This window comes from Rosa chinensis, chromosome 5 (assembly GCF_002994745.2).
Source record: "Rosa chinensis cultivar Old Blush chromosome 5, RchiOBHm-V2, whole genome shotgun sequence".
Taxonomy (NCBI): domain Eukaryota; kingdom Viridiplantae; phylum Streptophyta; class Magnoliopsida; order Rosales; family Rosaceae; genus Rosa; species Rosa chinensis.
This window is the reverse complement of record NC_037092.1, coordinates 27,911,417-27,983,505: the sequence shown is the minus strand read 5'-3', so window position 1 is coordinate 27,983,505 and position 72,089 is coordinate 27,911,417. Positions and strand designations below refer to the sequence as shown.

Here is a 72,089-nt window from a genome sequence, read left to right as displayed (position 1 = left end):
TAGATCCTCTTGGAACTGACTAACTTGGGTTTTAGGGTGTTTGTGATGGCTAGCGTCGTAGAGATCTCGTGCAGTGAGATTTCCAGGTCTGACGTGTCGATCAGCATTGCGGATAGGATATTTATTGAATCATTGCGTCCGTCTGCCCCTACAGGAACCTCACTACAGGAACCGCTAGACATCGAGCCATTACAAACCATACCCTAGGAAGTAGCCATGGCTCGCGGTGGGCGTCCAGAGAGTTCGACGGCAAGGGAGGAAACTGGCGCCCATAAGCAGCGTGAGGAGAGGCTAGCTAGCAATAGTGCTGCTAGCGGCTTCGCTGATGGGGGAGAGGCTGGAGGGGAGGAGATAGAGTCAGCCTGGGTTCTCCGTGACGGTACCATTATTGATGAGGCGGGGGGTCCGATGACCGTGTCAGCCGTGACTCGGCTGAAGTGGGTGTTTCGCCTTCCTGGCATAGTTAAGTTGCATCTACCGAGGAGGGACAAGAGAGCATCAATTCTGCCAGCAGGGTATGTTGCCGTTCACAAGGCTATCTTCCGCCAGGGGGTGACGTTTCTGCTACTGCCAAATCTCCAGATTTTGGTTTGCGAGTTTGACCTTGCCTTTGGGAAAATTTGCCCCAACATGTGGCGGTTGTTGATGGCGTTGAACTCGCTCTGGCATTTGTCTGGTAGCAAAGGGCCGACCGTGGCGGAGGTGCTCCCCTTCTATGAACTTGTTTACGTGAGGCGCCACGAGTGTAGCGGACAGGTGAACCTTACTCGTCATCAAGGGGCACCCAAGTTGATTGAGAACCTGAAGGATTCCATGTCCCCCTGGCGGTCTACCTTCTATGTTGCTATAGCGGGATGGGAGTATGACGCGGGGGTGAATGAGGAGGCGCCGACATTTAGGATTAAGTTGGAGTTCCAACCTATCTGAGGTTGTTGCTAGTCTCCGCTTACTAATGTTCGCGGTTTTCTTTGTACAGTACATCCTTATTTTTTTTCTTTCTAACATCGCTACTGTTTTCTTTTTGTGCAGCGGGCTTGCGCTTTACATTGACACGCGAGGAGCAGTGCCGCGTAGCAAGGATCAAAGGGTGTTGGCGGAACCGCATCTTGCTCGATCTTCGTCTACTGACCGAGTGGGAGCTGTTAGTCGATTTGAAACTGACTCGTGCCCTTGGTAAGTGACGTCCGCCAACTTGTGCCTTAGCGATGTCCTATACTTACGCTAACTTGTCTAGTTTTCCTGTTTATTCAGATTCCACTCCTGGTAACAAAGCCAGCCGTGACGCATTCGATAAATCCATGGACTGCGCGGAATTGCAAAATTTCCTTGAGGGCATGTACGTCGCTGGGTTGAACCCCAAGCAAACCGTCGTCGACCCTCAAACTCTGGCGGTGAGCCAGTCGGAGGCTGAAGTGGTGATCTCGATGCCGCATCACTCCCATCTTGCCACTGCCGGTCAGACCGTGGTGCAGGCTGAGCCTTGCACTGAGCCTGGGGCTGCTGGCGGGAGCAAGTCCTATGCTAGTCAAGAGAAGGGTGAGGAGAAAGCGCATGCCCAGCGGCGAAGGCTCTAAAGGGAGAAAACGGTGTCGACGAAGGAGCCCGTTACCATTATGGGTTTGGAACCGCAGGGACCCTCGAGGCCTACCGCCGTGGGTGTTACACAGGGGGTTCTCCAAAGGAAACGGCGACAAAATGACGCCGATGAAGGAGAGGAGGAGGACAACGCGGAGACTATCGGGGCCCGCCAACAGAAGAGGGCAAAACATGCTTCGCAGCCGGTAACGGTGGTCGTCGCCTGGGAGGTGCTGCCGAGCGGTTTGGACTCATTTGCTACCTATATGGAGTTTCTGACCGATCGCTAGTGGGAGTTCATCTTCCATCTCTGCGAGAGGCTTGGGTTCAGCGGGATGGATGGGACAGTCCGCCCTACGGCCGTTCAACAATCGCCGTTCAGTTTGACCTTTGGCCATCTGTCTGTTGGGCTTCATGAGCTGTTTCTAGCAGCATCGAATTCGTCTCCCGCCGAGCAGCAGATAAGGGAGGAAATCGCAAGTCTCTGGAAGGAGTTAGAGGGGACGTCCAAAAAGCTGGCGGACACCGAGCGGCTTCTGGCCAAGGCCGATTGTGACCTGGTGGATGTGCAGGGAAAGGTAACTGTCGCCATCAATCGAGATGTGGAGCGGGCCGACAAGGTGGTGCAGCTGGAGCGTGATATGGCTCTGCTGCAGGAGCAAGTGAATTCCAAAGGCCGGCGTGTAGAGAATCTTCAGCGGGAGGTTGCTGCTAAGACCGCGGAACTGAAAAAGCTAGAGGGCGAGGTTGCCCGCTTGGGAGTTGAGAGGACTCATGCCAATGCCACTGCTGTTGAGGTCTACAAACAATCTCCAGAGTTCAAGCAAACTTTGACGGAGGCGGCAAAGGCTAGTGCAGCGGCCAACTTCGAGATGCTGAACCAGAAGGGTGAGATCAACTGGGACAAGGCTCCTTGGCTTGCCAATACGTCGAGCCAGCCACCAATGTATGTAGGTGGGCCCGCCGTTGATCAAACTGGAGGCATGCGCTCTGGTAGTGGCGAGAATGACCTTGGTCTGGCGGATGATTCTCAGCGAACCCCACTACCCACCTAGTCTGAAGTGTCGCGTGCCGAATTCCTGGCGGCCTACACACGTGCCGATGGTACTATGGTGACGCCGAGTCCTACCGCTCATGGTTCCGATCAAACAAGCTGCCTGGCCGTCCAACAGCTGCCGGCTGACTGTGAAAATGTTGCTGCTACTCCCATCAATCCGTGAAGACCTCCCTAGCTCCATAACTTTTTTTTTTTTGTTTTGGTCGCTGAGGGTTTGACAATATTTTTGGGCGGGAGTCCCGACCCTAAATATATGAAGTATCGTTATTTGTCTCTGAAATTTTGCTAAGTGTGGGATTGTTGCTAATAACATGATTGTGTTGTTTGCATGTTGATATACCGCTAGAGTTTTGACTTGTGCTTTTGTTAATCAATGAAACATTAAAGGAATTAAAATTGTTCTGTGCAAGCTGTAGCGGACGTTGTCCGTTGACTGTTGTTGGCGTTGCCAGTTAACTTGTGCTATGGAGAACAATGGTTTGAATAATTCCTCGTTTCATTGATAGCTGAGAGATCAGTGTTTACAAAAGAAGGGTTGTACCCGTTGGGTAGCTTCCCTTAGCTAAATGTTGAACAAAAATTTAGCTAAGTCAAGATCCTCTTGGGTAGCGGCATGACTATTTGTAATAATATGAGGTGTTCGGTATTCCAAGGGTGAGTCGTTGTGACGCCATCCTTGTCCATTAAGTAGAAGGTGTCAGGGCTGACAACTTCCACTATTTTGTATGGTCCTTCCCAAGTGGGACGGAGTGTCGTTGGCAAGGGAATGACTTCCTTCATGACCCAATCCCCAAGTTAGAGGTTCTGGGCTTTGACTCTGGTGTTGTAGAAATGCGATACCCGCTGTTTGTTTTGCAAGTTGTGCAAATGAGCCTTGTGGAATTTCTCCTCGAGGAGATCCTTGTCGAGGTGGATGCCCATGCGGTTGGTCTCAGAGCAGTAGCCCTCAACCCTAGCTGTAGGTTGGGTGACCTTGATGGGTAGTACGGCCTCAGTTCCAAACATCATGCAAAACGGTGTCTCTCCATTAGCTGATGTTGGGGTTGTCCTAATGGCTCACAGAAACTCTGGGAGCTTCTCCACCTATAAACCCTTGGTGTCGTCGAGTTTCTTTTTTAGCAGCTTTTTGATTATCTTGTTTGCCGCTTTAACTTGGCCGTTGGTTTGGGGGTGAGTGACAGATGCAAAGCTCATCCTGGTGCCTAGGTTAGCGGTGAAAGATATGAGCTCCTTGTTGTTGAACTGTGTTCTATTGTTTGTGATGATGGTATGGGGGACGCCGTAGCGGCAATAGATGTTCTTCTAGAGGAAGTGAGTTACCTTGGCGGTAGTTATTACTGTCAGCGACTCCACTTCTATCCATTTGTTGTTGTAGTCTATGGCGACAATGATGTATTTGAACTGACCCCTAGCGGTTAGGAACTTGCCAAGTAGATCTAGGCCCCAAGTGGAGTGAATCCATGGGCCAATGATGATCGAAAGGGGCTCCGCCAGGGCATGGGAGAGGTCAGCGTATTGTTGACACTTGTGGCAAGACCTGGAAACCTTTTTGGCGTCGTCACCGAGCGTGGACCAGAAGTAGCCTTGTCACACTCTGCGATTGGCCAGAGACCTGGCGCCTGAGTGGTTTCCACATTCCCTAGAGTGTATCATTGCCAGAACGACTTTTCCCTCTTCTGGGGTCAGACACCGAAGGTGGGATGGGTGAACCCTTGGCGGTAAAGTTTACCATTCTAGATGTTATAGCGGGTTGCCCTCCGCTTAAGTTGCCTTGCTTCGACCTTGTCGGTTGGCGGTGTTCCATTGCGCTTGTATTCGATTATTTCATCCATCTAACTAGGGTTCACCTCAATGTTGAAGATTTCCGCTAGGACTTTGGTGATGCTTGGCCTGTTAAGGCATTCCACCCTTGTGTCCGCTGGACTTTGGTGTGGTTGAGCAGTTGCTAGTCTTGCCAGTGAATCAGCTTTGGCGTTCTTTTCTCTAGGGATCTGTGTGATGGTGTGGAATTTGAATTTTCTAAGGAGCGTTTTGACGTATCCCAAGTATGCCGATAATTGTTGATCCTTGGCCTGGATGCTGTCGTTGACTTGGTTGACAACTAGCTGGGAATCGCTGAATATGTTGACGCTATCAGCACCTGAGTCGATGGCGAGGAGTAAGCCTGCACTGAGCACTTCATACTCTGCCATGTTGTTTGAGTCTGTGAAATTGAATTTCAACGCGTACTCCATGTTCAGCCCTCTTGGCCCTGTCAGGATAACGCCGGCGCCGCATGCCTTGGAGCAGGCAGAGCCGTAGACATGGAGATTCTAGTCAGACTGCTACTTGGGCGTTGGCTCCTCAGCGGTTATAATTGTCGTGTTGGCTTCTTCTGCCCTGAGGTTGGGTTCATCCTGACATTCAGTGAGCTCAGCGATGAAATCCGCCACAGCCTGGCCTTTCATAGCGGTTCTTGGCTTGTAGTCAATGTCGAACTCGCTGAGCTCGATGGCCCATTTGCTAAGGTGCCCGGAATGTTCAGGGTTCTGCATTACCTGTTTCAGCGGTTGGTTTGTCAAGACATGGATTGTATGGGCTTGAAAGTATTGGCGGAGATGTCTAGCAGTGACAATTAGTGAAAGAATGAGCTGCTCCAAGGGGGTATATCTTGTCTTCGCCCCGTTCATGCCTCTGCCGGTGTAGAATATTGGGAGCTCGTCCTGTCCTTCTCACCGTACAATGGCGCAGCTCACCCCTGATAAGGATACTGCAAGGTAGATGTAGAGCACCTCACCCTATACAGGAATAGAGGGAAGTGGGACTGCCGCCAAGTACTCCCTCAAGCTCTGGAACGCCGCTTCACAGTCTGGGGTCTAGTAAATTACTTTCTTGTGGGTCCTTTTCAGAACCTTGAAAAATGGGAGACATATGTCAGTGAGCCTGGAGATGAACCGAGAAAGGGCGGTTAGCTTGCCCTGGAGGCTCTGAACACTTTCCACGCTGGAGACTACATGTTGAGGATGGCTTGCACTTTGTCAAGGTTAGCCTCTATGCCTCGTTCGCTAACGATGTAACCCAGAAATTTGCTAGCGGTGACGCCAAAAAAAACATTTTTCTGGGTTAAGGAGCATACCGTAAGCCAAGAGAATGGTGAATATGATGTGGAGGTTTGCCACGTGTCCGCTGGCCTTGATGCTTTTGACTAGCATGTCGTCCACGTAGACCTTTATTATTTTGCCAAGGTGTTCTGCGAACATGGCGTTCATCAACCGCTGGTATGTTGCTCCAACGTTCTTCAATCCGAAAGGCATGACATTGTAGCAGTATAGGCCTTTGTCGGTTGTGAATGTGGTACACTCTTGGTCGCTGGGGTGCATCTTAATTTGATTATATCCAGAGAAGGCGTCCATCATGCTGAGTAATTCTTGTCCCGCTATGGCATCCACCAGTTGGTCAATGCAGGGTAGCGGGAAACTATCCTTGGGGCATGCCTTGTTGAGACCCTTGAAATCTACACACATCCGCCACTTTCCGCTAGGCTTCTTAACCATGACCAAGTTGGAAATCCACTGGTGATAATTGACTTGGCGGATGAACCCGATGCCCTAGAGCTTGGCGACCTCTTCCCCTGTTGCATGATATCTTTCTTCGTCAAAGGCCCTTCGCCTCTGCTTTACTGGGTAGAAAGATGGTTGGATGCTCAACTTGTGCGTGATGATCTTAGGGGAGATGCTCGGCATATCAGCGTAAGACCATGCAAAGACGGCGGCGTTATCTCGCAGAAATTGAGTGAGTTTAGCCGCTATCTTTGAGGCTAGCTGAGCGCCAATGAGGACCGTCCACTCAGGGTGCTCGTCGGAGATGTTGATAACCTTCAAGGATGTTTCTGGGTTGACAGGTTCCTTTTTCACATATTTCTCCTCGTCGTCTCTAGGATCTTCAATTGCATCTGTCAACGGCATATAGTTTCCCACCGTTAGGATCTCATGGCGGCGCGTTGAGTGTGCCACAGTTGTTAATAACATTCTCGTTCCAGCTATTGACTTCCCTTCACACAGCCTGTCCAGTTGGGTGTAGGGAACTTCATGAGAAGCATATACCCGGCTATGATACACTTTAGCTTGTTGAGCGCCGGTCGACCGATGATGGCATTATATGAACTGAAGCAGTCGACAACGATGAACTCTGTATGTATCTCCGCTATGCATGGGCTAGCACCGATGACTAAGCGTATATAGTCAGAACCTAGCGGTTACATGACGTCACCAGAGAAACTGAGCAAGGACTCATGATCTTGGAGTAATTTCCTATTCCACTGGAGTTGGTTGTAGCAACCATTGAAGACGACATTGACAGCAGATCCGCTGTCAACGAGGACCCTTCCCACGGACCATTTATCAACCATGGCGTCGATCAAGAATGGATCGTCGTGGGGGAGGTGTACTCCACGCTCTTCTTCCTCAGAGAAGGTAATGGGCTCCCATCCAGACTTTGGTAGTTTAGCGGATATCTCATAGCTGATGTTGCAAATTTCTTTGGGGTGGTTAGCTTGTGCCTAGCTCTTTCTTGCTCTATGAGACATGTTAGTGATCGGAGCACCACCGTCGATGGTGTTGATGCGGCGCATGGGCTTGATGTTAGCGACCACAAGAGGTGACTAACACACTTTGAACTGGTCCAACTTGCCGTCACGATACAAAGGCTAATTGTTGCATTCTTTCCAAGATTAGGGCAGTTGCTTCTCCAGCGGGCCCTGCTTGGAGGTTCCGCTGCACCAGCTTCTGTCTGGGGGCAGGCGGATTACCTTCAGTTCTAGCCCTGGTTGAGAAGCGGTTAGTGCGCAGTTGTGATTCCACTTCTTGTTCCAACATTAGTCGGGGTGGGGGAGGTGGACCCATTCCTAATAGCTCGGATGGGTTCAGCAGTACCTACATCTGTATGATTGGTGCGGGTACCAATCTTCTGGTATTGGGTCGATTACGTCTGGTATTTTGCGATTGCTCGCTTTGCGTTGGGTTAGCATTTGCTTCCAGCGCCTTCTTCAGTTCATTGAATCTTGACATCAGCGTGGCCACTTGGTTTTGGGCCTCGGCCTTTTCCCTACACTCCTGCTCGCTCTCTCTGTTTGCCTTATGGAGGTCCTCCAATGCTAACTTATACATGGCAGCGAGGTCCTGGCCTGGTGGGTGACTGCCGCCTGGTCGAGCCTCTACTGTAGTATGAGTTAGCGGGATCTGGGGAGTGTCTTGGGGCTCTACACTGGGGTTGACCGGAGTGTTGAATAGTGTACGGTTAACGTTAACCACTAGGTTTGTTACACCCCACATCTGATATACCTTTTTACTGAGTTACGTGAAATTCGTTATGGTTACCGTTCGCGGTTATAATTTTAACGTTTAGGGGGTGGTTAAAAATTGACTTTTTATGAGTTATTAATTTGAGAAAATTTTCTTCATGAAAGTTGTAGAGGGCGTTAAACCGAGCGTGTGCATATGTGGTACGTAAAAATCGGAGTTCGTATGCAAAAGTTATGAGTGAAATACAAAAGTTACTGTTCATGGTAAAATTTGAATAAATATGGAAAGTTACCCGGGTAGGTTTCCAAAACCGGAAACCCACCCCTCTTTCTCTCTCCTCTCCCCCGACTCTTCCCCCTTTCCCTTCTGGTTTTTTTCCTCCCTCCGATTCTTCACTTTCCGGCCACCATCCGGCGTGCAATCGGTCACCACAGGGGCGCCTCAACCCGCTCTTGACACCTTTGGAGTTTTGGCCGTGAAAGTCCGGATCGAAGCAAAGATTGCTCCGGCTGCAGTTTTGGGATTTCGCCGATTTCCGGCCATTCCGGCCACCTCCGGCCACCAGGTTAGCATCGAAGGTTTGGTTTTTGATGGAGATCATTTCCCCTAAGGTAGTTCGTTCCAATTTGCATTGTAGTGATCGAATTGACAATTTTTCATTTCTAGGGTTCTTGAGGTTTCGGGGCATTTCTTCACAGGTTTGATTCGGCCACTTCGAGGTAAAATTGGATAATGTTGTAGTTGGGAAAATTGTTGGGCCTGTTGTGTAGATGCTAGTGCCGGACTTTGGTGGTCATCGGAGGTAGTGGTCGCCGACGCGTGGACCCCACTCGCCGCCACTGTAGGTGGCGCGTGGTGGCGTTTAGAGCTGCGTTTTAATTGTAGTTTTAATCCCATATACCCTATAACGATTGTAGAATGTAATGCATGAAGTTTGGTGGAAATCGGAGGAATTACGAATTGAGTTTAATTGATTAATTATTGACTTTCGCGAATTCGATCGCCGATTTCCTTTCGGATTCACTTTAGATATTACATTGATGAAAGATTAATGTTGGAGTATTAAGGATGGATGTTGTAGAGAGTTGATGAGTCGGATTTTAGGAAGGGGGATGTTTTGAATTTCCAATTATAAGTATCGTAAAGTTAAAATTCCGTCATGTGAATTATATATTTATGAATGTTATTCGTACAGGACGAGAGGAGTCTCCATACGAGGAAAATACCGAGCGACGTCAGGATTGAGCATATATCATGAGTGGACTTTTATTTTTCAAAGAATGATGCATGCATTTATTTAATTGATTCCGAGCTTATAATTTGTTTATAGTATTAATTTCCTGAGTATATGGTTAATTTCAGGAAGGGTTTGGTTATTTGAAATTTGAAGGTTTTATGGCGTGCGGGGTCACGTCATTGGATTATGCTTATTTTCCTTTATTTATTTATCTCCGATGGGATTTCCGGATTTATACTATTTATATTTTATTTATATTCGGTGATTTGTGATTTTTATTGAGATTTCGATGGAGTAAATCTTTATATTTATTTATCTCCTATTTATTTTGAACTTGAGATTATCTTGGCGTGTGGGACACGTCGTTGTAAATTCATTTACGAGAGATGGGGAAGCTTTATGTACTTATGGATTTACTTGGTTTTCGGATTTCCTTTGCCATACTTTGGGTGACTTATCATTGCTAGCATTGATCTTCCGCCTTTGTGGCGAGGTGATGGGATCACCGAAGCCCTCCGCCTTTGTGGCGCTGGTTACTGTCTCTGTGACAGTAATTCTGAAGCCCAGTATCCTATCGCTACACTTAGTGGCGTAAGGGTATATTACGGGAGTAATGGGAGTACTTTAGCCTGGGAGGCTCACTTGTATGGCTATCGTCTTCCCCTACTCTTTATACTATTTTCGACTAGCGGGGCTAGTCCGATTTATTTTAGCCAGTGGGGCTGGTTCTATTTCTTTGAGTATCGGAGTTTCCACCTTTTCTTTTATTCGTATGTGACTAGCGGGTCTAGTCGGCCTTCAAGAGCGAAACTCCTCTTATTTTATTTTTGTTAATCATTGCATGCATCGGGAGTTTTGATTGATATAAATGTGGAAAAGTATAAAATCCTTTTTTTTTCCTTTCAATTATTTATTTTTGTCCACTCACGCTAACGTTTTTATATATACTTTTCCCTGGGCCCTTCGGTTTCAAATGCCCAGATTGCAGTATTGCTGCTCGGTGTACGAGTGTGAGCCATAGTGACCGTACCTGCTTCCGCCATCACATTCTGTAGGTTACCTGTTTAACCTACTGCACTCCTTGTCTATTTATATTCCTAGAATGCTCTGATTACTAAGGGATATGTGACCCAAACTTGTATGAATTATATTTGAGGTCTACGACCTAACTTTGGTGATTGTAGTAACTTTTAACTTTTGGAGATTGTATATGATGTTTTTAGCTTTGAGATGGGATTGGTTGAATTTGGGAGTAGGGTGGCTCCAGGAGTTATGGTTGGATTATTAGAAGTGAATTTTGGTTTTCCGCAGGATTTTGGGTTATCCATTTTTAAGGGAGGTTATGCCGAAATTTTTGGTAAATCTCCTTTAAAGGTGGGTCCCGCAGGGCCACTTCAGATTCCAGGGTGGAATTCGGGGTGGGTCTTGTCAAGGTTAACATTAGTCGCGGGGTTGGCGGATTGGGCCTCCTGCTCTTCGGCATTTCCCCCGCTACCGTTAGTCATGGTGATTGTTGTAGTGGGATGGCCTTTAGCTCAAGGATTCCCACAGACGGCGCCAATGTTAATGTCTATGATTTAGCGGTGGCCAAATCTCGGTTAACGCTGGTCCGATGGGCTGACCGCTACTTGTGATGTTCTCAGAGCTTCCACTATCTGTCAAATAAAATACAAATGGCGTCCGAGGGAGACCACGCTGGGCGGTCTTCTCTTCTCTGATGCCTAAGTTAGTCAATGTATTTATGCTGATAGAATAACAGTAGGTAAGTAGTAAATGCGTAATTAATGAGGAGAGAGGAGTGGGCCTTTTATAGGTGAAGAAGAGACTGACCTCTTCTTTGTTTTCGATGTGGGACTGATATGCTTCAGTTCCCAGCTTCTGATGCTTCAGCGAAGTGATCTTGGGGCGGCGAGTGGCGGCGCGTCAGAGGTGATCTGGGGGTGAGCCAGGGCTTAGGTGATAGCCTGTTTTGCTGTGTTTCCGTAGGTCACACTCTTGGTGTTTGTTGGTACCGCTGGCGGTAGCGTGAGCGTGGCTCATTATAGCTAATTATGCTTGGAAAATGCTTATGTAAGTACACTACACATCTCTATGGGGATCTAGATACGAAATATACATGAAGGTTCATGGTGAACTTCATTTACCCAAGTTAAGTGGCTTTAGACCACAGAGTGCGTTTTACAAAGAAGTTGAAACGCTCACTAAAGTGACTACTTGATTGGGAAGGGATATGCCCACGTGTTTCCATAACAAGTTTTCAGATTCTATCGCGGTTCATGTTGGACATGATCTTCATTGGAAGCCCTTAAAGAGTTAAGGGAAACTGTTGAACACTTGAAATTCGAGTTTGAGATGAAGGATTTTGGAAGAACACGATTATGTCTCGGTTTGGAACTTGAGCATATTGTCGATAGATGCTTAGGCATTTTGACAAGGTCAAGCCTTCAAGCACCTCCATGATCATCCGTAGTCTTGATCCTGAAAAGGATCCTCTTCATCCAAATGATGATGACGAAGATGTGCTAAAGGCAAAAGTGTCATGATTAAGTACAATAGGCGCATTATTGTACTTAGCTCAATGCACAAGACCGGACATCTCATATGTTGTAAACTTGTTAGCTAAGGTATAGCTCATCGCCAACGCGACGCCATTGGATTGGTGTAAAAGATATCTTTCGATACTTGAGATGTACGATTGATATGGGCTTGTTCTATCTCTACAGAAAGATGATGGATTTGGACCCATCAAACACCAGGAACGCCGCCAGCACTGGCCTGCGTCCTCTAATCCTCATCCCAGAACGACATGTGTTTTGGAAGGTTTTGCTGATGTTGGGTATCTCTCTGACCCACACAAAGGTCATTCCCAAAATGGTTAAGTGTTCACCATGGGCAAGACCGCGATATCTTGGAGGTCTACAGATGATAGGAGCATTTTAATGCGACGTTTTAACTGTTATTTCCTCATATTTACTTAGTTATTTCCTTAAATAAATCCGTCTTGATTAGGAAAGTTTCCATCTTTAGAAAGTTTCTATTTTTAGTAATTTTAATAAAAGTTTCTATTTTCTAGGTACATTGGAATAAATGACAAGGAAATGAGCTGAAATGAAGAAATGGAGTTTTCCTGGTCCAACTAGGAATTGTAGTCAACACAAGAATCCTGATAAGGCTAGGAAACCTGAAGGCATTAGGAGACTACATGGCTTGAAGATATTATGGGAGATTAAATCTGATTTTTGCATGGGAAATGATGGAGATAATGTGGAAATCAAGGAGATTACGTTGAGAAAATCAAGGGAGAGTTTCAAGGGATTGTGCAACAAGAAAAGGCTCAAAACAAGTCCAGATTCGTTCCTTAATTCCCTCAAGATATGTTGGCTGAAATTAGAGAATAAAATCTGCAATTTTAATGTGGGAATCAAGAGAAAATCAAGGGGAGGACATTAAGGATAAAGCCATGGAGAGATTTAAGGGAAGAAAGGTCCAAAATGCATCCAGATACATTGTCTAGGTTCATGCCTAGATATTTGGCCGAAAATTAAGAGAAAAATCAGAAAGAATCTTGGGAAAATCAGCAACAATATATTAGGGATTGATTTTGGAGCTTCTTGATTGGTTGAATGACATGGCAGAGCTGACGTGGCATTAATTCATTGGTTGGAGCTGTGTGGTGCAACCAGAAAATTCCTTGGAAATTAAATTCATGAAGCCTTGCCTTCCCCTATATATACCCTCCTCTCTAGACGTTTTACACACACCATCAAACAGAAGAACAACACCACAACACCTCTTCATTCAGAAAAATTCTCTCCATTCTCTAGTTGCAAAGCTCTGCGTTTTCAAGCAAGGAGAGGAAGAAGAAGAATGAGCCGTGAAGATCATATCCTCCATCATCCACCTTGAAGGCTTGCTTCCAAGATTCAAGATCCAACCATCTAGCTCTCCATCTCCATCTCCACTCACGGTGTAATTCGTTCCTTTTCCTTGTAACCTTTTTGGTTTCCTTGTTTGATTTCGTATGAACTTGTTTCTAGTTAACAATAACGTTTAGGGCAAAGTTTAAGCCCAATTTCTATGTTTAAATAAAGTTTTCGAATTCTATAATTGAGATTCTAAGTTGCTTATGTGAGTTTGTTCGATTAAATTTGCTTTACAGAAAACTTTTATATGTTTATCTTATTTGGGTCGACACTTATAGGATTTGCATGTAATTGGTGCTAGGTTTAAGAACATGAATCAACTTTTTGCTTTGTGTAACTTGAATCAAAAGTAGTAAAGGTTCTGGACAAGAATCGAATTTAATTGAAGAGGATTGCAATTAGGTGGACTTTTCCATAACTAAGTTGTACACTTGAGTTGATAGCCTTTCTCTATGTGTAATGCGTTAAACATGTTATGATTAACTAGCTTTCTAGTGCTTGAATGCATGTTTGATAGGATTGATCTAGGTGCTTTCGCTTAGGTTAATTAGCATTGAAAAGTAAAATATGGGAAATCATTTGCTTTCGAATGTTTCACATGATCAACTCCTTTCTCATGACTTAGATGAACAATTATAGGGTTTGAATCGAATTTGATTACATGGAATATGTTTTGATCTTTGTTCCTTGCGTTCCACCCTTGTATATATGTTTTTACGTTTTCTTTATTTGATTTACTTTAACTTTTGATTTTATAATTCTTAAACCCCCCTTTTATTTCGTTATTTGTATATATTCTTTTTGTAAATAATACTTTTTACTTTTACTAATTAATTAATTGTTTTTGCAATTACAGGTGTACCCTCAATCCCCGGAATAGAACGATCCCTACTTGCTTATACTACTAATGATATTTATAGGGTTAAATTATATGCTTGCTTTTAAGTGTATCAACAGAATAGACCCTAGTCGCTATATGTTTGAACAATGCAAAGATTATTGCTCTTCATGAAGTGGTTTGTGAATGTATATGGATTGGATCTACAGTTACGCATGTTCGAAAAATTGTGGTTTGAAGTCTACCACAGATGAGCCTACGAGCATTTAGGATAATGCTGCTTGTTTTGAACAAATGAAGCAAGGCTACATCAAAAGCGAAAACACCAAGGATAATCAGCAACAACAGACTCTCCTCAAGATCAAAGTGAACTAGGTTCGATTTGAGGACAGTGTGGCAGGCTTGCTCACTAAGTCATTGCCTAAATTTCACTTTCGAGAAACATGTTGGTAGCATCGTTTGCGGATGTTATCCGAACTCCCATGACCGTTGTCATCAGGGGGAGATGCAGACATCAGGGGGAGATGTCTACATGTATGGTCTCGAAACGTGAAGGGTGTGTTGTGCTCTTTTTCCCCTTCGACCAAGGTTATTTTTGTCCCACAAGATTTTTGTTACTTGGCAAGGTTTTTAATGAGGCAACGAGAGGAGCACCACGTTTGGACGACACAAGGGGGAGTGTTCAAATAAATCTAGAATATGTGTCTGGCCTAAACTCTAGGTTACTTGACCTAGTTGTAATAGGGTTTAGAATTGGAGATATTCTCGGAGATATTCATTGATATCCGATTAATTGTACGATTATCTTTCCTTGTACAACTCTGATTCTATGTCTTGTAATCCTATCTATATAAAGAGGCCCCTATTATCAATGAAAGCACGACTCAATTCTCTCCCAATTTTGATTTTCCTTAAACAGTTCTAATATTTTCTATTTTACTATAGTAATCATTTTATATAATTTTATTATGAGAATTTTTAAATTAAAGAGTATTATGGACACTTCAAAATTTGGTGAAGTCTTTTTGACACTAAAAAGCGCCTCCATTTATAGTAGTATATAAAGATATGCTTAGCTTGGGAAATGGTAGAGAGATCCATAAGCGTTTTGGGAGCAAATCCAAGAAAGCACACGAGAAACATATAAGCATTGAGATAGGACTTAAAAACAATTCACCCAATCGTCTTGTTTCCTATTTCCACAAATAGTAAAGGTTTATCAACTTTTGTTGATGTTTTAAATAAGAGTTATTATCACAAATGGTACCTGAACTATACCTCAATCTTATCGATGGTACCTGAACTTCAATTTTGATCACAACTAGTACCCGAACTTTTCGATTTCATTTTAAATGGTACCTAGAGCCACCTCCGGTCAATATTCCGACTAAAAACGGCATGTGAGGCGATCATAGTGATGATTTTTGATGATTTCAAGGGTTGCGATCATATATAGTGATGATTTTTTGGTAATAGACTTGTCTTGAATTTGAATTTGTTTTTTTTTTTTTAGATTTGGCTTTTTTGGCCGGAATAGTGACCGAATGTGGCCTTAGGTACCATTTAAAATGAAGTCGAAAAGTTCAGGTACTGGTTGTGATCAAAATTGAAGTTCAGGTACCATATATAAAATAGAGGATAAGTTCAGATACCATTTGTGATAATAACCTTTTAAATAATTAGCATGCTGGGTACTTGGGTAGACGTAAAGAGAGCTACTGTTTATAAACACAGTAAAAAGGGAGGTGAGCTTTAGTATAATTAATGTCAATTCGTTTGGTAAATATCAGAGCTGCATGTATAGTTCCAGACTTCGACATGGCAAGGAAAAAAGGACCGCATTGTCCATCTTGTTCTTTGTATTGGTCAGATTGGTAACACATGCATTATGCATACCATTACCATGTCGAAAAGTTTGAAGTCTCAAAAAAGCCCTTGATCCTAATAATGTCAAATGGGGTCCGTTTAAGTTACTATAAAAGCACCAGATGGGTAGTGTATGTGTATCCCCCAGCTAGCAGCTATTTCCATTAGAGGAATAAGGTAGGTTGATACATAAGAGCAAGTGCACCGGTGCTCTTTTGCCCGGGCACCACCTCAGCATTCCATCAGTTTGACCTGGCATGCAGTATTTCTCCCCTCCACCGGGCCTGTTTTGCCTGGGCATGATTTGCCTTTGTTTGACCAAGGGCAAGATAAATGTCAAGCCGGTGCCCTTTTCTTTGCCCAGTCAAAATGTCAAGCCCGTGCCCTTCGGCCTGCTGCCACCTCGGCCTGATATACAACGTGGCTGACGTCACACGTTAAATCACATAGAGAGACGCGACAGAGAGGGATCGTGCAGAGCACGGACCAATCACAAGAGAGGAAGCGGTTTTTTGTCACCTAGCGACAATTAAGGCAGGGTGGGCTCTGACGTGGCAAGTATCCGTTGGCTGCTTTGGGAATTTAAACCCAACGGTCAACAAATCTGGGCCTTCCAACAGAACAGTAAAAATGGATCTGATGGCTAGGAATTAATCTGAATGTAATATAGGTAACGGTAAGAAAACGGGCAGAAAAAAAATATGTAAAAAATTCTAAAAATCATACAAAAAATTTCTCTATAAAAAATTTCTCTATAATGAACAGTAAAAATGAACAGTGAAACCCACTAATGAACAGTGGAAATGTGAACAGTGTTGACCGGGCAAGAAAAACAACGGGTGCAAACCCATGTCCAGTGGCAGTAAATAGTAACTCGACCGGTCGAATTCTTGACTTCTTGACTTTGCCTTTTCTTGACTACGGGTGAACTTGCTCTAAGAGGCTAATCTCATCAAACTGGGAGCCAAATCTCCCACTCTGAGATTTGGTGGGTTCACATCACATCAATGCAAAGAATAAAAGGAAGAAGAAGATGAAGATGGCAAGTAGAGATAGGATGATCATGATATTGGTTTTCTGCTTCATATGCATAAACTCAGTCAAAGTTGAAGCACAGTCTGCGACTCTTATTGCTTCAGAAGGTAGGTAACTCGTGACTATTTCTTCTTCTTCCTGTTTTTCTTCTGGTATCAGCTTTGATTCATGAATGAAGTTTTAGCAGCAGCATAGTGTTTAAAGATTGCACGTACCTATGTGTTAGAGAATGTGAACTCAATGGTTTTCAGCTACAGTTGTTTAAATTTTGTTATGTCTTTCATGGAGAATAATATAATCCACAATCGCAAAGGAGAAATTTTTCTACTTTTCGAGTCCGACAGGTGATAACTGAGTGGTTAGCCATTTCACTGGGGAGAGGATCCTCTCCTAAGCTAGTTTTCTAGCTGAGCTTTACATCTTATTCCGCCACGTGTCCAACGGCTCCTACCTTCATGAGTCATGACCATACCTTATCTCCTCTCTCTCTCTTTCATCTCGATCTTCTTATTTTCCCCAGAACACAATTTGAGGCACATGTTCTCTCTCTCTCTCTCTCTTATATATCTGCTATGGCCTGAAGCCTTATCAAACTCCATGTTGTTGCACCTGCTCCGGCATTGAATTCCCATTCACAGCCACCTGGATAATCAAATAAAAAACAAAGTAGATAACCCAGGTCCCGAAAGAAAAACCTCAAAAGATTCAATTTGCATCTTCTATTTCTTAGAGATTCGGGTTGATATTTAATTGAAAATACAACCTTAATTTGGTCTGGGTACTTGGGTAAGAAGAGAAAAGAGTGAATGCCAAGGGTGAAATCTGAGATTCACTTTTCGTTTAGAATTGATTTTGCTGAGGTTCAATGGAGTGAACTGAAGGATTATAGTTTTTCCAAAATTTTGATTTGATTTGATTTTGATGAGGACTTGAGGTTCAATCTCAGATTTTGCCCAGAAACTGGTTTCTTTCCTCAGAAACAGAAACAAATCAAATCAGAATGAGATTTGGGTAACCAAGCTTGAGATTTTGCTGAGGTTCAATCTCAGTTACCCAAGTTGCTGAGAACTGAAGGATTGATTTCTATGAGAAAACCAGGCTTTTCTATTGACTAAGGCCCGTCCTTAACAGCTCTAATCCAGCCCAACAAACCCAATAGCTCTTCTCTCATGAATTTGGTTTGTGCTTGCAGTGGAAGCTCTGAAAGAAATAGCTACACAAATAGGAAAGAATAATTGGAACTTTAGTGTCGACCCTTGCAGCGATGACAAGAGCTGGGTCACTCCAAAATCTTCTGTTCAGTTCAAAAACAACGTCACCTGCATCTGCTTCTTATCTGATGGTGCATGGCACGTCACCACCATGTATGTCACCTCGAAAAGCTTGTTCACTTGATGGAACTGTCCAACTGGGTTTTGATTGTTTCCATGGATTTAGAGTTAAGCATGCTAAAGGTTCCTGTCTTTGTCTAAGTGGATTTTAATTGTTTCGAACTTTCGATGGATATGGGATTTTGGATGCTTAAAGTTCCGATCTTTGTTGATTGAGAATGGAGATGTATAATGTTTTAGCCTTTTAGGATGATTGCTTACTTGAACTTTGTGACTTTTTGTAATGCAGCTCTCTTAGAGGGCAAGACCTTGCTGGTGTGCTTCCACCGTCTATTGCAAAGTTACCCTACCTGATAAATGTGTACGGGAAACATTTTCAGTTGTGTATTATCATCTGAGATGGTTTTAAAAATGTCCACAAATGGCATAACTTGCTCTTGTTTACAGTGATTTCTCGAGGAACTACCTCAATGGCAGCATACCGCGAGAATGGGCGTCAACGAAGTTGCAATATCTTTAAGGAATTTTGTACTTCATGTTCTGTGTTGTCGAATAATTCGTTTATATTGGTTGCACTGAAAAATAGTACAATGCAGGTCCATTGCTGTGAACAACTTATCAGGACCAATCCCGAGCTACCTGGGAAACATTACCACTCTAACATATCTGTATGCTCGGGTTCTATCTCTCTTGCCATTGCATTATTTACTGAATAAAATTTTAACTTGTGTTTTTGGTCAACTCTAATGGAGTGAATATTTTTCAGGAGCATAGAGAATAACATGTTCTCAGGAACTGTTCCTCCTGAGCTTGGAAACTTGGTTAACTTGCAGAAGCTGTAAGCTCTGCTTCTGCTTTTCACCATTATTTTTTTATTTAATTCTTACCTTTGATATTTTATAACTTGACTCGAAACTACCATTCCGTAAGTTGTTTAGTTTCATTGTGTCTCCAGTATTCTTAGTGCAAACAATCTCACAGGAGAACTGCCGGTGGCTCTTATGAATCTGACTAAGTTAACAGAACTGTAAGTAACCCTTAACATTGCTGTGTTTATAGTTACTATAACTTTTCATGTTAATTCTTTTTTCTTTTCTCTTTTTCAATCGTTTCCTCTATGCAGGAGGATTAGCAGCAACAACTTCACTGGAAGAATGCCCGACTTTCAAGAAAGTTGGAATCAACTTCAGAAATTGTAAGTATTTGTCGCATCGCATAATAGTTGAGAACTGAGATATAGCAATGCGAGTGCTTTTTTCTATTGTATATTCTTAATTGATAAAATATAGAATTGGTGTAACCTCCATCCATACTGAATTCTTATTTTGACAGAGAGATCCAAGCTAGTGGTCTACAAGGCCCCATTCCATCTAGCATTTCTGTCTTGAGTAATTTAACAGAACTGTGAGTTCCACTTCCAACTCTAAGTTGCATTAACACTACAAACCATAATTTAACAATTTACTATAGCTTCATATCACAGGGAATTTATTTTTATTTACTTATTTGTATTTTTTATCTGACAATTATTTATGATGCAATTTTACAGAAGGATCAGCGACTTAAATGGAGGGGGTTCAGTATTTCCATACTTGAGCCATATTACAAGTTTGCAAAGATTGTAAGTCTAAAAGATGTTATATTTTTCTTTTCATCTACAGTTTTAGACTATTCCATGCTTCTCTGCAACTGTTCTGATGTGGAGTTATGTTGCTGAATGCTCAGGAGCTGTCACTTATCTGGACCTATTCCTTCTTTTTTATCAGCACTGTCACAGTTGAATACATTGTAATATGGCTATTCATTTATTTATTTATTTTTTTTTCTTGTTCACCTGCATAGCCCAAAATTAATTGATTTTCTTGATAGTAAGTTGAGTGCTACTGACAGTTAATTTGTTCAGAAAACTTTCTGCTACTTGGTTACTTCAATCAAGGTTCTTATAACACCTTCTTTTTTTCATTTTCTTGCAGAGATCTAAGCTTCAACAGATTGGAGGGGAGCATTCCTGATTTGGCAGATCTGACAGATTTGCAGTACTTGTAAGAAATGTAAACTTCATTAAGGTCACTAGCATACTACACGTACTAAATTACATCTCAAATGGATGTCGGAAAGAAGGGAGTGTAAGTTATATTAAATATTGCCATCCATGTGTGCTATGTCTTAATGGAATGTGGTTATATGATTGCTTGCTGAATAGGTATCTAACAAGCAACTTGCTTACTGGATCTATTCCAGACTGGATCAAGAGCAGAGATAATCTCTAGTATGTTCCCCTACCATATCAGATTTCCTTGGAATTTTACTTTTCTACTGAAGCCTGCTAAGATGTCTCATTATGTTTTTACACACACTAACTAACACAGATAATTTAAATGTGAGAACCTCCACTTTGGCTAGAGGCTAATCTCAATAGTTTTTAAGAGGTCCATTGTTGAATGTGTTTCCACAACATACAATTTTATCATGTACTGCTTAGCATGCTGTTTAATATCTAGCTAAAGATTTAAGTTAGATCACATGTTAAATATGACTAGTGAGGAATCATACATCAAAGTGGCTTTGTTGAGTATATCATTTGTACTGAACTTGGAGGAACAAAGACTAGAAATTGTTTCCTTGTCAAAATAGTAGGCTATTCTATAAAAATTTCCCAAAAACCTGGTTTGCAACATTTAGATTATCAACAGGTTTTGTGTGATAGATTTATCCTTTTAAGCATATTAAAAAGCATATCTATTTTCCAGTAGTGGACTTCAACTGGCTTACAATTTTGTGTTATTTGTGTGCAGCGTGATAGATGTTTCTTACAATGATTTTTCTGAGAGCTCTGAGTCACCTTATTGTACAGAAAACCTGTAAGAAGTTTTTGTATTTTAGTTGGCATACGTCGCACACTTTTTCTTTTAGTGAGATACTTTGATGTCTTCATTTCGCCTCAATTTTGTTTCTGAACCTAACTGATTTGGAATGTATCAGAAATGTGTTCAAAAGCTTTTCTGCACGTGATAACTCGTAAGCTGTTTTGATGAAGATATTTTCTTTTTTCCTTATCATTTTTTGGACTTTAAATTTACATGAACTGATTTTGTACGACACCATCCAGATTATATGCAGAGTGCCTGAATAGCTCTCCATGTCCAAAAGGTAACATTATATCACTTAGGTTCAGAAAATGAAGATATATGATGTAAATACTTTAGTTATCCAACTGCGGTTTCCTTTTTTTCAATAGGTAACTATTTTTCAAAATAGAATATGGCATGTAATATAAATTTGCACTTGCATTTTGCATATGTATTCACGGAAATGATTCATAACAATTTTCATTTAAATTCATATGGTTTTTTTGCTATCCCCTCCTTTTAATAAACAGATCAGTACTCATTGCATATCAATTGTGGTGGTAAAGCAACCACCATTGGAGGAATCAACTTCGAAGCGGATCAAGACCCAGGAGGTGCAGCACATTTCGTTCCTACAGGGCATAGCTGGGAATTCAGTAGCACTGGACATTTCTGGAATACTGGCGTCACCTCTAATGACTGTATAGCAAATAATGTTTCTATACTCGAAATGGACAACTCTGAGTTGTACACAAATGCACGCATCTCTCCTCTTTCTCTTACGTATTATGGACGCTGCTTTGGCAGTGGAAATTATACTGTGAAGCTTTACTTTTCAGAGATTATAATCAGAGGCAATAGATCTTTTTTGAGTCTTGGAAGACGGATCTTCGATGTTTATATTCAGGTAGCCATTCATACTGTTTATGCACTCTATAGGCCACAACGGTCTCTGATTGTTTGCATTTGTTACAGGAGAAGCTAGTGTTGAAGGATTTCAACATTGAAAAGGCTGCCCAAGGGGTTGATAAGCCATTCATCTGGGAATTTAAAGCAGTTGAGGTTAAGAACAAAACTTTAGAGATCCGATTTCATTGGTCTGGGAAGGGGACAACAGCTTCCCCGAATAGAGGAGTATATGGTCCCCTTATATCAGCTATCTCTGTAGAGTTTGGTATATTCTGAATTACAAATACTAGCTCTATCTCTCTCTCTCTCTCTCTCTCTCTCTCTCTCTGTCTGTGCTTGATATAAAAATATATATGAAGCTAAACTTGGTCTTGAGAATTTTGTAAAAGATACTGTCTGGATTTTTATATTAGGAATAAAAGTCCATGCTATATATGGTGATGATTTTTTTTTTTTAAGAGGTTCAAAGGATTTCACTCCTACCCCCATGGTGACTCGAGCTCATGACCTAGATCTTAGGTTGTGGGTGCTCTAACCACTAAGCTAACACCACTCCATGCTATATATGGTGATGACTTGATTTTGTATATTTTTCATTTTGTAGAGTCTGATGATGATAGCAAAAGGAAGATATTTGTGGTTGCAGCTTCAGCTGGAGGTTCGCTTTTGTGTCTTGCTTTCTTAATCTTAGGCATTCTTTGGTGGAAAGGCTGTCTGGATAGCATGACATCAAGGGGAAAAGGTGCTACACTGCTACTGCTACTAATATACTGGGAAATTTTGTAGCACATTGGTCACATTCTTTCAAATACCGAAGAATTATACTTGGAAAAACACACTCAGATACTAGGTGAGAAGAAGTTTTACATGACATTACTGACATCTTGACCTTGTTCAATCTATGGACAGCTCATAGAGGACTGGATGTGCAAACGGGTTTTTTCACCTTCAAGCAAATTCAAGCTGCCACTAACAACTTTGCTCTGGAAAACAAAATTGGGGAAGGTGGTTTTGGGTCTGTCTACAAGGTACCATTTGACTCCATCACTTTTTACTTTAATTTTTTCTTCTGGATGGTTTTTTGTAGCAATTTTCCTAGACTTTAATGTGATTATAAATTAATAAGCTATATATTTCATGCAGGGTGTATTATTGGATGGTACAATAGTTGCGGTTAAACAACTATCTTCAAAATCAAAGCAGGGAAATCGTGAATTCGTGAATGAAATAGGCTTGATTTCTAGTTTGCAACATCCAAATCTTGTTAGATTGTATGGATCCTGTATTGAAGCAAATGAACTACTGTTGGTTTATGAATACATGGAAAACAATAGCCTTGCACATGCTTTGTTTGGTAAGCTATCAAGTAGAAACATAATCCTGAAATTATGTATGAAAAGATACTAAAACAAGCCATTGATTGGAATTTAATCCATCTATGTTACTTGCAGGTCCAGAGGAAGGTCAAGTAAGATTGGACTGGCCTACAAGGCAGGGAATATGTATAGGCATAGCAAAAGGTCTGGCTTTTTTGCATGAGGAATCAGCACTTAAGGTTGTGCATAGGGACATCAAAACAACGAATGTGCTATTGGACCAAGACCTTAATGCTAAGATCTCGGATTTTGGTCTGGCCAAGCTTCACGAAGAAGAGAACACCCACATTAGCACCAGAGTTGCTGGAACCATGTAAGCTACTGTTACATATTAAGCTATTTTGTTCTGCTTTTGCTCCCTGGCCAACATTTGTCTTCCAAGTCCTTGGCGTGACCTTACCATGAACAAACTTATCTATCTTCTCTATGTCAAGTACAGTGAAGTTTTAGATTAACTATATGAACTTAATTGGGTATCTTTAAGATGCGATGCCTCGTAATAGAGAGTATATGTGGTCATACAAATCAATGTTTTTGTTATGCAGAGGATACATGGCGCCAGAATATGCACTATGGGGTTATTTAACCTTCAAAGCAGATGTCTTCAGTTTTGGTGTTGTTGCTTTAGAAATAGTTGCCGGAAAAAACAACATGAAATTTCGACCAAATGAGAATTTTGTAGGCCTTGTGGATTGGGTAAGGACTCAAATTCCTTCTGTACATGCAACTAAATGCACAGTTTTGTGATCACTATTATATTGATGACTTCTCCACTCAACTTAGCCATTATTAAAAATAAAAAAAAATTCATTTCCAACTTATCTTATTTCAGGCTCTTGTTTTACAACAAAAAGAGAGTTTAGTGGAACTGGTGGATCCAAGGTTAGGATTGGATTTCAGTAACGAAGAGGCGGTTAGAATGGCCAAAGTAGCTCTGCTGTGCATCAATCCAGCAGCGGCACTTAGGCCTACCATGTCTGCAGTCGTGAGTATGCTTGAAGGGCGAACCCCTGTCGATGAAATGATTATGGATCCAAGTATATATAGTGAAGAAATGAGGTTTACAGCCTTGAGAAATCCGTTTGAGCAGATTGCAGAAGAGAGTGCAGGTGGAACAAAGACCTTGATACATTCATCAGATGCATCATGGAATGGTTCTTCTGCTCCTACAACATCTTCAGATCTCTATAAAGTCAGTCCTAGTTGTGAGGAAAAGTAGACAGACAAACCTTATTTCATGCAGGCTCTGCGTCTGAAGGATTTACGATTCCCTACTTGTGTAAAAAACTTTGCAAGTTCTTCTATCATACACATATATTCGGGGGTCCCAAGAGATTAATTGAAATTTTAAATATATTTTGCCGAACTTTCGAATTTCAACGAAGTACTAAATGGAATCATTCAAATAATTTTTTTTTTATCATACACATCTCATATTTTACTAACTACGATCCTAGAATATTTTACTAACGGAAATTTTATTCATACCTTCTAATTTGATAGATGAACCAGACCTCCCACAATTTTTGAAATATTTTAATTCCGACTTTATCCGTCCAAAAAGAAATTGTGATTGCAGATCTTCCCTCCTCTCCCTTTTCCCCCTCCTTTCCTCTCTTACCTTGGCTTGACCGCTTCACTACTAAGAGCAAGTTCACCCATAGTCAAGAAAAGGCAAAGTCAAGAAGTCAAGAATTCGACCGGTCAAGTTACTATTCACTGCCACTGGACATGGGTTTACACCAGTTGTTTTTCTTGCCCGGTCAACACTGTTCACCCTTTTACTGTTCATGCTACAGTTCACCGATGGGTTACACTGTTCATTATTTAAAAAAAAAAAAAACATTTACTGTCAATAATGAATATTTATGGATAATTAATGTCATAATTATGCAATTTACTTTTTTAAAAAATATTTTAAGGTGGACAAATTATGAGCCACCGACATTTTATCTTGAAATGAGTGAAAGCACAACGGACAAATTATGAGCCACCGACAATTTATCTTGAAATAAGTGAAGGCACAACGGAAGGAAATGAGTGAAGGCACAACCGACACTTTTTGAACGGACCAGATCATTTGCATACTATTCAATCTAACGGTTATTGTTGATGTAATCTTATCTAAAATTTTAGATCAGATTACGTCGAAACAGGAGTGGACACGTGTCCTCGAAGTCTGATCACGTTTTATGTGAAAATTGTAAATAAATTGAGCAAGAGGCAGCACACCATTCCTCACAAGCTGATATTCACAAATCTCATTCGTTTTCATATTCTCCAGATCCAACACATTTCCTCTCCTTCCCTCATTTCAATGAAGAGATTGTGGGCTAACTATCGACAATCTCGAGATGAAGATCTTGAAGAGCTGTGTACGACTAATGCTCTTGTGGTAGCAGCAGTCGCTGAAGCTGAAGCTTCCTCTGGATCACGACGACAGGGTTCTCAACCAGGGCGTGCACCGAATGAGGAGCGATTTAGGGAATCAAGAAGGAAAAACATGATGGAAGATTACTTTGTGGAGCGGCCAGTTTTCAGTGAAGAGATATTCCGGACAAGGTACAGGATGAGTCACAATGTGTTCAACCGCATCTCCAGTGATCTTTGTGGTAGCGACCCGTACTTTGTCCAGAAATCAGATGCTGCAGGCAAAGTCAGACTACTTCCCCAGCAGAAGCTGACATGTTCCTTAAGAATGCTTGCTTATAGTGCCGGGGCAGATCAATGTGCTGAGTATTGTCGGATGGCAAAATCTACTTCCATTGAGATACATCATGCTGACTTGTATTATATTACACAACATGATAATCGAGGATGAAAGACCAGATGACAGCGATGAGGATTTGGAGTCCGATGAAGAAGAGGATAACAATATGAGACCCAGGTTGGCCCAGGTTTGGGAAGGACCGACTGGTGATGACTTCGATCCTGTTGGTAGAGATGGTTATTACTTCAACGGATTCATGGATCGATACGATGCCATTAGAAGCGCAAATGGTCACTCAAACCTTCAAGAAGATCTGATAGAGCATTTCTGGAACGTTCAAGGCAACATGGAGATCTAGATCATAAATGAAATTTTTTTGGAATAATTAGCTAATATCTATGTTTTGTTATGTTTGTGTCCTTTGAATTTGGCTTGTATTATGTTTTGGAAAGTTGGTGTGCTTTTAAATTGGCCAATGTCTATGTTTTTTATGTCAATGTGATTTGAATTTGGCTTGTATTATGTTTATTATGTGCTATGATTTTGAATATAAGGTGTGTGCTTTAATAAGGGGAATTTCCAAATACAACTTTTATTTCCTTAAATTATCGCTTACATAAATGAAAAATTAGGAATAAGTACAATACAATTACAAACATGCATAATAACCTAATTGTTCAAATCATAATCCTCATCCTCTCTAGAAATCCAATTTGTGTTTGAAGGCTCATCATTAGGGTTAGGGTTGGTGAAATCACCTATAGGGAAATGTGAAAATTGTGGTTGTGTAGGATATCCCCCGGGGTAAGGTGGTTGCGGATAATATCCACCAGGATAAGGGGGTTGTGGGAATGCATCGGGATAAGGTGGTTGTGGGTATGCACCGAGGTAAGGAGGCTGTGGGTATGCACCGCCAAAATTTGGTTGTGGGAATGCACCACCAAAATTGGGTTGCGGATAGTATCCAACCATAGAAGGTGGCGGCTGCTCGTCAAGATCTTCTTTCTCCGCTATCTTCTTTTGTTTTCTTGACCAATAACGCTTTTTATTTGGCGTCATTTTACTTGTATCAATCTCCATAATACGCTCTTCCCTCTCTTTAATTCGATCTTGCCTTTCTTGAAATAGGAGTTGCTCTTTTCGTATTTCGATTTGCAAGAGGATACATGCTCTTTTCTCTTCCTCTTGGAGACTTCGAGCGAATTCGTCATCAAGTTTTTTCTTGCCCTTGGTTGCCTCTATTTGGTTGTTCGCTATACTCTCCAGACTGCTTGACAAAGGACTTTGATCTTTCGCTGCCTTCTTTCCTTTCCGTATTGCTTCTTTCGCAGCCTTCCTTCCTTAAAGCCTCACATTAGGATCTACAGTTTGACCTGCAATTACCTCATCTACATCCATGTCCAAGTTGATGGGGGAATTTTCAGCAATTGGTTGTGTGTGCGTATGTTGACTTCCTACATTTGATGGTCCTCCGGATGTATGGCTAGGGATGTCTTTAAATTGTGCAAACTCCTCCACAACAGTGTAACTATCAAAGCTCTAAAAATTGTGTCTTTTGTCCTTCCCAGTTTTTCTCTTCATCCCGGCATGCTACAATTTATGTGCTTCATCTTGCTACGTAATTAAAAAATAAAAAATAAAAAATTCAATTAGTACAAATATAAACGCTATTATGAAGGGTCATCTATTATAAAGTTCATAATTTTAAATGATTTAATTATCTCAACGTTTTGCGTTAAAAATCAGTATGTACAAATATAAAGGTCATAATTTTAATAAGAAAGTATCTCACCGTTTTACAATAAAAATAAATAAGTACAAATTAAATATCGTTGTAATTACAACATTTTTATCAACTAATTATTTTAATTATAATGAAAAATAATTATTACAATTAAAACGATATTATAATTACTACATTATTTATCATGTAATATTTTACTATAATGTATCAACAAATTAAATGATTTATCAACAAATACATACCTCATCAACCGCATTTGAACCGCTCTTGTACCAATTTTTCGCTTGCCTTAATGCACAATGCCACTCAAAGAGTTCAATCTTCAAAATTTTCCACCTTCCCTGCAAAGATTGGGCTGATCAGCTCTTGGGCCAATTTGCGTCGAAGTGTCGCTTCACGCGCAACCATAATTCGAGTTTTTTCTGATTTGTGCCCACAGCCGGACATCGGCTTACAACTTTCCAAGACTTGCACAATTGAACATCTTCCTCATCCGTCCATCTCCTTTTATCTTGGGTATCTTCACTTTGATCTCCCTCTTGTCCGGCCACTGGACGTGTGTTTCCCCTTTGTTCGGCCATAGTGGATAATGAAAAATATGGATGATGAGAGCTATATGAAGAGGAGGAAGGTGTAACTATGAACTCTAATTTTTTTGGTGTGAGATGTAAAGAAAATCCTAGGTATTTATAGAGAAATTTTTAGAATTTTTTTCTTACCGTTTTGTTACCGTTTATTAACGTTACATATATATATAGTGGTTATTAATTAGTTGCCGTTGGATCCTTTTCTTAATTGAAATGGACGGATCAGATTTCATGACTGTTAGGCAGCCAATTCGAAATGACCCAACGGCTCTGTTGCACGTGGCACAGGCTGGGCCTAAAAGAGATCTACTACACGACAAGAGTCTGGAGTCACTCGACGTGCCTTTGCGGCGCCACGCGTCCTCCGTTCGTGACCCAGTCGCTGCCTTCAGCGCGTTGCAGTGGAGGATATGCTGGTGATGTCAGCCACGTGAATCGTTGGGCCGAGCTGGCAGCCCCTCTTCCCCAGTCAAGAAAAATGTCACTGTGTTGCCTTTTTTCTTCGCCTCAGACAAGAAAAGCCAATAAATGTCTGGGCAAACTTTCACCGGTGGAGGACCAACTTTGCTTGTGACCGGTCACCACGTCGGTTTTGCCCGGGCAAAAGAGAACCGCTGCACTTGCTCTAAAGAACCATTCACAACTTCATGAGTTTATTGCAATAAAATATTTTTTGTAATTGGCTTGATCGATTGCAACAACCTATAACTGGGTTAATGGTATTGGGTCGAAATGACTTTTTTCTTTTTCTATCGATGGTACATCTAGCAACAATTATAGTGTGTTCAATTTCATTAATTGATTTTAGCGAAAATTTCACAAATGGTCACTCAACTATGACTCGTTCGACACTTTGGTCACTGAAGTTTCAAATATATCACTTTAGTCACTCAACTATTACATTGTGAATCACTTAAGTCACCCAAAAAGTATTTCTTTTTAATAAAAAAAATTAACAAAGTGACTTAAGTGATTGACAATGTAATAGTTAGTGACCAAAGTGATATATTTGAAACTTCAGTGACCAAAGTGTCGAATGAGTCATAGTTGAGTGACCATTTGTGGAATTCTCCCTTGATTTTATACATTCGTTCTTTTAATCTTCAGTTCAATGGTAGTGGGCAGACTTGGGAAGTATTGGGTTCATTATCAATTGAATTTTTTGTTCATCTCTATTCAATCTCTTTGACTCTGGTTATTGTGCGGAGGAGATGGAGATGGAAGAAGGAAAGAATGGCAAAAATGAAAGTTTGATGTGAAAAATTAGTAGAGGTTCAAGTATTAGAGATTTCTTCCAGGGATCATTTCTTGTACTCAAAGTGCGTTTGTCCCGGGAAGGAATATTCAAGATAATGTAATTGCTGCTTTTGAAACCATTCATACTATCAGAGTTGAGAAGCACACGAACTCACCTAAGATGGTCCTCAAATTGGACATAAGTAAAGCTTATGACAGGGTGGAGTGGAGTTTTCTGAAGGCTGTTATGCTGAGGTTAGGGTTTGCAGATGAGTGGGTGACTCTAATAATGAAATGTGTTACTTCAGTTTCTTTCTCGGTGTTATGGAAAGGGCACTCTGTGGGTTCTTTCACGCCATCTAGGGGAATACGACAAGGAGATCCCCTATCCCCATATCTTTTTCTCTTTGTTTCGGAAGGATTATCTGGTCTTTTACACAATGCGGATAGGTTGGCGTTGATCAATGGTGTGAAAGTGGCGCCTACTGCACCTCCCATTTCCCACCTGTTATTTGCTGATGACAGCCTCCTTTTTGTTAATGCATCGGTCCAAGAATGTGTTTCTTTGAAACAGTGTTTGCTTCTGTATGAAAGTGCAGCAGGTCAACGTATTAATTTCCAGAAGTCAGCGTTATCCTTTGGACCCAATGTATCCGAACAGGTACAGAATGATGTGAGGGCTATTCTTGATGTACCGGTTGTTGATTTCCATGAGAAGTACTTGGGATTGCCGACAACAATTGGGAAGAATAAAAAAGAGGTCTTCAAAAAACTGAATGAAAGATTGGATGTACATCTTCAAGGCTGGCAAGGGAAGTTTCTCTCCAAAGCGGGTAAGCTTGTGTTAGTGAAAGCTGTTGCTCAAGCTATTCCCACTTATTCAATGAGTGTTTTCCAGTTGCCTATTGGGGTGTGCAAAAAATTCCAGTCAAAGGTTAGCAAATTTTGGTGGGGGAAGGGAGGAGACACGAGGGGTATTCATTGGTGTAATTGGGACAAACTTTGTAAAAGGAAGGAAGATGGGGGCCTTGGATTTCGAGACCTGCGAGCCTTTAATCAGGCTATGTTGGCGAAGACGATTTGGAGGATGTTTTGGGGCAGAACGTCTTTAGTAAGTTCACTCCTTCAAGCCAAATATTTTCCAGGAACGTGTTTTTTGAATGCAACATTAGGGCGTACACCCTCTGCTATTTGGAGGGGTTTGATGTGGGGAAAACAAGTGTTGGATGGAGGGACAAGGTGGAGGATCGGCGATGGGAGGAGAGTAAGTATTCGTTCTGATCGATGGATTCCTAGCCCGGTAAGTTTTAAAGCTGTGAGTCCGCTTCAAGTACCCGAACAGCAAAAAGTCGAGTCCCTCTTCACAGCGTCGGGTGCATGGAATGTCCCCTTGATTAAAGAGGCCTTTTTGTCACATGAAGCTGATATGATACTAAGCTTGCCACTAGGTTTGAGAAACATTCCCGACAAACTTGTTTGGCATTATACCAAGAATGGGGTGTATAGTGTGAAATCTGGCTACTGGGTGGCCAAGGAGTTGCAGGATCGACAAAGGGGATCTGTCGCTAGTTCCAGTTCTAATAGGAACAAGGAGGTGTGGGGGAGAATTTGGAGTAGTAATATTCTACCCAAGGTTAGGGTTTTCATGTGGAGAGCACTGCATGGCTTTCTACCATGTGCTATAAATCTGCAACACAGACGAATTATTGATGATCCAAGCTGCTGGCAATGTGGTGATCCACGGGAATCAGTAATGCATGCGTTGTGGGACTGCCCGAAGGCAAAGCAGGTTTGGAAGAAGACTTTCTTGAATGGGGTTTGTAAAGTTTGGCAGGAACCATCTTTCTTCGACCTTGTGCATCATGTACTATCTACTGCAATTGAGGATGAGTTTAATCACTTTTGCTCCATTGCATGGTGGCTCTGGAAAAATAGAAATCTCCACAGGCATGGTGAGAAGATTCTAGAACCCTATGAGATGGTGAGTTCTGTCAGTGAGTGGTTGAAGCAATATATAAAGGTCACGCATTCCAAGCATGATGCTAACTATAATGGAGAGCAGGTTGGCAATGTTTCCAACCGGATTGAATGGACCCCCCCCTGTAATGGGCCACCTCAAACTCAATTTTGATGGTGCATGCGACTTGAAGAATGGAATTAGAGGTATGGGAGTAATTTTCAGAGACTATAGAGGAATTATGAGAGGAGCACTGGCTGTCCCACAGGTTGGCCACCTCCCCCCAAGATCTATTGAAGCATTGGCATTACTGCATGGCCTTAGATTCGCAGCCCATGTTGGTTTCTCTCACATTGAAATCGAAGGTGATGCACTCTCAGTTATCAATAGCCTACATGATAGTTCGGAGGATTTGAGTTTTGAAGGTCATTTAATTGATGAAGTTAAGTCTTTAATTCAGTCTTTTCATTTTTGTAGTTGCCATTTTGTGAAACGGGAGGGGAACAAAGTTGCTCACCGGTTAGCAAAAGAGGCTTTAAAAATTAGTCAACAGTTACTTTGTTTGGAGTCGGGGCCTATTTGGCTCCATCAGTCTGTCAGTATGGATTTTCAGTGTGAAATCTAGTTGGGTCGATTGTCCTGCGATAGTAACCAAGTTGGTGCTCTTGCAGACTTTTGCTCCACAACTCATTGTAATTCATTCATTGTTAATGAAGTTCCTATTTGATCAAAAAAAAAGTATTAGAGAAGTCTAAATAGAAACACTTTAATTTTGTAGACCAGAAAAGTTTTAAAACAACAAAAAAAAAAACTAATCTGGACTTTCGGAGTGGGTTGGTGGGATGCACAAAGACGCAAAAGTAATCTGTAACGCCGAATAGTTAGGCTATGGGACATTGGGACCTCATTAATGGACTCCACTTGTCTTTATCCAAGTTTCGGACCAAGCCCAAAATTTAGCAAGAACGCGTGGCAGCCGATAAGTCTTTCCAGAATTCTTCTAAAACCCTAAAGTCCTAAACCCTCCCTTTCAAAACCAAACTCCGATGGCCCTTTCAAAAAAAAAAAAAAAAAAAAAAGCAAATTCCGATGGGAGCCACCAAAACAGAAACAGTCTCTCTTATTGTCGACCAAAAGTCCAAAACCAGACTCAAAGACGCCAAAGACCACTGCTCTGTCTGACCCCCAACTCATTCAGACAGTCCAGCTAGCCTTCCAATATGAAACTGCTTCTTCACCTTTCGGCTCTGCCCCAGTATCTTTATCGACAACCCTCGCCCAAATAAGATGGAGTTGGGCTCGGCGTGGTCTAATCTGTCTTTCTTTTCTTGCAATGTTGTAATAATATTTTTTTTTCATATTTTTACTGATATATATAGGAATACTAATGAATGGTAGTTTTGGGTTTGAAATGAAAATTATGTCAGAATGACCTGGGGAATTTTATAATATATATTAGATAGTTTACCTACATTTGTGAATTTCTGAGTATACTTATATGAAACATGAAGTCACTTTATCTTCACAAGAGAGTTTCTACAAATCGGGCACGTTAGACCATTCTTTAACCAATTATCAATGCAATTAGCATGAAAGATGTGCTTGCACTCGAAAACGCGACAAGACTCGCCATCCACGAAATCTTCTAAGCAAATGGCACACCGATCGCTGCAGCAGCTCGATATTTCCAGGCTAGCTTTGCAGTATTGCAGAGGCCCCGGAAGTGCCTCAATGGCTTGGGTTTGAATGGCCTGGAAGCTTTGCTCTTGCCCTTCCTCTATTACCATGTCCTCCCAAACTCTGTCAAGCACTTCCATCAAGAAGATTTGCAACATAGTTACAACATTTTGCACCGGTGCTTGCGACCATGTTTCTTCATCGGGATCGTGATGGAAATCAGATGGCTCAACATGAACAATTCCAGTTAGAATGTGGCTTCTTACCCCGGCTGATTCAATATCTCGGTCATTACGGCGTCCATATGGAAGCCAAGAACATATGACTCCAATAATGTGATGCATGAGCGCGATGAGAAATAGAATTTCGGTGCAGAGAGTTAATTTGGCAAGTGCTATCCAGATTGCGAGACGGCCTGAAGGTGTAAACTTGTCCTGGCTTAGTAAAAACAAGATGGCGACGATTCCAAGGGCGAAAATGAAAGATAAAAGAGTGCAGGGGTGAGCAGGTGATTGATGGAAAAGAGCACTTGGGTTAAAGATCATGCTGCTCATGATCATCAGAATTTAGAAATGCTTTCATGAGAATATTAGGTTTAATTAGCGTCGTCCCTGCTGGAAAATTTCCTTTTGTTGTTCATACATCAGACTATTGTGCCAGAATTGCTAAAATCAATCTCGGAGCTTTGTACGTTATATATCTGTTAGATTACCTGTTCTTTAACCAACAAGGCAACAAAAAATGCGTAGTTTTATTTTTTTTAGGCCATACTAACATCTTTGCAACCACCGGATAACAATGAGACTCACATGTATATATGTTGTTGTAAGTTGATTACTTGGTAATTGGTTATGGACTTATTGTTTACTCTTCTTACAACTTTGTTGAGGTCTATCTTGTTCCAAAACTCGGATTGAATCAATGATTTACTTCTTGGTTATTACGGTCATAAATGGTGTCTTAATTGGTTGCTATGATTTTTTTTCTTTTGAGAAAGAGGTTACTACGAATTAACAACTCAATAGTTAGATTCATACTCAGAGTTTTTTTTTTTTAGAAACTTCTGTACCAAAACAAAAGTGATATTTTGCTTTCAGCTCCAGAACGTACATTATAGAAAACTTGTTAGAAACCATATACATGCTCACAATATATGCACACAATCATAAAAGGGATTAAGGCTTACCTTCAGCAATCACTGGCATGGATTCCATCTTATGCTACAAACACGAACACTGAATATGGCCTTCTGTTACTTACCAACTTGCTTCTCAATGGACAGAACATTATGCAAAACGTCAGTAGTAATCAGGGACCAATTCATCTGTATATATAGGAGACTTAACCCTCAAGAAGCTTCCCATTAAAGCTATCCATATCAGTTTAGGTTTCCTAGTTAGATTCTTAATATAACACTTCATTGTAATCTTTCTTGCAGACTAAGAATAGGATTACTTACCTTAATGAATAGATACACTGCTTCATTAAGTTACAAGTATTGATTTACTGTTTGTATCCATGTTAAACTAGGATTGATATTAAGCTAATCATCAATTACTTTATGATGATATGTGTTATGTCCATATTTGATCTTACAATCTCCCCCTTGGACTCACACATATCATGCTCGATGATTTGCACCAGAGAACATCAAAACCTACTTAACTTACTGAAGTGCGCGCCAGATAACAAACTTAAATCGAAAATCCATTCCAACATGGTCAGATCACAGTTACTTATGCAGAGCAAGAAACAGTATACATTTTAACAAAAATGCAGAGTTTCAAAACCACAAACACAAGCTCCTGCAATCCACATATGTCAAACCAGCACTACACCAATTTTGTTATCAGACAACGGCAGAAAACCGTTGTGTGATTTGAAGATCCACCGTTGTAGAGTGAGCCGTTGTCTGATGAAAAATCAGACAATGGTGGAACACAGTTGTGTGATAAACACACAGACAACAGGTATGGGTTATAACTGTTGTGTGATAGCTCGGCAGATGGCTCGGCAGATGCCAAGCGCGCAGCTGGGCAGCAGTTGAGGGGCGTCTTTAGACAACAGTGCCAGTTTGCAACCGTTGTATGTTAAGAATATCAGACAACATTTTTTTATTTTGTCTGTTGTCTGATTGCTCTTCAAACTTCAGTTCTTAGACTATATGTATTGTGTGATTAACTTTAGGACAACAGAGTTCAATTGCTTCCGTTGTGTGATTAACTTGTAGGACAACAGAGTTCAATTAATTCTGTTGTGTGATTAGCTTTTAAGACAACAGAGTTCAATTAATTCTGTTGTCTGAGTATTAATCAGAAGACACTGATTCGTTAAAAACCGATATGTGATATATTGATTACAATGTATTTTTCTCCCATTTTTGGTCATTCAGACAACAGGCAGTGATCATTAGCTTTGGTCTGTTGTGTGATCATTTGAACATTCCATTCCTGAATTAGATTGTGCATTCATTTGGTCTATTTACGAAATGAATAGTACTCTATCAAATACAAACATTGCAAACCATCCAATGATTCATATAACCATTACTTTAAACTTCAAAAGCAAAAGGGATGCATTTCCCAATCATTGAAACCAACATTTTACACTAGAAAAGCATTCTAGTGCATGCCCATCTACTTGGGACATCAAAAAACTGATACACATATATTGTTCCAAAATATGCCACACATGGTGCATGACAATGTACCAGCAGAGAAGCACAAAAAAGATGCTTTCCTTATCTAAAATGTACCAGCAACAAGTGTGCTACTTCATGACTCATGCACATATGTGTTGACAACAAACTTCCCCCACTCATTTCGTACTTGATCAATATCTGTCTGGGTGTATTGGCTACTGCCTCTCCTCTCCCACTGAAATTAGTTAATTATATCAAAAGGATCAGTCAATCATTTTGGTGAATGAGGTATAGATATAATAACACACTTAATAGAAATTGAGTCAAGTGACTATTTATAGCTATGTATGTTGATACCTTGGAAGGAAACAATGACATGTCTTTATCCTCAATGATATCTCTCATGTATCGCATGATAAAGTACCCGCACTCCTTGTTGCTAGGTTGGGGAGGAATGCCCTAAACACAAGCAAATGAATGAACAAGTGAAAACTTGGCATGGAAAACTGTTTTTGAAAACCACAAGTGGTGAAACTTACAGCCAAATTTTTCCAATGGACTGAACTCCGACTTTGCTTATTCTTTTAAGAAATATACATACGCATAGCACTACACCAAAACAACAATATGATCAATGATGTACCATAATGCAAGGAGGCAAACAAGTGTATTAAACAGATTTCATAAAATTGAGGCATTTCGATCAATATGTAAACGAGGGACTTACGTATCCACGATAGACATCCAATCTCCTGTGGGTAAGCGTCTTTTCAGCGGGTCCATAAAATAGGCAGTTCCTTTCTCCGGATTAACAAGTGTCAACACCCAATGATCACTACATGTATACAAAATGTCATATATCTTGAACACTAATTTGTTATATATGTTCAGACACAGTAGATATGAAAGTTTGCAAACATTCATTAACTTACCCTGAGTTATATGGCAGCATGAACATCTGCCCTGGTTTAGCAGTTACAAGCCTATCTTTGATGTGTTGGGCCTTGACAGTTCCATTCCCACACCCCACAGCACCAATAAGTGAAGGGTCAACAAACACAACCATGTCCAGCATTTTATAAGCCTTCAACTTATCATAGAGGTACCTAATAACAAACATTTGCACCAACTCATTGGGTTTCAACAACTATACTCCTTATCAAGGCATTACGGACAAAGCATATATATATATATATATATATTTATATTTCTATAATATCAGTTCAAGGACTTTTTCTACCTCTGATACACAGCAATGCAAGTTCCAGTTACTTCCCTCATGCTTGCAAGTCGCCTAACATCTTTTCCCAATATAAATGTCTTACGAGAATATCCAAACACTTCAGGCTCCATGTAGAAGTTGATTGTATTCCCATCTTTGAATGCATCCTCACCCCACAAACATAACATCTTCAGTGAAGCTGGCAACGATGGTGCCAATTTGGCCAAGCCAAATTCAATCTCCGAGTCCTCTTCCCCTATCTCTTTCCTTTTCTTCTTCTTATCAGCTTTATCCTTGGTAGGTTTCTAGAATAAGAAAATAAATGTAAGGTACAAATCATAAATATAAGCTGCATATCTACAATTAAGTGAATTTCTATAAACAAATGAATGTTATCAAAGTAGCTACAGGTTGAATTATACACAGTTCTTACCTTGACTGCAGATTTTATGACTAGGTGTTTAGGCCATGCGACCCAACTCCCCATAGCCTGCTTCACTGTTTCAATTTCATCTTTCACAGGAAATGGCACTTTTGCTTTCTCCTCAAGCGCGGCATAGATGGAAACACGCACATTACCATCCCCTAATGGAGTGCCATGAACGAGTTGGGAAGGATCCTCGCACTCCATAATAGTGGCATAAGCAACAATATGTTCAACAGAACCTATTGCCAACTTGCAATCAACCTCAGCTACGTTTGACTAAAAAATGGACCAAAAAAACAAGATTTATAGTTGTTCCCTATATATATTCGAAATAGTAACAGATTTAAATGTAGTCGACAAGCATACTCATAAGCAACTCATAAGCATTATATGAGTAACAACATGCTGCAAGCTTCAGACAGTTTCAGAAAAGTGGTAACTTGAAAGAAAAATTCACCAACAATTATTCTTTCAATGATTTGAAGCACAACTTTCCAGATTTCAAGTAGACATGCAAAGCTACTATTTTCCAGAGTTTCATGCTATTCGCAGTTCAAATGAATTGTCAAACAAGAATCTAAAGTGACAGAAACGCTGAATAAAACAGAAATCCTGAAACAGTGCAGTTTGATCAAAATAGCATAAGTATTTCATTTTAACTTTGTTTTTCACGAAACCAAGTTCAAAATGATCATTGAAGAGTCTCCTTTAAGCTGTCAAAAACTGAGAGTAAAGTTACAAGTAAAGGTTTTTCAAAAATCATGAAATGCCCCACTGGTTCAGCTTAGGTGTCAAACACATGTATGCAGTAATCGAACTTTAATCTTTTTCCAGTTCATTATTCGCTTTAAGTAAAACCAAATTACCTTTAATGTAGGTTGACGCATCGTCAAATCCACATATTTTGCTCCCTCCTCATTCTCCAGCTCCTTGATATCTATCATATTGACATTTTCTTCAACAGCCTCATTGACCTCCTCACGGTTGACAACTACTTTCTCAAGCAACTTGGGAAACTCATTCCCTTTCTTGCACCTAGGACTTTTATCCAACCTGCCTTCCTTAACAACCTTTGTCCCTTTCCTTTTACACATGATGGTTTTGTTTTCCATTTCTTCAAAAACGCTCAGAATTTTAGCTCCATCCACATTGTTCACTACTTCTTCCAACGGACCTTTATCCGTTTCTTGAGCAATCTCATTAGCTGTCATTGAGCAGCTTCCATGGCCAGATACATGTGGGTGAATAGTTGCAGCCTCTTTTCCATTTATCTTTGCTTCAAGTTCAGCAAACTTGGCCGCCCACATAGCCCGCTCATCTGCAACAATTTTTTCCCTCGCTTCCTTGATTATCTCCTCCCTTGCCTCCTCTAGTATCTTCTACCTTGCCTCCTCTACTATCTTCTCTCTCTCCTCTGACAATATTTTCTGCACACTAAGTCTGACAGTAGCTTCTATGCTCTCCTTTCTACGTTTAGGGAGGTGGAAGTAAGTAGAGGGAGTGACAAAACCTCCTACTCCCCGCACTCTTCCCCCATGCTCCGGAGTCCCTAACGCCAATGTTAAGACATCATTACTTCCTTCAGCGCTTAGCTCTCCACTGTCAAGCTTTCTTTTCAAGTTTGTCTGACAGTTTAGATTAGGAAATATCATCACATATCATCTAAACAAACCTTATACATACAAAAATAGTCCAATAAATATATGGACTTACTATCTTTTCAGCCGTCTTTGCTGACTCCTCATCCTTGAAACTGCCATCCTTTGTCTGTCGTCCTCTTATCCACAAAGTGGCCCTATCAACTTCTCCATCACTCATTCCATCAGCCTACAAAATAGGATAGTTAATGCATACATTACAACTAGGAACCCCACATAAGTAAGGTAGAAAACAGTTTCACTAACCAACTCAGCCTCCAACCCTGCATATCCTTTACGGGACATTCTATGAGGATACTTATTCTTGCTGCGCCTCTCTTGTTGCTCACGACGCTTTTCCTGCAAAATAGGGGTACTAATTAGTTAAATGAGTATTCGATATTTACATAACTGCATTTTATATGACTACAACTAAATGATTGAAATACAAGTGCATTTATACCAAGAATGAGGGCTTTGTCCGCATTTTGACAAATTCTGTCCAGTGATCAGCATTGATGAAAGGATAATCATCTGGAGGATATTGCAAGGCTTCAGGATCATCCAAATAGGGGATAACGTACTTGGAAGTAAGTAGACACTTGAATTGCCTCCACTTTCTTGCAACAGATTCCAAAACCAATTTTTTATGCTCAGGACCAATCAAAAATGGAATCTGTGCACATTTCATTGCTAACTATCAGTTCAAGTTCAGAAACTACTGAAAAATGAAAACAATGAACACTATCATACCAACCTAACTAACTACACCTTCAATACTAAACAAAATAGATAAGGAACTTAATCACCTGAACACGTTGCCAAATTTTGTTCTTCTCTTCAAGAGTTACGGCTTTCCAATTTTCCCTTATTACCGGTACCTTCCTTCTTGCCAACACACCAATGTAGCTTTGCATTTGCTCAGCCACCTTCCCACAAGGGGTCCCTTTTCTGTTAAATAAAACAACCTTCTTGCATTTACGACTCTTGCGGTTTGTAATGCGTGACATAGTCACCGCATGCCGCTTCAGCAACTTTAGGCCCCCAGTTGATTCAAGTTCTTTCTTTTTTGACTTTCCCCTTTTTTGAATGAGATCCATCGGAAAATGATGATAATGTCGGTGACTTCAAAGACTTAGTCTTCTTAGGCTTCGAACGATTTTCTTTCGACTTTCTCTTCTTTGATACACTAGCATATTGTGATGCAGCCATTATCTACACAAATGTTAGCCCCATTAGTACATCAAATCCACATATATGAGTAACTTGTATAACAAACATATAAGCTGCATATTAGTAAACAAATCTGCTAATGTTTAAAATAACAGACACTTTAACATATATTACTACAAATATTAATGTAGAAAATAACAGTAATTAAATAAACAAACACTTAACACATATCCAAGCAAAAATAAGAGTATTTAAAATAACAAACACTTAACACTTGGTACAATCATGTAAACAGAAAATAACCAACATTAAAAACATATTTAGTGAGCCAAGTATCCTTTAGGCATGACAATTATAAATTACATCAATACGACTATATGAACTACTCTCCCTCAACTACTATATCCTCATTCCCTGCACGCCTATAACCCATTGGCTCCTCATCTTGAGAGTTATCATGTGACTGAATAGCTGGCATTGTAGTTGCGATGGGGGGTGGGAAAGAATGGTGTCCCCAACATCATCCTCCTGAACAGAATCAATGTAATCTCTTTTTGGGACTCTCACCACAACTGCCCACCTACGATCTACAGGGTCTTCAACATAAAATATTTGCTCCACACTTTTTCCCAAAACAAAACAGTCATTTAGATAACCTTTCCTATTTAAATTAACTAAAGTGAACCCAAGATCATCTTCCCTTCTCATTCTCTACCCAATCACACTTAAAAATAGGAACCCTAAAATGACCATAGTCAAGCTCCCATATTTCGGTAATCACCCCATAGAAGCTCATGTCTTCAGTAATAGGGTTTTTATCCTTAGCACTAGCTACTTGAGGAGTCTTAGCAACCAAATAAACCCCACTGCTTTGTGTTGACCTAAGATCATCGCGCAACTTAGTGTTATATTGCACTCCCCCTATTCGGTAACTACTAAACTTCGGGACTTCATGGCTTGGTTGATCTGCTAGCCACCTCACAATCTCAGGGACATCACAACCTGGTTCAGCAACCTTTGATTCAACCTGCAAAATAAAATAAAACATTATACCAACTGTGTTCTGCATTATTAAAAGCTTTATCAGTCTATAAATTACAGTTACATTAAATGGAAACTACTTACCCTCTCCTTCACCCACTGAGCAAAAGTCATGTTTTGTTTGTCCACCAACCACTTTTTATTCTTTTTGTACTTGGGGAACTCCCTCTTCAACTGTTCCGTGTGTTCCCTACACAAATATTTATTAAGTATTAGTGTATAAGCATTAGAACAAGAAAATAAGCAAAACTGTAAAAAACATAGATAGTGATCAACTTACAAAAAGTAGCTTCTAAATTCTTCAGTGTTTTGAAGCACGCAGAGATGAGCTTGCTGAAATTCTTTGCCATAAACAGACTCAATAGTTGCACCAGAGGTAGGCTTGTCAGCTGTGATGTTTTCTTTTGGGATGCCAACAGTCCTATCATCAAAGAAAAGTTCACCTAAAAACTCAAGCGCCTCTTCAGCTATGTAACACTCAGCAATGCACCCTTCCGGATGCGTTTTATTCCTAACATAGCCCTTGCAGACCTTCATATATCTTTCGAAAGGATACATCCATCGGAAGCAAACCGGTCCACATAGCTCAACTTCTCTAACCAAGTGGACTGTTAAATGAATCATTATGTCAAAGAAAGATGGCGGAAAGTACTTCTCAAGCTCACACAAAGTTTCGACCAGATCACTTTGGATTTTGGGAAGCCTTGAAGCATCTATAGTCTTGCTGCAAATTTCATTAAAAAAAAGGCAAAGCCTGATTACTGCAACCCTGACCGGTTTTTCCAACACCCCTCGGATAGCAATTGGGAGCAGCTGTTGCATTAACGCATGACAATCATGGGATTTAAGTCCAATCAGCCTCAAATCATCCATTGAAACAAGGTTTGAAATGTTTGAAGAGTAGTTTTCAGGAACCTTCATGCCATGAAATGATCCACACATACATCTTTTTTCATCTAATGTTAGGTTCCAGCTTGCCAATGGCAAGCGCTTCTTTTTCGGACCATCTAGATTTGGGTGCAATCCACATCTTATACCCATTTCCTCCAAGTCCAAACGAGTTTTCAAACCGTCTTTGGTTTTTCCTGGAATGTTCAACAACGTCCCTATTAGACTATCACACACATTTTTTTCAATGTGCATGACATCAAGGCAGTGCCTAACAGGGAGATACTTCCAATATTCAAGCTCAAAGAATATCGACTTCTTTTTCCAACATGGCCTAGTTTCATCCTCAGCCCCCTATAAGCAGGAGCAGGTTTTTTTTTTCCAAACTGCCAATGTGGAACTTCAGCCTCCACCCTGCTCAACAATTCTTCTCCAGTCAATGGCACTGGAGCTGCTACATGTTCTGGCTGGTTATTGAAAGCAGCCCTTAGCTTTAGGTAAGGATGGTGTCTTCCTAAAAATCGCCGATGAATGGTGTAGGCCATCTTTCCCCCGTGAACTAGCCTTGTAGGTTTTGTTTTATCAAGGCAAATCGGACATGCATTGTAGCCTTTCACTATACTCCCTGAAAGGTTACCATACGCTGGAAAATCATTGATTGTCCAGAATAGTAGAGCCCTAAGAGTAAAAGTTTCATTTTTGATGGCATCGTAAACTCCATTCACCCCTTCCCATAGCAGCTTTAAATCATCTATTAATGGTTCAAGGTAAACATCGATGTCGTTTCCTGGTTGTTTAGGGCCCGATATCAATAAGGTAAGCATCATGTGTTTCCTCTTCATTACCAACCATGGAGGTAGATTATAGGTTACCAAAATAACGGGCCAACAACTATACTTGCTGCTTAAGGAGCTAAAGGGATTGAACCCATCCGTTGACAATGCAAGTCGTAGGTTTCGTGGCTCATTACCAAAATCTGCCCATTTTTCATCTACCAACTTCCAAGCCGCAGAATCTGCAGGATGGCGAATTAAGCCATCCTTGTTTCTCTCGGTGGCATGCCAAGTTAAGGCCTTTGATGTTTCAGTTGATTGAAACATTCTTTTGAACCTAGGAATAGGAGGGAAATACCATAACACTTTTGCAGGGACTCCCTCTCTTTCTTTCTTGTTTTTGCATTTTTTCCACCTAGATGTACCACATGTAGGACAAATAGTGTCATCGGCATATTGTTTTCTGTACAGAATACAGTCATTAGGGCCTGCATGTATTTTGGTGTAATCCATTCCTAATGCACTCAAACTCTTCTTTGCTTCGTACACAGAGGAAGGTATCTCGTTTCCTTCCGGCAGATACTCAGCAAAGGCAATCAACCAGTCCGAGTAAGCCGAATCACTCATCCCATGCTTGGCTTTCAAGTTGTAAAGCCTCACAAGCACATTCATCTTGGTGTGCCTATTGCAACCAGGGTACAAGGGTTTGTTAGCATCGTCAACAAATTTCTTGAATTCATTACACTCACTCGAAAGCTCCTCATCCTCATCACCTTCCAACTCCACATCACTATCTAATTCTACTTCATAATCTGCCCTCATGTTACCCTGTACAGAGTCAGATTCAATTGGCTCTGATTCAAGACTTTCACTATCCGTATATGATCCCGACTCCACTACAACCTCCCCATGTTCTGTCCATTTCACATAATCTGTGTCAATCCCATTTACAAACAAGTGATCCTTTATCACTTGTGCAGAAAAATCTTTCACATTTCCACACTTTGTGCAAGGACAACAAATACGGTTAGGGTCTCTAGCATTTCCCAAAGCAAACTGACAAAACTCTGCCACCCCTAACTTATATTCATGAGATCTCCTATCAGCATGCACCCATGACCTATCCATCTACATTAAACAAAAACCACAAACCAAAACTACATCATCGAGCAACAAAACCCCAATCACATATCCTGCATGCATTCACTAAGTTCCATAAACTCTACCAATTCAAACTCTGGTACTCTTAATCACCGACAGCAGTTTATTTACATATATACATGCTCCAATATCAGGCAATGAGAAAAAAAAATATCGACATATATTCAGGCTAAGCAAATTCAATAACAAGGACAACAGAATAGCATAATATATATAGAAAAACAAATCGATATACATTTAGGGTAAGAAAATCCAATAACAAGACAGAATAGTATGCCACAATATATGAAGAAAAACAAATCGATACACATTTAGGCTAAGCAAATCCAAAAACAAAAATGCAAAAAAAAAAAAAAATTAAAGGAGGTTCATGAACAAACACATATCATATTCTCCATTGGGAAAAGCTATGCTAAAACAACATCCAAACAATTCTCCAATAAGAACATTAACTGCAGATGTAGTATATATGAACCAAACTAGTCCTACACATTTCACCTGAACAAATCCAATGATACCATGATATATATTAAGCATAGAACAATAGATTTCAACAAATTAAAGCTTCAAAACAAATTTAATAGCAGTCCACAAATTCAACAGTGAAGCTCACAGTACTCACCAGTCCAGCTCCAGCAATGAATACGAACAATAGCAGTGAAGCTCAGTGCACGAGTCCAACTCACTCTACAGCTTCTTCCAACTCCACCAGATATATATGCCTTAATTGTGCGGCTGCTGAGAATAATAAACAAGGCCATCAGATTTAGGAAGAAAGGTCAACAACTCCTAGCTTCCATAATGCATGACTAGACAAGACCTAAATGAAATTTGTTCAATAAAATCATCAGCGCTTACTACTCAAACGCCATAGTTTTTTTGTAACCTATTGGCATTCTTGAATAAAGACTAGAATCTGCAGGATTTGGAAGCTTGTACAACATGTTTTGTTAAATGCTGGCAATTCTAGATATTAGTAGTGTTGCTAAGCCGTAGTTTCTTTAAATGAGGACTTTGAAAATACTTTCAGTCAAGTTCCCTAACAGCCTTGGGAGGGAGTAGAGTTTAAGTGGTTCAAACTTAACATTTGAAGTCACAATATTGAACTTTCAAAAGCAACAACATTGACCCTAGACTGAAACAGTTTCGATGTATAGTCTATGAGACCACTCTTGGTAACCGGATGACAGTTCTACATCTTTTATGTCTTCTAAGTTTAGTAATCGAATTATGTCTCGACAAGCTAAAACAAATTTGCATCATGTTCAACACTGCATCACATGATCACACTATCCTCATGCATCTTTCACAACAGTAGATGATAAACACATAACAGCAGTGAAACATTTGTAGAGTCAAAATGTGGGGTAACTAACTAGCACTTGAATGCATGCATAAAACAACCATTCACTTAATTTCATTTTTTTTTAGCCTTCTGTTGGTATTTGAGTCTTTTGACATTCTCCTCTTCCACCCTATCAATTCCCAAGAGGGATAAGACTCTTCATATGATTGTAGGAAGAAAGGTCTTAAGCACATATATCATAGGACTCCCTTCTTCCCTAAAAACTAGCTTTTACCACATTATTTCCTCCCGTTAGTAATAATCACATCACTTTCTATAAGCAAGATTAGCATGAAAAAATTCATTGCAAGCCAATAAAACTCATTCTTCCCTGTCCCAACAAGAAGAAACTGAAAAAAGAAAAGCTCAGAAAACTAGTTCCAACCAAATAGATACATGTTTTTAAAGTGCATATTCACAACTTGCTTTTCGTACACTATCATACCTGAGGTGAAAAACAAATATATCCAAACTTCAAAACGATATTTGTACACAAAAAAACAATTAGGCCTGTTTTGAAATGCTGTCCTTGACTTATGGAATACTAATTGAAGAAAAATCACCACATTTTCGGTTTGGAAAGTAAGATTCACATTCAACATTCAAGCAATACAAGCCAATGGAAACTGAAAGTCACCATGATACTCTACACTTTCAATATTGTAACCAAACCCTCTATTTTTCCATGAATTTACAATCACTTTACTGCACAGAATATACATCTTCAATCAAGGCAAATGCAAAAAGAACACTGAATCTACTAAGCCTAAACTAAATTCACTTTCTGGGGTCTAACAATATCATGAAAAGATCAAATCATATTCCAAACACTAACACCATCAACTCGCCACCAATTTAGATAATCTAGATTGTAAGTCTGAACCAATCAAATACTATTTTGTTCCCTGGACTCTAATCAAACAGAGTTGCTATTTGTTACGACATTACTTGAGCAATTTACATGTCAAAAACCTTATCTCCATTTTGACAAATCAGTTATCCAATTTCCTAAAGCAACAGTCTTTTCCGTTGAAAAAAAATCCCCAAAAAACCCTAAAATCAAAATCAGGAAATCCAAACATGGTAGAATGAGGCGAACAGACCAAATCTAGAGAAGGAGAATTCGTGGGAAACCACTCACACAATTACAGTAACTACATCATTTTTTTTCTTTGTGGGCATGCTTGTTTTTGCTTTCTTAGTTCAATACAATCACATAACTAATGAAAATAAGCATGAATTACATGAATTTAGATGACCCATATTCGAGAGGTGGAATTGGAATCTTACCTGAACCCACAAGCTTCGACAGATCACAGTGGAGGTTAAGTTTGGTAGGATTCGCCGTCAAACTGCTCACTATAGACGGGTTCGTGGCCGGAGCACCATTAATAGCGAGTGACGGATAGAAAAGAGAAAGAGAGAGAGAGAGATCTGCTCAGTGGTTTCAAGTGGGCTGCGCAAGAACAACAAGGTCACTGCTTCGTGGTGATTTTGCTTAGAATCAAAACTCCAAGCGGCTTCCTATTTGGTTTGCAGCTGAGGGGAGATGAGAGAGGGAATGGGTTGGCATGGCTTCTGAGAGATAGACCTAATCGAGATGCATGTGCATGTTTTGATGACAGATGGTGTTTTCATGAGAGAGCCATGGTGTTTTGATGAGAGAGTGATGGTTTTTGATGAAGTTGAGAAGAGAGCTACTCGACGAGAGGAAACGGCTGTTTTGACAAAGTGAGAGTAAATCCAATAAACCTAGCTAGCTAATTAAGTTGTCAAAGGTGCGCGGGCTTTTAATTTTTGCTTTATAAATCAGACAACATAAACACGAAGTTTTGTTGTCTGATTGTGAACAAATTAAATCTCAGCTAAGGTTCCAAAGAGGGAAAAGTTCCCGCTATAATATGCAACCAAAGTAACATGCTAGCCAATGCTCATTTACACAACGGAAACAACTCATTTGGTTGTCTGATTATCAATTTGGTGCTATATATTTCAATCAAAACTTGGAGGTTTTTGGGGGGCTCGAGTGCCATTTTGGGCCAAATAAAGGCACATTCAAATATTTCCCACTTCATCACACAACAAAAAGTCAAAAACCGTTGTATCATGTTTTGCATGGTACTTTCATACAACAGATATAACTATACTGTTGTGCTATGTAGTACCAATTTGGAGCCAAATTTGAGTCGATCTGGGAGGGAAATCTGCCGCTATTTTTTTTTATGATTCAGACAACAGATTATTCTTGTAACCGTTGTGCAATGACCTTCTAAACAAAAACTTCATAATTTTAACCACCTTATACAACGTAAGTTTACTAAACATGTTGTGTGATTCACTTTTCTTCATCACACAACACATTTTTTTTTCGTTGTGCAAAAAGTGTTGTCTGATAACAAAATTGGTGTAGTGCAGAAGTGATACAATATATGTTAATGTGTATCAACAAGTAAACATATATTAGGTCCTACTTTATGTTTCTAAAACCAAAAACTCAAGCAAATTTACTGAACACTGATGGCTTAAAGATATTGCTTGAACCTTAACATCATGCTTTACATGATTTAAGCCATCTGATAGCAAGTATAACTTTAAACACAAAATCGATAATTTTCAGAACATTCAACAAAAACTGCAATAATAACCAAAATCTGAAAATACCTCAAAATTTATTAATAATAAAATCTGTCATTACAAACAAGTTGTGATAAACAAAATAAAAGATCACAACTAAAACACAAGAACTCAAAAAACCTTAGAATTTTAAATGCTCCAACTGGACTAACTCTCTACTGAACCTAAGCATCTAAATTAGCTAAAATTCCAATGCTTGTTGTATGTTTCTGGAATGCTACTACTGACAATGCCTTGGTGAAAGGATCTGCTAGCTGTGAATTTGTGTCAATACTCAAAACAGCTATTTCACCATGCTTTACTCTTTCTCTAACACTGTAATACTTTAGATCAATTTGCTTGGAATTATTTGACCTTTTACTGTTCTTGCTAAAGAAAACTGCAACCTCATTGTCACAATAAATTACAAGTGTTCCAGCCACAATGTGACTCAATACTTTGGTCTGCATGAGAAAATTCCTAATCCAAAGTCCTTCACACACAGTTTCATATACTGCAATAAATTCAGCTTGCATAGTAGAAGTTGAAACAAGTGTTTGTTTCATGGTTTTCCAAGCAATAGCACCTCCTGCAAGCAAGAACACATATCCACAAGTGGACTTCTTGGAGTCTGGATAATTCCCTGCAAAATCCGAGTCTGAGAATCCAATGAGTTTCAGATCCTCCACTTGCCTATAAACTAGCATGTGGTTTTTAGTTCTCTGCAGGTATCTCAACACTTTCTTCCCAGCTACCCAATGTTCATGGCCTGGATTAGATTGGAATCTTGACAAAATCCCTACTGCAAAAGACAAATCCGGCCTAGTGCAGACTTGTGCATACATGAGACTTCCTACAAGTCTGGCATAAGGCTTTGACTCCATATTTTCTTTCTCAACATCACTATTGGGACTTTGCTTCTTGGTTAACTTATCTCCTTTGGACATGGGAACTTCTCCAGCTGCACACTTCTCCATACCAAATCTCTTTAAAATTTTGGTAACATAATTCTGTTGAGACAAACCAAGTAGTCTCTGTGCCCTATCTCTTTTAATCTCAATACCTAGTACATAGGATGCTTCTCCTAAGTCTTTCATGTCAAAATTCCTTGACAGAAAACTCTATCTTTAAGCAATTTAATGTTACTGCTAGCCAAAAGTATATCATCCACATAGAGTACCAGAAAAATAAAATTGTTCCCAACAGTCTTCAAATAAACACACTCATCAACAAGATTTTCTGTAAATCCAAAAGTAGAAATCACAGAATCAAATTTCTTGTACCACTGTCTAGAAGCTTGTTTTAGGCCATAAATTGATTTTCTTAACTTACACACTAAGTTTTCACTTCCAGCTTGTACAAACCCTTCTAGCTGCCTCACATAAATCACTTCATCTAGTTCACCATTCAAGAAAGCTGTTTTAACATCCATCTGGTGCAGCTCCATATCAAAATGAGCCACCAAAGCCATGATTATCCTAAACGAGTCTTTTGTAGAAACTGGAGAAAAAGTCTCAGTAAAATCAATGCCCTCCTTCTGTGTAAAACCTTTGGCAACTAATCTTGCTTTATGTCTCTCTACGTTGCCATTTGCATCTCTTTTGGTTTTGAAAACCCATTTACAACCTATAGGCTTCTGGTTGGGGTCAGGTTCAACTAATTCTCAAACTGCATTTTGACTCATGGAATTAATTTCTGCTTCCATTGCTTGCTGCCATTGATGAGATTCACTACTTTCAATGGCCTGATTAAATGTAGTTGGATCATTGTCCTCTGCACAGTCCATTTCAATTTCTGCTTCTTGCAGATAAACAATGTAGTCACTCTCTTCCCCCCCATAAGTTGGTTTTCTTGCTCTCTGTGATCTTCTAGGCTGAGCCACTGGAGGATGGTGAGGTTCAGTTACTTGACCAGTTACGTGGTCAGTTACTTGACCAGGGACAGTTACTTGGTTAGTTATATGGTCAGTGACATGGGCAGTGACTTGGCCAGTTACTCGACCAGGCACAGTTACTTGGTCAGTGACATGGGCAGTGACTTGATCAGTGACATGGTCAGTGACTTGGTCAGTGACATGGTCAGTTACTTGGCCAGTTACTCGACCAGGTACAGTTACTTGGTCAGTGATATGGTCAGTTACGTGACCAGTGACATGATCAGTTACATCTTGTTCTAAAGGCAATGCTACACTTATATTCTCATCTGACACAATTTCCTCAAAATCTGAGGTTAAATCCTCAAGGTTTGTATTGTGAACTTTTTCACTTAGAAACTTTACTTGATGTGTTTCAAAAATTCTAGGTGAATGATGAGAAGAATATAATTTATAGCCTTTAGATTTATCTGGATAACCTATAAAATAGCAACTAACAGTTTTGGGGTCAAGTTTATTCAAGCTTGGATTATAAATCCTAGCTTCTGCATGACATCCCCAAACATGGCAGTGATGAAGACTAGGTTTCCTGCCACACCAAAACTCAAAAGCAGTATTTTCTATGGCTTTGCTAGGTGTCCTATTGCAAATATAATTTGCAGTTTTTAAAGCCTCACCCCACAGAAATTTAGGCAAACCAGTTGTACACATCATACATCTAACCATGTTCAAAAGAGTCCTATTCTTTCTCTCTGCAACACCATTCTGTTGTGGATTATAGGGTGTTGTGTATTGAGCTTTAATTCCATTGTCTTGCAAAAACAAGGCAAATGGACCCTTTTGTTGGCCGGATTCAGTGTACTTTCCATAGAACTCTCCCCCTCTATCTGACCTCACTGTTTTGATTTTCTTTTCCAGTTGATTTTCTACCTCAGACTTAAAGATTTGAAAGGCTTTCAATGCTTGTGCCTTTTCTGAAAGTAGATAAATATAACTGTATCTAGAAAAGTCATCAATGAATGTGATCAAATACACATTCCCACAGATAGTTTGATGCCTAAATGGTCCACATATATCAGTGTGTATGAGTTCTAATAAATTTTGGCTTCTATATGCAGTCTTCTTTCTAGTATTAGTTATTTTTCCCTTAAAACATTCAACACAGTCTGTTAGATCAGAAAAATCAAGTTCATTTAGGATGTTGTTTTTCACCAAAATTTTCAGTCTCTCTTTTGAAACATGGCCGAGTCTTCTATGCCATAAAAATGCAGACTTTTCATTTAGTTTGGTTCTTTTAACACCTGTTAAAGTGTTAGTACTGTTTGTGTTATTTTCAACAAGTAAAATTTCTTGTTGAGCCATTGAACAATTTAACTGTAAATAATCATTCATAATAACACCAGAACCAATTTGAACAGAATTTTTAGAAATAAGAATTCCATTACTATCCATAACAAGTCTACAACCAAATTTTACTAAAAGAGAAACCGAAACCAAATTCCTTCTCATGGAAGGTACATAAAAAACATTGTCCAAAACTAACAATTTTCCTAATCCTAAATCGAGCTTTAAGGTTCCAATAGCCTTGACTGCCACTCTCATGCCATTGCCTACACACAGGTTCACTTCATCACTTTTTGGGATTCTCCTCCTTATGAATCCCTGCAAAGAATTAGTAATATGAATAGGTCTGCCTGAATCTATCCACCAAGACTGTGGTTCAACATTTATAAGATTAATTTCTAAAGAAAAAACTGTATTAGAAAAAATCTTACCCTTTTTGGCTAACCAATTTTTATAGCCAGTGCAGTCCTTTTTCATGTGTCCTACTCTTTTGCAAAAGTAGCACTTGAACCTAAATGGCCTATTTTCCTTGGCCACTGCAGCTGTTGAACTCTTAGTTATGGCTTTGATAGGCTTGAGCTAATTTTGGGGCTTTTTCCTTTTAGGCTTCTCAATGAGGTTAATGGTTGTAGCAGGTTCCTTTTCTTCCTTGATCCTAGATTCTTCATCCACACAGATGGATATAAGTTCATCTAGAGTCCAGTTTCCCTTTTGAGAGTTGTAACTGGTCCTAAGATGACTAAAACTGTTAGGCAAGGAATGTAGTGCATAATGCACTACCTGCTCATCCCTAACCCCCATCAAGAGCTCCCTGAGTCTGCCATTTACATTGATCATCTTCATAATATGCTCTCTAACTCCCCCTGAACCCATGTACTTCAAATCATGAAACTCCTTGGTTAGCCTAGCAGCTTCTGCCTTTTCACTTTCTTTAAACTTAGCACCTATGAGTTCCAAAAAATCTGATGCTAGCTCAGGTTCTTCTATACTTCCTCTGACAGTCTTGGACATAGAGGTACGAATGAGGTTCTTAGCCATTCTATTGGATCTATGCCACTTCTTGTAAAGATCAGTTTCCTTCTTAGTGCTCTTTTCAGTTAACTCTTCAGGTTTGTCCTCAGTGAAGCAATAGTCTATGTTCTCATGCATTCCCATATAGTTCTCTACAGAATCTAGCCAAGCTCTATAGTTGGTTCCAGTTATCATCAAGACACTGTTCAAGTTCATGTAAGAGTTACCTAAGGAGCAAAACAAAAATTCGTGTGAGTTCTCAATTTGTAAAGAAAATAACTTTAAGTTTTCTGTGTTTTATTTAGCTTTAAGCAACCAAAACAAGAACATACAGAAAACCTAAACAATCCATACTTGCATTCATATCAGTCCATAACCAAAAATAATGTTAAGCAACACTTTTGAGCAAAAGCATAACATCCTGGAGTTCTTTATCAATATACCATGTTCAATGAAAACAAGTTATCCAAAGAAATTTATCCACATCTTTAGACAGAAGAAAAATTTCTAAGTATCCGTATTTATTTTCATCAAGCACGCATATTGCTGTTTTGTATTCTAAAACCATACTTGACCACTTCTTTGGAAGATAAAACTGAAGCATAGTTTTAAAACACAAAACACAATTTCAATTTTGTTATTCGATTAGTTACATGGTCAGTGACCTGACCAGTTACGTGGTTAGTGACCTAACTAGTTACGTGGTCAGTGACCTGACCAGTTACATGGTCAGTGACATGACCAGTTACATGGTCAGTGACCTGACCAGTTACATGGTCAGTGACCTGATCATTGTTTTCTGCCAACATCAATGAAGAATGCTTTGTGCATCATAATCACTTATGCCAACAGAAAACCACAACTCATGAGCTTTTAACTTTATATTCTACCCAGATTCATCCTTGTAAGAAAATTAAGCTCTCGTATCTGTCAATTTTAATTGTGTAAACAAATTCTGGGAGATTTTTGTTCTTCATGCAATTTTACACAATCACAGATACAATACCATATCATCAATCAATTCATCATGCATATTCAAGCACAATCAAAATTGTTTCGATTCCAAGAAACCACAGAACAATCAAGAAATTGTAAATTTCATCCGGTCACCATCTACTCTAACCTAACGCACGCCGGGAATGCAACTAGTGTTCTTGAGCACAATCAAAATTCAATTATCATGCTATGAATCGAAATCAATTTCCATAGAAAAACCTGTTTTTGCTTTTTCCCCAATTTGCTGCTAAAAATCACAGCGGAAGCGTGAATTTGATAATTAACCAGATGCAGCAATCGACTTAAGTAACTTACTTGATAAGTTACATGACCAGTTACATGGTCAGTGACTTGGTCAGTTACTTGACCCGTAAAGCAAAAACCTTTTTTTTTTTTTTTTTTTTTGTATTTGTTTTGCAAAACCCTAAAAAGATTTTGATATATGTGAGCCTATGCTCTGATACCAATTGTTAGAAACCATATACATGCTCACAATATATGCACACAATCATAAAAGGGATTAAGGCTTACCTTCAGCAATCACTGGCATGGATTCCATCTTATGCTACAAACACGAACACTGAATATGGCCTTCTGTTACTTACCAACTTGCTTCTCAATGGACAGAACAATATGCAAAACGTCGGTAGTAATCAGGGACCAATTCATCTGTATATATAGGAGACTTAACCCTTAAGAAGCTTCCCATTAAAGCTATCCATATCGGTTTAGGTTTCCTAGTTAGATTCTTAATGTAACATTTCATTGTAATCTTTCTTGCAGACTAAGAATAGGATTACTTACCTTAATGAATAGATATACTGCTTCATTAAGTTACAAGTATTGATTTACTGTTTGTATCCATGTTAAACTAGGATTGATATTAAGCTAATCATCAATTACTTTATGATGATATGTGCTATGTCCATATTTGATCTTACAAAACTCGAACACGAACTTTCTGCTATAGAATCCCTTTTATGAGTGACATAGCATTTTATTCTTTTCCGACGGTTTGATTCAATCCATATCCAAACTGTTTTATATAGCAAATGATTCATGCCCCTCTTCAATATATCTCATGACCAAAATAAGCCATTTGGGTTAGCCAAGTGGTGAAGGAGGGTGGAAAATTGAGTTAGAATTAGGCTAGATCAGGAGTTCAATCCCCTTCCAATGTAACTAAGAATATATCTGATCAAAATTCAAAGAATGACTCACCTGAGAAAACAAGTCTATAGTAAATCTTGTAAATCTTATTAAATTGCCAACTTCGAGGCGGTTATTTTAGACTTTGATTTCTTGGGTTTGAATCATTTGAATGTTTTGTCAATTTTTTTGTTTTTTTGTTTTTATCGAGAATAGGGCTAAGTTATATGTTGAACCTCTTTTCGTTGCCGGTACGTGTGGCTTAAACGAGATAAAAGTACTATATAGGCGCAACTTGTACTATTTACTCTATTTAATTAGAGAGGCACAAAACCTCCCTGTCACAACGTCCATATTATTAGAGAAAATGATGCAGCTGAAACCTCCATAAAACGATGTATAAAAATGAAATAAACCAAAGAAATTAAAATTGAGAAAGACCTAAATGTTTAAGTAAATCCTAATTTGTGTTTGGCCCAAACTCTATGTTACTTGATCTAGTGGTAATATGGTTAAATTAGAAGGATCTAGATTCCTATTCAATATACGATTACTTTTCTTGTATGATTGAGATTCTATACATTGTAATAGTCTATATAAAGAGGCCCCTATTATCAATGAGAATACACAACGATTTCCTCTCAAATATTGTTTCCCTAAAACACGTTATCAGCACGAGCCCTAACCCTAGCCCTAAAAACAAAAAACCCAAAAACTCTTCTCACCAAAACTGTCGCAAGATCCTAACCCTTGTTAGCCATGCCCTATGCCTACCCCTGCAGCATTGCCGCACGCCTGCTGCCCCCTGCAACACAGCAGCACGCTCGTTTCTGTGCAGATCAGTCTGCTTTCACGCACCGAAACGTATTGTTCGGAACCTCTGATCAAAATACTTTCTTCATCAAAGTTGTTCATCTCTGTCTCTTCTATCTGACCTCCAAATTTCAGCCCTATTGGAGTCGTTTTGAGACATGTACACCATTCGAGGTGGGTGCTGTTCAGCATGCTCGTTCCTGTGCATATCAGTCAGTTTGCAAGCCCCGAAACGCCTATTTCTCATAACTTCAGATCAAAATTCTTCCTTCATCAAAGTTGTTCATGTCTGTCTCTTCTATCTAACCTCCAAATTTAAACCCTATTGGAGTCGTTTTGAGACCTGTACACCAATTAGAGTGGGAGCTGTTCAGAAGCGAATTTGCTCCGAATTTCAACAAGTTTGATTCGCCTAGGACTGAAGCTCGTCTGCAATCCTACAACGAGGATCGAATACGCTCTGCAATCCTAAGAGGTATGGTTTACTAAAAGTTCCCCTTTTTGAAGTTTTTTATTCTTTTTCGCTTCTTTTTCTCGGGGACTTGCAACCTCCCTTCTTCTACCCCCCTTTCTTTATCATAGGGGAGACCAAATTAAGCCGAACTGTGGGGGTTCGTGCTCACTCCAAGCTTGGAGCTTGTAGAGTTCTCCAAACTTAGAGTTTGTTGAGATAAAACCATCGACCGCAAACATCATTGTTTCGATCTAATCCAACCCCTCTTGGAATCGAATTTCTTGAAGCGACTACGCTCGGAAATTCCTAATTTCTTGGGAGCGACTATGCTCAGAAATTTTATTTGTTTTCGTGGTAGCCTTTTTTCGCTCCGAAACTAACCCTAATTTCTTGTTCTCTTTCAAGATGAGTAACCTGAACAAATTGGACTTTGCTCCATTGGGAACAACTGGCTCCGAATATCACAGGTGGGTTCGTGATATCTGCCAGCATTTCAAGGCCGATGGAATCTTGGATACGATTCTCGAGCCTAGCCAGGACGTGCTAACTGTTGAGCAAGCTCAAGCTTTAGAAGCAAATAGAGCAGCCTTAGAGGCAAATAAGGCGAAAGCCATCATCCTAATGACTCGTCATATGGATGATTCGCTCCAGTACGAGTGTATGAATGAAGAAGACCCCAGAAGGCTGTAGGTCTCACTCGAAGATAGATTTGGCAACGTCTGTGACTACCTGCTTCCTGACCTAGAAGTGAGATGGCATAGCCTCTGCTTCTGTGATTTCAAGTCAGTTCTTGACTACAACTCGGAAGCACTTCGCATTAAATCCTTAATGAAATTCTGTGGTAAAGAGATCACAAATGGGATGTTGATTGAGAAGACTCTCTCTACTTTCCCCGTCTCTACATTGATGGTTGCTAAGAACTATCAAATTGATGTTACTGCAGGACGAATCACAAGGTTTCATGAGCTCATTGGAGCTATGAATGTCGCTGAAAAGCATGACAACATCCTTGTGAAGAACTATAATTCGAGATAAGTGGGAACAGAGCATATTCCGGAATCCAATTATAGTCGCGCCCCAAAGAGAGGGCACCAAGAGCGAAACCCTAATCTTAGGAATACATTTGGACGTTCTAGTCCATATAATCGCTCTACTTGGGAAGGTAATCGCCAAAATAGGGGAACACGGAACCGAAGAAGTAAACGTGGAAAGAGAGAGGGAGGCAACGCCTCCGGCCATGTTGGTGGCACCACCAACACTAAGGCCATGTTTGTTTCCCGGAAAATTGGCATTGGGAAAGGAAACACTTTCCTTTCCTGTGTTTGGGACAGCCATTGGAAGGGAAAGTGTTTCCCAAATGAAGGGAAAAAGTGGAGGAAATTCATTCCCTCCCCTCCCCTCCGGATTCACTTTCCCATGGGAAAGGAAATTGATTCCTTTCCTTTCCACCAACCAAACATAGCCTAAGAGCTATCTAAATGACACTTTCAAAGGGCCTCAATCAATGGAGTTTGAGCAAAGAGATGTATGTTCTCAATGTGGAGTGTCTGATCATTGGGCACACATTTGTAGAGCTCGTGAAGAAATTGTCACTGCCTACAAAGCATATTGTGAAGCAAGGGAAGCTCACTATATGGAACAAGAAGATCAAGAAGATGATCTAGAGTGAAGGGTTAAAGACTACAAATCTGGCTGGGATCAATAGATCGCCAATTCTGTTTAAGTCTTTATTTTTCCAAGAGATGTAATAAGCAATTGCCATATATTTTTGTAGTAAATGCCAATGGTTTAGCTTTTCTTCAAAGTAGGCTCACTCAAAGTAAGTGTGATGACTAGGAAGGTTCTGAGATTAATGGTACTTCTCTCTCTACTCACCTGGTCACATTTATTTTGGAATTACCGAAAGAAGTTAGATGACTACCATTGTTTTGCATTAGCTATCATTTTGGATTAGATTTTGTTTAGTCAAAGAGACAATGATGTAACTCCATTGGCTTATGAATAAAACTTCGAGTTCTTTATGACTCCATTTTGATTCTGAGCATATGACTTTTGTGACTATGATGGTTGGGCCATCAGTATTAATTCAAGGACATGGAATAGCCCAAGTTCCACTTGCCAAATGACACCTTAATTATTGTCACAAAAACTCTCTACGCTTCTAGGGCGAATCACACTATGAATAGCCGACGGATTCCATGTGAAAACGCATGTAGAGAACGGAAATGAGTTCCTTTGCAATACCTCTAATGATTGCGAATAAAGGCGCATCTTAGAGAAGTTTATGTGTCTCTCTAGTGGATTTTATGTCACTATTTAAGCTATTAAATCCGATAAAGTTACGAGAGAAGATCTCTTGGATTTAGACACATATTGGCTTTGTCACGACAGGATAGGTCATTTTGGTCATGATATGATGATCCGTCTACTAAAGACTTCACATGGACATCATTTCCTTCGAGCGAAACTAAGCATGAATCAAAAGTTGATTTCTGGACTAAGTGTGACCGACACAGCTGCCTAGGGCACCGCCTCCATCCACCACCAGCCTAGGGCTGGCGCATTCCCTATCCATAATGCCATGGATAGCGTCCATCATGGTGATGGTGCCCCAGGTGATGTTGCAATCACCAACTTGTTTCAAATAGCGTTTCAGATGCTCAGGCCTAACCAAAATACTCATTGGTTGCTTCTAAAGTCTCTCGCTCGTTTTACAAAGCCTGTTCCTTAGGGAAATTAGGACTAAGACAGTCCTATGCAAAGGAAATGAACATACTCATTCTGTTCTTACATAGAATCCATGAGGATTCTGTGGATTGATTCAACCAACTTGCGGACGCTTAAATATTTCATGATATTGATTGACACGCAAACACGCTGGTCACGTGTTGTACCATTGTCCACCTATAAATGCTGCTTATGCTACACTCCTAGCACATATCATATGACAACGGGCTCACTCCCCAGATCATCCTATTCAGTCAATTGGATTTGACTATGCTAGAGAGTTTACATCGTAAGACTTTCGATGGATATTGCAATGGGACTGATGTTGGACATCATATTCCCATGTACACACCCAAATGGTCTTGCGGAAACGACTACTATGATAGTCCGGACATTGGTAATGCGCACGAATCTCCTTATATCCGTTTGGGGTGATGCAATATCGCATGCAGCTATGCTAATTCGTCTACGACCCACCGCCACTCAATGTACCTCTGCGTTACAGCTAGTGACTGGGTATAAGTATCGCACTTACGCATATTTGAGTGAGCCATTTTATGTGCCAATTGCGCCGCTACAGCTCTCTATGATAGGTCCTTACAGACGAATGGGTAACTACATTGGATTTGAGACTCCAACAATCGTCCGCCACTTAATGCCCTTGCAAGGTGATCTCATTACCGCTAGATTTGCGAGTTGTCAATATGATGAGACAGTCTTCCGGCCGTTAGGGGGAGATAAGAACACGGATGTTCAGCAGGAACGACAGGAATTGTTGTGGCCTGTCCCCACTATGTCTCATCTCGATCCCTATTAAAGTGGCGAGATCACACAAATATGCTGCAAACAAGCCTGCAAGGAAGGACATCCCTATGAGAGGACGTAGCGCCACCCTACACGGAGGTAGGCATGGCCCCAACACCAAAGAGAGTGGCACTCTGGCGTTACAGGCCATGGCTCCAGCGAGGATGCGTGGGAGGCCCGTAGGTTCGAAGGACACTTTGGCACATTCCAATCCTTTGATCATCAAGACTCAAAATTCGTCTCATGAGAATCTTCTGGGTTAGGGTTATTGTTGGGGGACGCCTCAACGTCAGAACCTATTCCCGAGAATATAGAGCTCTATGAAACTTACACTAGTGTACATGAGACGTGGGATAGAAACTCCATCATAATTGATGATGTAGTTGTGCATTTTGTTGCGCATGAGTTTGTTGAGTCAGATGATATCGAACCACGCTCCGTTGATGATTGAATGCCAACGTAGAGAAATTTGGCCTAAATGGAAAGATGCGATCCAGGTTAAGATGGATTCTCTAATGAAGAGGAAGGTTTTCGAGCTAGTGATGCTAACACCTCCTAACATAAACCCTGTTGACTAATGGGTCTTCGTTAGAAAGCGTAGTGAGAAAAAGAGATTGTAATCTCACCTTATGGCGCAAGGCTTCTCATAAAACGCCCTGAAATCGACTACGATGAGACATATTCTCTCATAATGGATGTCATTGCACTCCACTACCCTGTCAGTTTGGTAGTTTCCGAATAATTGAACATGCAGCCTACAAATGTGGTCACTACGTATCTCTATAGGGATCTAGATACGGAATATACATGAAGGTTCATGGTGAACATCATTTACCCAAGTCAAGTGGCTCTAGACCACGGAACGCGTTTACAGAGAGGTTGAAACGCTCGCTAAAATGACTACTTGATTGGGAAGGGATATGCCCACGCGTTTCCATAACAAGTTTCGGATTCCATCGCGGTTCATGTTGGACATGATCTTCATTAGAAGACCTTAAAAAGTTAAGGGAAACCATTGAACACTTGAAATCCGATTTTGAGATGAAGGATTATGGGAGAACACGATTATGTCTTAGTTTGGAACTTGAGCATAGTGTCGATAGATGCTTAGGCATTTTGACAAGGTCAAACCCTCAAGCACCCCCATGATCGTCCATAGTCTTGATCCTGAAAAGGATTCTCTTCGTCTGAAGGATGATGACGAAGATGTGCTAGAGGCAGAAGTGCCTTACTTGAGTACAATATGCGCATTATTGTACTTAGCTCAATGCACAGGACCAGACATCTCATTTGCAGTGAACTTGTTAGCTAAGGTATAGCTCTGCGCCAACGGGACGCCATTGTGATTAGTGTAAAAGATATCTTTCAGTACTTGAGATGTACGATTGATATGGGCTTGTTTTATCCCTACAGAGAGAAAATGGATTTGGACCCATCACACACCAGAAACGCCGCCAACGCTGGCCTGCGTTCTCTATCCCCATCCCAAAATGATATAAGTGTTTTGGAAGGTTTTGCTGATACTGGGTACCTCTCTGACCCACACAAAGGTTGCTCCCAAACTAGTTAAGAGTTCACTATGGGAAAAGACCGTGATATCTTTGAGGTCTACAGAACAGACCGTAGTCGCTATATCTTCGAACCATGCAGAGATTATTGCTCTTCATGAAGTGGTTCGTTAATGTTTATGGATTGGATCCATAATCACGTATGTTCGAATAATTGTGGTTTGAAGTCTACCACAAGATGAGCCTACGAGCATTTAGGATAACGCTGTTCGTTTTGAACAAATGAAGCAAGGCTACATCAAAAGCGACAACACCAAGCATGATCAGCAACAACAGACTCTCCTCAAATACCAAAGTGAACTAGATTCGATTTGAGGATAATGTGGCAAACTTGTATACTAAGTCATTGCCCAAATCCACGTTCGAGAAACATGTGGCAAGAATTGGCTTGCGGAAATTATCTGAACTCCCATGATCGTAGTCATCAGGGGGAGACGCAGACATCAGGGGGAGATGTCTACATGTTCACCTCGAAACGTGAAGGGTGTGTTGTGCTCTTTTTCCCCTTCGACCGAGGTTATTTTTGTCCCATTGGGTTTTTGTTACTCGGCAAGGTTTTTAACGAGGCAACGAGAGAAGCACCGCCTTTGGGCAACACAAGGGGGAGTGTTTAAGTAAATCCTAATTTTTGTTTGGCCCAAACTCTAGGTTACTTGATCTAGTGGTAATAGGGTTAAATTAGAAGGATCTAGATTCCTATTCAATGTACGATTACTTTCCTTGTATGATTGAGATTCTATACATTGTAATCCTCTATATAAAGAGACCCCTATTATCAATGAGAATACACAACGATTTCCTCTCAAATATCGTTTCCCTAAAACACTAAACAATTAAAATTGGAGTGAGAGGGCCAACAAAACTGGCCCATATATTTTTCATGCAAATGATAGAGATGATAAAATTCAAGAGTCATGGAGTCTTCACCATAACTATTTATTACTTAGAACTGTCTATGATTAGCCTCGTGTAAGACAATATTGTAAGTGTATGGGATTGGAAACCAAGCATATATAATCCTAATTTAAGATTGAAAACTGATATCAGGGTACCAACAATTCTTGCAAACATACAAGCAATGCGGTGGATCATCAGACAAGATACTCTACCATATCTGAAGCACCATAATAGACTGAAGCCTGAAGCAATTCTGCACTCTGCTCACATGCATGCCAATGTCCATCCTTGTGCTACGGGCGAAGACAAATCTGGAGCAAATACATCAAGACAAAAATCTTGTCTCCTACACCTTGTTGGCATCCCTATGCTTGTAGTAACTTAAATGTGTTCTCCTCTGTAATCAATTATCCACTTCAATCAAGCAGCTTTCATTTCTCTTCAAGTACTAGTCCATATCGGCTATTTGGTATCTGCGGCTAATTCTCTTATCTCATCGTATTCTTCTTCCAGTTGTTAACGAAGCAGCCGAATATATATGGCTGGAGAATTATAAGGGACATGCTATTGGGATTGATCTGGGACAACTTATGGGCAGAACCAACATGTAGAAATCATCGTGAACGATCAAGGCAACAGAATAACTCCTTCTTATGTTGCTTTAACTGATAAGGAGCGATTGGTATGTGATGCAGCGTTTAATCAAATCATCAAAAGCACCTCCAATCATTAACTTCCAAGGACCAAAATGGCAAGTTTGGGGCTGGGTGTTCCCTGGCATGAATATGAAGAGGGCAATCCTTCCAAATTTCAGAAACAACAACGCAAGTCTTAAAAACATGTAGGTAAGTCTCTGCACAATCATCACAGAAAGCACACCACAAATTACCTCTTAGTTGGAATAAACCTTTCACAAGTCAGGGAGCCCTTCTTAGAATCTTAGTTGCTGGAATTATGAAATGTGTGCATTGTTTGGCAACTTGATCGGGCTTCGTTTGGGCTTGATAAGGGAGGGAAGGAGGAAAAACCATTGTTCAACTCTTTGACAACATGAAAGACCGAAAGTTCTGCCCTCCCTTCTATCTATCCAAAGGATCAGAGGATGCAAGCTAATATGGTTTTCTCTCATGCCTTTTGTCCTAGGCGTACAGGAACCATACCAATCTATTCTGAAAGTCTAAACTCGGTGATTAAACTCTGCTGCAGTGACAATAGTGTAGGGGAGATCTTTGCAAAGATAAATAGCTTGACACTAGGATGATAAAAAGCTTTGAATAATTGGCCAAAAAAAGAAAAAATTGCTTTGAATATCGTTCTTATTACTTTTTCATATGGAGACCATAATTGAAGGAAAATTCTACAATGTGTTAATGTATGACATGCATACAGTTGCCTTAAAAGTGGTAAAATGAGTCCTCAAAATGGTAATATTAGTCCTCAAAGTAGTAACATGAGTTCTTAAAGTGGTAAATTTTCTTAGTTACCACATGAGTCCTCAAAATAGTAATATTAGTCCTCAAAGTAGTAACATGAGTCCTTAAAGTGGTAAATTTTCTTAGTTTACTATATGAGTCCTCAAAATAGTAATATTAGTCCTCAAAGTGGTAACATGAGTCCCTAAAGTGGTAAAAATAGTTGATGTATGAGAAATGTTAACATACCATAGCTTTACCCATAATTGAAAAGGGTAAGGGTATGGTATGTTAATATTTCTCATACAACAACTATTTTTACCACTTTCAAGACTCATTTACCACTTTAAGGACTCATTTTACCACTTGGGACTCATGTGATAACTAAGAAAATTTACCACTTTAAGGACTCATGTACCACTTCGATGACTAATATTACTATTTTGATGACTCATTTTACTACTTTAAAGCAATTGTATGCATGTCTTAACACACTGTAGAATTTCCCTTATATTAGTCATTATTTATAGTGTGTCTTATACAATGAGCTAATCTAACAGCTTCTTTGATTTCCGATGCTAAAATTTCAACACTTTATAAAACTATAGAACACCCCATCATTTTGGGAAGCTTTCAGCTAGCATCATGAACCATTTGAAGGATCCTCTTCAAAAAATTAAAGAAAAACACACTGTATAATTTTCCTTATATTAGTCATTGTTTATAGTGTGTCTTATACAATGAGCTAATGTAACAGATTCTCTGATTCCCGATGCTAAAATTTCAACACTTTATAAAACTATAGGACACCCCATCATTTTGAAAAGTTTTCAGCTAGCATCATGACCCATTTGAAGGATCCTCTTCAAAAAATTAAAGCAAAAAAAATCATATTTGTAGGATGACTGTAATTGGTTAGTTTCTTGTGCATGGGGCGGGAGCCACCGGACAAATAATGGAGCAAGTTGAATTTTTCCAAAAAGAACCAACAATTGAACTTGTATTTACAATTTGGATTAATTTCAGTTTACCCCCCTGAGTTTTGGGGGTGTCATCATTTCACCCCCCCCCCCCCCAAACTCTCAATTTCACTTTTTTACCCCTGAACTTTCCAATTTCAATCAGCCGTGTCCAATTTCTCCTATTCCGTCCAAATTGGACGTTAACTTTGACCTTTGAGGGCTAAAATGGTCATTTGAAGACCAAAAAATAAAAATAATAAAAATAATAAAATCCTTTTTTTTTTTAATTTTATTTTATTTTGTCTTCAACCTATACACCACAAGTTATAATAGGTTTATAAAAACAAAAAAATACTCTAGGTGGTTGAAAGCCGTTCGCTGGTCTACGATATTTGTGATATATCTCCGATAAAGTGAAGAATTTTATGATATATCCCTAATAAAATGAAGAAATATCTGTAAAAAATAATTTTACACTTTATCTGTAAATTTATATCCCCAATAAAGTAAAGAAATATCTGTGTAAAATCATTTTTGGTCTATGATATTTGTGATATATCTCCAATAAAGTGAAGAATTTTAGGATATATCCCCAATAAAGTGAAGAAATATCTATGTAAAATCATTTTTTATAGATATTTATTTACAAATAAAGTGTAAAATTATTTTTTACAGATATTTCTTCACTTTATTGGGGATATATCCTAAAATTCTTCACTTTATCAGAGATATATCACAAATATCGTAGACCAGCGAGGGGCTTTCAATCACGTAGAGTATTTTTTTTATTTTTATAAACCTATTATAACTTGTGGTGTATAGGTTGAAGACAAAATTTTAAAAAAAATAAATAAAAATAAAAAAGCAGAAAAAAAAAAAAAAAAAAATTTCTTGTTTTTTTTTTGTCTTGAAATGACCATTTTAGCCCTCAAAGGTCAAAGTTAACTTCTAATTTGGACGGAATAGGAGAAATTGGACACGGCTGATTGAAATTGGAAAGTTTAGGAGGTAAAAAAGTAAAATTGAGAGTTTGGGGGGTGAAATGATGACACTCCCAAACCTCAGAAGGGTAAACTGAAATTAATCCTTACAATTTTCAGTCATAAGTCTATTACACGTTGTCGGCAAATAGGGCAGGTCAAAATGATTTATGCAGCTGCAATGAAAAGCATGGTACGTTGCAAGAAGGAAGAGCTTGACACATCTCCCTAGTCTCAAATTCCTCCAAGCAGATGGCGCAATCCTTGCAATTCATTTCACTTTCATGGCTTCCATAACTGATTTTTGGTGGCAATTTCTTCTCCAAGGCTCGATTTCGCTCTCGCCTTTTCCTTCGCTCTTTTCTTTCTTCCAATTCCTCGATAACTCTGTCTAAAATCTCCAGCACCCGCATATTGTGCATCATAGCCGCTTGATAAAATGCAGCTTGCTCATGCCATTCCACGTTATCATAAGTAATATCTGGTTGATGCAATCTTTCATCTTCTCCCGATTCAATATCGCTTTGACGGTTCTGCCGGAAGTAGTCCCAGATTATGTAAAGAATGGCAATGGCGATTAACAAAAGCAATAACGAGAACGCAACGATGCAAATGAATATGAAAATCACAACAATGGCAGAGATAGAAAAAGGTGAAAGAACTGGAGGTGGAGAAGGAAAGATGTTGATGATGAAGATAACTATTTGCTTGATGCATGAAATGCAATGCTAGGCTTGGGATTCCGGCGTCGCTTCTTGCTTGGTATATTTGTCTATGAAGTTGTTGATAAACTGACCAACCCATCTACAGATTTTGGTTTAAACTAACCGACTTTTTGTGTTACAGGAGGTATAAAGTCTAAACCTGAAATTTGTTTGTACTCTTGTTAATTAGAATTTTCTTTTTCTTTGGAACAGATATGAAGGGGGTGCATTCAATTAGGAGTCTATTGGATTGTTTTGGATTCTGGAAGTCTAGAGGTATTCAATCAAGATTTTAAGGTATTCAGTTCAGATTTTATAAAGTTAATATAAATATAATGGTATTCAACAGTCCAACGATTTTAAATGATTCTATTAGGTGATGGATTGTGAAGGATTTTAGGACCCTCGGTATAAATAGCAAACCCTTTCAGAAATCTGCTCTCCAGAGCTGAGATTTCGACGTCTTCCTTTTTTTTCTTTTTTTTCCTATCTCTCTCATCGAGAAGATGAAAGTTTAGTTGTTTTAGTTACGTTTATTTTCAGGCTTGCAGAGGTTATTTTTTGAAGTTCTACTTTCAGCCTTTTATGGGTTTAGTTTTTCGGTTACAGTTTCAGACTTTCAGGGGTTTTGTCTTTTATTTTTTTATGAGCAAGTCATACAAACAATCGGACTAATTGAAATAACGCGTTTGATAGGTTGTCTCTAGAAATGCTTCTTAGATGATGTCCTGGAAACAACCTAAATTTTGAGTAGAACAAAAATAATTATACTTTCTCTTTCTATTTTCAGTTACAAGTTTCGTATAGATGTTGCTTTCAGTATCTTGAAAATGGCTTAAAATTTTTGGTTGTATATGGGTTATTTTAAGATTTTGGTTGTTTTGAGTTGTGTAGATATGCTGGCTATGAATTATATATGCTCAAGCTGGTGATCCTTATTTATGCGATTATTGTCTGCTTAGTTTTCACTTTGGGACATCAATTTTGTTGTTTTGTTGGAGAAATTCTGTCTATCGATCGGGGATGTCTAACACATAATCTAAGGCATCAAACATTCAAACATGTGGACCACTACAAGAGGATCAAGTTTTTTTTTTTTTTTTTTTTTGGCAAAATAAAAATTTATTAAAAGAAAGAGAGATTAACACTAAATATGAGACATACGAAGAATTTATAGTTCACAAAAATCCTAGGAGAGCATTTCTCTCAACCTAGTCTTCTATGGCACCCTAGCCTCCTTCCTAGCCTCTATCTTCTTGCTATCGCTTCCTCCTCTACATGACCTCCATAGATGCCGTCACAGCAAGCTTTGTTGTTCCTCTTGCCCACACAGCGGGTGGTAGCGCCCCGAATTTAGGAAAGATTGGCGGCGGCCCTGTGTGCCGGTCCTCCCAATCTTTTCTACTTGGCAAACTTTTGATCGAAGATGACAATGATGTGTCACTTGTCACTCTAAAGAAGAAGAAGATGGGTAGACCGCCGGAAGTAAGAACAAGAGCCAACGTCCCGGTGACTGCAATTGGAGGTTTGGTTTCTAGCCCTAGAGATAAGGGCAAAGGAAAGCCTTAGGCTTTCCTGGTCTCTTACCTACCACTTGAAATTGGGTCTTCTATTACTGTCTTCTTAGTTTTCTCCAGTTGTACACCAAATGAGGTCTCTAGACAACTAGGTTTACTTTTCAAAGAGGGGTTAGTAGTGAGGACTTGATTTCTTGTTGTTTAGGCTCAATAAGTGAGCGTATATATTAACAGTGAGGGCACCTGTCTTTTGATTTACGTGCCTTCTAGTCATGGATAAGTAATGAAGTTATTTATTTTCTCCAAAAAAAAAACACTAAATATGAGACCAAAATTCCTTATGAAGAATAAAAATGCCAAAAACATTACCAAACCATGAATATGGTTGACAATTAACAAAGTCCAAACAGCTAAAGGTTAAGACGCTTTGTAGGTGTCCGATTAGGTGCATGGTACCTTGAATTAGTTTGACATTGTTTTGCCTTGAATTTTTTGTGTTGAGATTTTGGGAGAGCGCAAAAAAGATTCTCATCTAAAGCTGCTTCACCCTCATCAAACCAAGATTCTCATTTTTCTTTCTTGGATCCGGCTCCTCTAAAGTAAGTAAGGTCTGAATTTAATTCAATTTCATAAAATCTGGACTCTCTGTCTAATCTAACGGTCTTGACAATTGACACATCAATCTTCTATAAATTTTTGGTTTTTCATCTAAATTCTAGTTAACTTTGCCGTTAACTTAAAAAAAAAATTAGGGATTTCTCATTGTCAGTGTTTCTCCTCTATCAAGTTCCTTCTTTTTACTTCCTTTTATATATCGATCTCTTTGCTTCCATGGCTCGCACTAACCATGGAATGACTTTCTGCAGTTGTGTTTTTTTTTTAGATTGAGACCCAAGTAGGGTGAGAGATAATATTTCAAACTAACTGCCTCTACAAAACAGTAAAACACACAAGTATTCATGATCTCAGATTTTCAACTCCCACGAAGTAAATTAGTCACAAGGATGAAGAGATCCCATGGCCAAACAATTCAAGCTAGAATATTAAATAGGGAAAATGAATCAAGCAGATTCCAAATAAATAAAGGACTGAAGTCATCAACCAAAAAGCATAGCCAATGTAGCAATAAAGAAAAAATCCAATAGGACCAAACACGACTAAAAGCAAAGAAAAGGATGAGATCGACACAAAAAGAACTATGTAACATTAGTTTGTTTATTCATATGTTTTGGAGAACTTAAGGTGGCGTTCAGTAACGTTTTCAACTTTTCTTTTTCATTTTATAAAATGAAAATTACTTGAAAATGCGTTCGTTGGTTTGTTTTCAAAAATGCACAAAATAATTTTTGAAAATAATTTTTTATTTTACTCGTAAAACAGGAAAACGACAAATAGACGTTTTCACATTTTCATTCTCATATTTTAGAAAACACGGAGATATATTTTCCAAAAAAAAAAAAAACGTGCTCTCTTCTTCCATATTCTCACGTCGCTCTCTTCTTCTCAGGTCTCTCTCTCATCTCTAGTCGCCATCTTCTCTCGTTTTTGAAAATTGTTTTCGGAATAAGCTACCGGACACATTTTCGGATCTCAAAAATCCAATCTTGTTTTCTCTTTTTTATTTTCAAAATAGGTTTTTGAAAAATCATTTTTAAAAAGGTTACCGGACAAGCCCAAGGAACTCTAGATTTTCCTGTTCAGGGAAAAAAAAAAAAAGGAACTCCAGATTAAATTAATTTATTTTCAAATTGGTTGGTCATTTTAATTAATGAAGATGCGATTGATGATGTGCTGGAAAGAATCGGACTGCAAAAAATTTACTGAAGTCATTCCATGGTTAGTGCCCATGGTAGCAAAGAGAAATAGAAAAGAAAGTAAAAAGAAGGAACTTGACGTGGGAGAAACACTAACGATGAGTAATTTCTAATTTTTTTTTTCTAGAGTTAACGGCAAGTTAACTAGGGTTTAGACGAAAAACTAAAAATTGGTGAAAGAATGATGTATCAATTATTAAGACCATTAGATTAGACAGAGAGTCAAGATTTTATGAAATTGAGGTAAATTTACACTCTCCTTACTTTAGAGGAGCCGGATCTTTCTTTTTTTGATAAAATAAAATGACAAGAGGCATAAGAGAAAGTTTTAGGGAGAAACTTTTTATTTTATTTTATATTTTATTTATTTATTATTATTATTTTTTATAAAATAAAAAAAACTTCATTAATGAACGCAATGAGAATGGGATCAAAAGCTTTCAATAAAAAAACTTTGCCCACTTTAGACTTTACACTCGAAGTCCATATTGACACACTGATGAAGCCAATTAGGCACTAACTCCAAACATAAAAAAGGTTGGACGAATAAATTTAATGTTTGTATATCAAGCAGGGTCCGTTTACAGTACCTTAATAGTTTAATGTATGGTATATTAGATAAACCAACCCTTTACAATAGTGGACTGGAATGCACCGGTGAGATTAGTTTGGACCAGTTTAGAGTCAATTTACATTTGCATAGAGTTGACCAACTTGTATTGATACATTAATGCATTGTAGACTTTCCATAAAAAATAGATTAGTTAGTCTTGTTTGGCTCCAAAAACCAGTATGGGTGCAAACTGTCTTTTTTGCTGATGTGATTGCGGAGGCATGCCAGCACCGTGGGGTGCAGTAGTCGGGGAGTCCCTTGACCTGACTTCTTGATCAAACGATGTGGATGAGGAGAGCACCAACCTCGTCACAAGGTTCTTTTCTTGCTTTTCTGAAAAGGACTTCTCTCCTTACTGGTAAGGACTTTGGTTGTGATCTCTTGCGTTCACCGAATCGATACTTAGTGTTGTAGACTAAGCAGAGCAATCACTTGGAAATTGGAGAAAGCACTGGTTTTGCTAAAGCGTGACTTTAGCTTCGCTGGGTTGGGAGGGCGTTGCCCTTACTTCGTTGGTCGAGATAGTCTCAGTGGCAGTGGTACTGGCAGTCAGCTCCTTGGGAGACTGGGGCTGAAAGTACTGTCGCGGGGTTGGTTTGGTGGCACTGACAGTCGGCTCTTGAAAAGACTGGGACTGGAGTGTGGTCACCGGTAAGAGAGGTTGCTCTGGGGAGACTTGGGTAATCGTAGAGATTAATTGGAGAATTGTCTGTGTTTGTTCCGCTTTAGCCTCTATATATAGGCTGCTCATAGATTCACATTCCTAATAGGAATGAAATATTATATTTTAGGCCACAGTTATTGGCCTTGAATCAAATCAAAACTCTTAATAGTCTTGATAATTATCGTAGGCAATAATTAATAATAATTATCCTCCTCTGTCACCGCTAGAATGTAGGCAAAGTTAATTACCTCTTAGAGTCTTGGACGTAATCTTCCTCTAAGATGTGGTAGGATATGCATGTATATATGTTCATATATATCTTCACGAGGTACCGTTGCGAGCAAGCATGATGTAGATACCTCTACTAGCATGACTAGTTTGCTATCTCATCAAGCATAAGTAACACCCTCTTTGGGACACCCACAAGTCATGGTGAGGCCCAACCGCTACTTGCATCTTGTAGCCCTATGTTCAAGCTACGCTACGGTATCCGGAAGTCGCAAATCCGTCGCCGGGAAGCCACCTTCCGGCCTTGCCAAGTTGCCCTCACAAATAGGTTTTCTAGACTAGAATAGTGATTTTAGTCATCCCACATCTAAGAAAATGTAAAGGAGAAGCATTCCTTCACCTATAAAAGGAATGCCTCCTCCCCACTTAAACACGATCCCATTACATCTTTTGTAATCCCCTTGGGCCGCAAGGCTCAACACACTAGTGTAACATTCAAGTGGACGTAGTTTCCCGCTAAGGCGGGAGACGAACCACTATACATCTCGTGTCACTCTCTCTCTCTCTCTAAAGCTAACTAGAGATCCCTCGGATCACTAACGTTAACATTGGCGCCGTCTGTGGGAAGCCAACACAAAGGCTTCGTCACCTACCACGAGCTTTGGCCCGTCAGCGTCCAGTCAACGCCCAATAGGGCCGGTCAACGCCGACCAACTCTGGTCAACTTCGATCAATTAACGCCGTTACTTAGTACCGTATCAATTAACGAGGCTTCTACTAAGGAACTTCGCCGGAGCAATGGACCGCCACGCTCGGCCAACTTTGTTAGCCTCCAAATCGGCATAAGATAAGTCACTGTCTTATCTCTTACGCTCTCGCAATTAGAGCCATTGCCATGCTTTTCCTACTTTAAGCATGCCTACAAATATATCACACTTGATATACTTTTACATGCTTCCATAAACTTTTAAGCGTGCCTACAACATTTTGTAGATTTGGCAACACCTTCTAGGCCTTACATGCTAGATATGTCATGCCTCACATATCGGTCTCAATGATCCTTTAGCATATCTACAAAAAATGCAAAAAATGATATTAGCATCCACATTACAAATGCATGCTATACACATATGTCATGCTCCTATTTAATTGCAAACCAATTAAATAAATATGGGTCACTCAAACAAAATTTTATTATTTGCTCTATTTGTTTGTCATGTTTCATACAAGTACAAACTTTACGAGTCTGTGGTCACCGCCAGGCGGTAAGGCAACGACTCATAATGATAATGACCGCTACGTGGCATTGCAGTCAAGTTTCTCCTCCGAGAAATAGTAAAGGGACTAGTTAACACAGCCCACGGCAGCCATTGATCCGGCAGTTAACCCCGACGCTTGGGTACCAAAGATTGGGCTCGCTACCCAACACCCTCTGCTCCGTGCAGCTCCCCC

The 72,089-nt window shown here is 39.8% G+C and overlaps 3 protein-coding genes and 1 long non-coding RNA gene across 5 annotated transcripts; 1 reads left to right on the top strand and 3 right to left on the bottom strand.

The window, feature by feature from the left end:
• Positions 1-16,765: 16,765 nt before the first annotated feature.
• Positions 16,766-24,698, top strand: LOC112201378 (probable leucine-rich repeat receptor-like serine/threonine-protein kinase At3g14840). Of its 2 annotated transcripts, XM_024342259.2 has the most exons (24): positions 16,766-16,917; positions 18,003-18,174; positions 18,431-18,502; positions 18,589-18,662; positions 18,738-18,809; positions 18,908-18,979; positions 19,097-19,168; positions 19,265-19,336; positions 19,474-19,545; positions 19,691-19,762; positions 19,867-19,929; positions 20,115-20,183; positions 20,345-20,410; positions 20,937-21,002; positions 21,124-21,159; positions 21,251-21,291; positions 21,521-21,897; positions 21,966-22,164; positions 22,504-22,641; positions 22,809-22,927; positions 23,043-23,253; positions 23,351-23,588; positions 23,821-23,971; positions 24,108-24,698. In XM_024342259.2, exons 4-24 carry the CDS (start codon positions 18,631-18,633, stop codon positions 24,492-24,494), a joined length of 2,625 nt encoding a protein of 874 aa, XP_024198027.1. In that variant the 5' UTR covers positions 16,766-16,917; positions 18,003-18,174; positions 18,431-18,502; positions 18,589-18,630; the 3' UTR covers positions 24,495-24,698. The 2 variants fall into 2 exon arrangements, with proteins under 2 accessions (XP_024198027.1, XP_024198026.1); XM_024342258.2 differs by lacking the exon at positions 18,003-18,174 and having other exon boundaries at positions 16,779-16,917.
• Positions 24,699-33,020: 8,322 nt separating this feature from the next.
• On the bottom strand, positions 33,021-33,530 carry LOC112203567 (E3 ubiquitin-protein ligase RNF126). The gene has a single exon (XM_024344513.1). The coding sequence runs from the start codon at positions 33,528-33,530 to the stop codon at positions 33,021-33,023; it is 510 nt and encodes a 169-aa protein (XP_024200281.1).
• Positions 33,531-36,010: 2,480 nt separating this feature from the next.
• On the bottom strand, positions 36,011-36,439 carry LOC112202587. Its single transcript, XR_002937461.2, has 3 exons — positions 36,367-36,439; positions 36,185-36,286; positions 36,011-36,062 (listed from the first exon to the last, which is right to left on the bottom strand). It is a non-coding gene; the product is annotated as an uncharacterized LOC112202587 (long non-coding RNA).
• A 4,538-nt stretch (positions 36,440-40,977) lies between these two features.
• On the bottom strand, positions 40,978-44,116 carry LOC112203565. The gene is made up of 4 exons (XM_024344512.1): positions 42,502-44,116; positions 41,608-42,412; positions 41,412-41,517; positions 40,978-41,313 (listed from the first exon to the last, which is right to left on the bottom strand). Exons 1-4 carry the CDS (start codon positions 44,114-44,116, stop codon positions 40,978-40,980), a joined length of 2,862 nt encoding a protein of 953 aa, XP_024200280.1.
• Between the last annotated feature and the right edge of the window lie 27,973 nt (positions 44,117-72,089).

Bases quoted from the DNA above. Each gene is read 5' to 3' on its own strand.
- LOC112201378 (XM_024342259.2), top strand. From the start codon at position 18,631: ATGGGCGTCAACGAAGTTGCAATATCTTTAAG. The intron at 19,169-19,264 runs GTAAGTAACCCT...TCCTCTATGCAG, and splicing joins CTGACTAAGTTAACAGAACT to GAGGATTAGCAGCAACAACT. The intron at 21,160-21,250 runs GTAAGCTGTTTT...GACACCATCCAG, and splicing joins TTTTCTGCACGTGATAACTC to ATTATATGCAGAGTGCCTGA.
- LOC112203567 (XM_024344513.1), bottom strand. From the start codon at position 33,530: ATGCATCACATTATTGGAGTCATATGTTCTTGGCTTCCATATGGACGC.
- LOC112203565 (XM_024344512.1), bottom strand. From the start codon at position 44,116: ATGGATAGGTCATGGGTGCATGCTGATAGGAGATCTCATGAATATAAG. The intron at 42,413-42,501 runs GTATCTCCCTGT...TGAACATTCCAG, and splicing joins TTTGAGCTTGAATATTGGAA to GAAAAACCAAAGACGGTTTG. The intron at 41,518-41,607 runs GTAAGTTGATCA...ATATTTGTGTAG, and splicing joins GAATTTAGAAGCTACTTTTT to GGAACACACGGAACAGTTGA.